Source organism: Haemaphysalis longicornis, unplaced genomic scaffold (assembly GCF_048455015.1).
Source record: "Haemaphysalis longicornis isolate Haplotype H1 unplaced genomic scaffold, Haemaphysalis longicornis Haplotype H1 scaffold_9, whole genome shotgun sequence".
In the NCBI taxonomy this organism is placed as follows: domain Eukaryota; kingdom Metazoa; phylum Arthropoda; class Arachnida; order Ixodida; family Ixodidae; genus Haemaphysalis; species Haemaphysalis longicornis.
The window spans coordinates 141,524,496-141,585,443 of NW_027526460.1; the positions used below are offsets into that span (position 1 = coordinate 141,524,496).

Below are 60,948 nucleotides of genomic sequence, written 5' to 3' on the forward strand. Positions count from 1 at the left end.
AGTGCATACGGCGCTAAAGACACAAACAAACGTGAGGCATGAGCGTTACCGATATACCAGCGTGTTCAGGTTACTCCAAAATATTCGGAAAGCCTGTTTTACAGGGAAGCTCATAGCCTATAGTTGTTCAGAATATTTCGCGTCGTAAAAAAAATACCCCGGCAGGACACATCAGTTCTCGCCTAAGACGCTGAGCCCATGTGTGAGGCTAATCCGGCATACAACATAGAGCTCAGTATTCGCTTAAAGGGGCCCTGAAAGGCGTTTTGAGCACACTAAATGAACTAGCGCAATCGTTAGATTTGGTCGTCAACGTCACCTGTGCCAAGTATTACTCTTTTACGTGCAGTGGAAAGCTCACACTTTTGTTGCAAAATTTGTCGCTTTTTTCTCACCCTTCCCTTCGTGTTTTTGGACGCCGCCATCTTCACATGTCTACGTCATCGATTCCCAGATGTTCGTCATGAGCTAGACATCCTGCTATTGGGCGGCCTTTTCACGCACTTCCGCCAAAAAGATGAGTCGTCTGCTCAGCGTCGGCTCGCCGGCTGATCTGCCAGCGTAGTGCCGGAGTGCTTGGACATTTTACGACAAACGAAACAAGTGTAAACAAACGCTTAACCGTTTGTATTGAATGCAACACGGCCATAACAAGACATGGATATTCTCTTACCTGAGTACGTTCCATATAAAAAACGTTGAAGCCTCGAGGCACTTCTTTCGTGCAATCGCAGAGAACGCCCTGAGCCGAATGCCCCGGTTTGACGCACACATTTATTCAACTTCAAAACAATCCAGAGATGCGTTTCGAACGAACACAACGTCACAACATGCGTTGCAAATCTGAACCGCGATTGACAGACGATGATTTGCCTCCTTCTAGCTGCCCGTCGTACATTCGGCACTCACCTCGCGCGCGGTTTGCGGGGACGAACAGCAAGTCACTTAACTCTAGCGCGCAAGCCGAGATGGCTTTTAGCCGCGCACACTGCACATACCCCATGCGAGGTTGAGTCGTACGTCGCTCGAGAAAGATAATCCAGAACATGGGAAGCACTGTCCACCCGCAGAAGCACAACGTCGCATTTCATCGCGCAACAAAGGCGTCCACAACACACACAGCATCGCTTCCTGTAATGACAAACGCATCTCGCACTTCCGTATGGGAGTGAGTGTACGCCTGCAGTGCCCACCTGTCGCGAGGTGGGGCCCCGAGCTGAACCGGGATCACGGAACCGTAACGGACTTCTAGAGTGGTTTGTACCTTGTTGTCAAGGCAACCGATGTTTGAGATTGTCAAAGAAATGGCGCTCGCTCCTGCGCTAGAAAGTTCAGAGCCGCGGCGGAGCATGTTTTGCCAACGTTGCCGCTCTCCACCACGCGTCGCCCCAAGATGAACTGGCGTTTTGTGCACGGGTTCTGTATCGGTTTAAAATGTCTTTTTTACACGCCGCCGGCAGGAATTACCACCGCCGCAAAATAAGACCCGGCACCGGCGGAGCCACATCTGATACGGCGCTTTTTGGATAAGCAGTGCGTGGTGCATCAAAGAAAACGAGCGCACGATCCTCCCCGTGCGGCTGCGAGTTCACCGCCGATAAAAATTCACGTGCCGCCGATAGCAACTGCGCAACGTACACCACGAAAGGGCAAGGCCAGGCCGCCGCACACATCCGGCCAGATTTTTCGTTTGCTTTTCCAGCCTTGAGCGGAGTGCGGGATTCATGATGTGAACAAAGCTTGCCCGTAGCAGACGGCAGTAGAGAGTTTTAGCATAGCGTGCTCCGTCCGCTAACGCTACGGCGGCGGGTAGCGGGGCGCGACTGAGGAGAGCAAATTCGTCACGGTGGGGTGGATTAGTTCCGCGCGGCCTGCCTTCGCCATGCCCGCTCTTTCCCTCCGCTGAGGGGCAACCTCCTCGCACTCCCCGCGCGCGCATGCGCAGTCCGGTCCCGCTACCCGCTAACATTAGCGTAGCGTACGGGAGCCGCTATGCTAAAACTCTCTAATGTGAGCAGCGCAATAGCGGAAGTACGACACCGCTGAGGAGCGCAGCATCATGGGAGGCAAGGCTCGCACGCCGTCAACAGCGGAGAGTAAGTCGAAAGGAGGAGGAAACGCGGAGCGACGATAATGCGCGGTTCTTGATTTACGATTTCTCAGCTAATATTCATCGCTTTAATAAAATTCTTGCGGGAGGAGATTGCTAATACATTGCTTTATTTGGTTACATGTGCATCCATGCATCGGCGGAAGGTATTTCAGGACCCCTTTAAGGAAAGCACAATAGAAGCATCGAAAACGCATTATGCATGATAAGGAACCTGTGAACAATGCCCTCCCATCCCCACCCCCCTCGCCAGGTGTTCCCGGTAAAATTACGTTTGCAGATTATCTTTCAAAGCTAGGCAGGACTAGTATCAGTAAATAGAGCAGATCTTGCCCAAAACGCCGAGCGGATGCGTCAGGCTAGCCAGGACACAGCATTTGCCGCCAGAGAAGCCGAGCACAGGCGACAACTGCTCGCCCAGACAAGAAACATTTCACGCCCTCCCCCGCTAGCGTTTGCAGGGGTTCATAGCAGCTCCGCTGGATATCCATTCTCCCAGGGCGGGATGGGAAAGCGATTATTGAAGTGGATGTCTTCCTGAACCTTCAACATGAGCTCTAGAGCGATGGTCCCGGTCAGCTCACCCTCATTGGTTTAAAGGAAAGACAACCGGTTTTTGTTGAGTATATGTCTTTATCACAAATGAAAGGGAATCACTTAAAACACCTTAACCCGAAGCTGATTTGCTGATAGTACCCGGGAACTTTTGAAATCGGACTTTTTATATCTACCAGCAATACGTGCCCCGTCAAAAGGCAGGCTGGCAACCATTACAGTGAGCCGTGCAGCAAAACACTTAACTGCACGCCAGAATAAAGCAGTATTTAAAAACTCGTTCTCGGCTAAATCGACAATAATGTGCAACCTTTTCTATTCCTTTGTGCGAGTTTTTAATCACGCGTTGAAACCGGCGGAGTTGTTGCACAACTATAGTGTTACGTTCAGACACAACATGCCGCTAACTTTCAGACTTCGGAAATTTTAGTGCAAAATTCACATTATTTCATCCTGGGATAACCGGAAATTACTTGCCGTTAGCCCAGCATATAAAACACTGAATTTCATGTGAGCTAGAGGACATGCGCCCCACAAAAATCGGTTTCCTGTCCCTTTAAGTGTGCGACGTTTGGGAGAGGATTGAAATACGAAGATTAAACTTCCACACGAATCTAATTGCTGCAAATCTGTCCCTTCATGGGAATACTACTAACCTTATGAACGCCCCTGAATTTCCAGTTCTCTGTAGTAACACACAAAATAAAAACAATCAAAGGGGGTCAAGTTACTAGCTGTTAAACCATTAAATGGTACTGCAGCCATTTGTATGGAACAATTATCGTATTTTCAAAAGAGCGAGTTACATCTTAACAGAGGACAGGATTTTCATTGAAGCAGCAAACTGGGTAGATCTTAGAATGGCTGACAAGAAACAAACTTGCTAAATTAATTGTGTTAACGTCAGAAAGGGTGGCTTATGGGATTTTGTACCACCCTCATGGATGCCCAAAGCTTCACACTCAGCTGTACAATTTAGGTGTGCAATGTCATCCGTCTGCCTTATTTCATCCGTAGTTTAAAGTGCCTTAAAAATAACACGAACCCTGTTTACGTTTCATACTTCGAAATTATTCCCGTCTATATTCCTTCTTTTCAACAGCCGCTGTGTCTCAAAGGAGTAGTGACACGTAATTTGTGTGGTACGTTTTTTTTCACTGCTATGGGTGCCTGCCAGCCCCCTAATCATAGAATGGCACACTAGGCGGTTGGTCACAGCGTAAATAATTATTTATAGCCTCGTTTATTTGAGTCAGTTTCGGTTTCGACAAAATGAACACCGAGCCGGCCACCATGACAGGAGGCGCTCGTGACGTGACCGTTCTTGTCGCACCATTGCCGATCTGAACGCGCGCGTTCTCGTGTCCAGACCGGCCGTGGTCTCCACCATCTCCACGCGCCCGGGCAGCATGACGTCAGTCCCGAAACCATGACGCAATGCACACACCGGGGCAGGAGGCTCCAACCGCAGCCACTAACGCAACGCAGCCAGCCCGTTAACCCCGTCACGGGCACCCTCACGTCGGTAGTTTGTAGCCAGGAGGACCAGATGATGTCATGCTGATGCCGATTGCGAAAGGGTATCTGTTCTCGTTAGTGCAAGGATTAAAATTGATTTAAACTACGTTATACGGAATGGTTGCTGTTGAAACGTGCTGGGAGATATCTCCATATACAAATGAAGCCTTGTACATAGTTATATCAGCTTTGAAATTTCGTGTCAGTACTCCTTTAACCAGCCAAATTTTACTTTTGTGCGGACAGCCTCTTTGTCTGATGGTCATGCGCTTTGAGATGGATTTTCTGTGATTCTTCTGTGTCAGCTCATCAGAGCATACGAAAAGGCCATGAGCAAAAAAAGAACAATGAAGGAGAATGGGTTCCTTTGTTAGGGGCAATAAAAGTCCTGCTTATGGCGCGTATGCTGCATCTGAGGACTAACAATGAAATAAGACTACCTGGTGCTCTTAAACGTCCAGTGAAGTTCTGTACACGGAGAGAAAGGGAGGAAAGTTTGATTGTCGCTTCTGTAGAGAGGCCAACCACCTCGGTCGTGACTACTCTATTGTCCCCGGCTCCCCCGAGCCACGACGACAAGGGGCTGCGCTTTCTTCATTTAACGTCTGCTCTTCCAGCATCTGTATCTCTCAGACACTGAGCCACCGTGGTAGCTCCAGCGGTGAATGCGGTGAGGCTGGTACCGTTGGGTGTTGTATCGCATGCGCTATAGTTTATTCCGGCAAGCTTCATAAGCAGCGAGAAAAATTTCTGCAACCTTCACATTACAGAAAGCAAGATGGCTAAGTGGGGTTTCATGATGCAGGAAGAAAAAAAGTTTTATTTACCACCACCAAATTGGAAGAAAATAAAAAGCGGAAGAAAAAAACCCGGAGAGAAAGATTCTGAAGCCAGGAAATGCCTGAAACGAGAACAAAAAAAGTAACGCCTCTAATTAGAATTAGCACATCGTTCCCAATAACAACAGAAACATTTAAAACTAGCCACGCCGGGCGTCATAACAATTAAAATGAAATACGTGTGGGACCTAACGTGGTGAGCATAGCGCTTTTTAATGAATTAACGCACAGCACGATTTATAATTATCTCCGATTAAATAACCTTTTCTTCCCGATCCGGATGAGATAAATTTTGGGACTTCATTTAAATACATGTAGGTCCACAGCAAATAATACTACTTTTGATAAGAATGGGTGCTCGTGTAGCATTTCGGTGAACGAAAGATAACGGGAGTTCATTTTAGGCTATCACCACACAGGGCTCACATTCTCTTTTTCTAGAGCACGCGGCATAGATGAAAGGACCGGCATCGACGATTAGATACTCTATGGCTCTATTTCTTTAGTGTTTTAGCCGCCTCAACAACTGTAATCCAGGTTGTCATTTTCCAATGATGAGTGTTTACTTTCGTTGGAAGTGGTCACCACGGTGGCACGCACTTATGAGAAAATTGCTCTGGTTGCTGACGCCAGACGTGTGGCAGTGAGGCCTCAAAATGAACGCAATGTGTGCCACATTTCTTAATGTCGAGTTAAATCTAAGCCTCATTGAAGCTCGCTGTAAATGCAGCCTTTTACGCAAAGTGGCACATGCCTTCTTTCGGCGTGCATCGAATCCGTAAATTAGCTATCACGTAACGGTTAAACAATTTCTCATTCAGCGTGCAGCGGTTTTGTAACAGTAGCGTTTGGAGCCATATGACAAAGGAAGCTGCACACGACATTCGTTGAGCCGATGGGCTTCCCTTTTGTGAAGCCCTTGGAACAAGATAGGCCCGCGGTCACGCGCTTACGCGGGGGTTACACGTATGGGGGCGGCCTTAATGGACATCTCACTTAGCGAAACGCAGTAAGCATAGAATGATGTTCATTTGAATTCTCTGGCCTGGAGCGCCTCGGCACAGCAACAGCAGCAGCAACAACAACACAACAACAACAACAACAACAACAACGATTTCCTTCTGCCGCCTAGGGTCTAGACTGATAAGAGAATTGCCGCATGATGTTGTGGGCTAGACAGAGAACTTTGGCACAGTATCACGTAGATACCGTCGTGCAAACTTCCGCCCGAGGGCATGATAGAGGAAGAGGTTCATCTGGTTTTTCGTAAAGTAAATGAATTGTTGCAGGACAGGCCAATATTCCTATACTCTACGCAAATGGTTATTAACGGTTTGAATCTATACGGAACATTACGTCAGCTGAATTTCCTGTCTTTATGAACACATTAAAACGGCGTTTTTTAAATTTGTCATAGTTACTGAGCAAGTTGTGACATCGCCACTCATAGTAGGGAAGCGGTGCGTTGGTTGCATTTTAGAAATGGCACAGGATGCTTTTCACCCACCTTCCCAATCAACGCCCATGCAGGGAATAAAGAAAGAGCCAAGGCGCCAACTCGCGACGCTCCTGACACCTGATCTATGAGCGCCGACAGAAACTTCTTAATTTTTACTGCACTCAACTAAGACCAGCACAACATTGACACCGCTGCATGATGCCATCAACACCTTTGTGCATCACCACCGACCAGCGGCCGTGACATATCACGCTGTAACGGCCCTTACCCTATAGACCTGAACCAAGAAGCCTTTTTCAACGCCCGCAAAAAATATATCTGCGCTCTTTCTCGACATTAAAGAGCACCGTAAAAAATTGTACCATGCCAAATCAGAATTTCTGAACTTGCATGGTACAAAAAAAAAAAAAAAACATGCGCGACGTGCTTAGACTCACACTTGCTGTCTTTGCTCTCGAAACGACGGCAAAAGCAACATTTCTGCGGACACTTCAGTCTTTTTACGAGCAATGTCGGTGAAAACATGGTCTACTATTATCACGGGTACCTTTCAGCCATACGTCCACCCGTCTCCAGAAGTCACAGTATTTCAATCTCCTCAATTCATTGAAATTCATTTTGGCCTACTTCATTTTACCCCACTGTATATTGATCCCCTTTACTCCGCGCTGATTCCACCTTCATTCCTCCTTCATGATTCCACCCATCTTTATCCTGTTTGATTTAACTCACTCTACCTTAATTTATCCTAATCTAACTTATTGATATCTTGCCTTAATTCTCACCGCATTCGACCCTTATTTCTCGTAATACACCTAAATCGTCTTAACTTGGCTTAATTGATCTTAATCAACCCTGTACCACTTTATTCCACCTTTATCTCACCTTACCAACCATTACTGCCACGCACTAAGCAATCACTAATGGACCCCCATTCGTGTTAATCCATCGTATTACATTTTAATTATTCGTAATCCAGCTCAATCTATCTCATCGCTTGTTATTCCGATGAGATTAATCATCACATTATTAATCATCACATTATTTGTCATTGCCTGTAATTGCACCTGATTATTTACATCAGTTGAAACGAACCAGGATGAATCTTGTTCCCCTGCCGAAGCAGAGGCACGCGAAGATGTACAAATACCGCAGTGTCATCTGATTTTACTGACTATTATTCAACAGTGAATAATTAGTTACCATCTACCCTTCCTGCTTATTTCTGCCGGCGCGGTTAACAGGAAGCCGCTACGGGCTTTTCTAAAGTAAATTGTCGACCCTTTTAACTTCTGAACTGCGCGGGTTTCTTGCAATATCCGTTTAGCCTTTCAAGTAAGGCTACGGCGAACAATTTATTGATGATTTGTTCCCGGCGCCATTTCATCGCCGGCCTATTTGAGTGACACCAAGAGGAGTGCTTTATACCGTGTCAGGCGTGCGAGAGTACTGCAATAAAAAATTGGGCCCATCTCCCCGCGAGGGGGACTCGAGTAAATGCGTCGCATAGGGGGTGGGTGTATTGCGTTAACGTTTAGTGTTTGGAGAGTTGGTGGTAGTGAATGCGTTGTATCAGCAGCTTCTTGACGTAGTTTGAATGAGTCAAGGATATAAGGCGCGTTCGTAGCCTCCCATTATGTGTCGGCTTTGTGGCGCAGTGGGTAGAGCACCATGTACATTGCGCTCCGCCGGCAGGGTCGAGGAATCGAAACCAGGTGCGGGTAAGTATTATTTTTCTATATAGTGTAGGGGGAGGGGTGCGGACAACGACGGTGCGGACTACGACGGACGTCAACGCGGGTGACATCGTGAGTTACTGAAATGCTCTGCATTTAAAAAGCTAAAATAGAATCTTTTTCTGTAAGCTTTATTCGCAAACGCCTCCAGTTAAAACATTGCTTCGCGAAAAAGGGATGCCAATCCCTTGGTCGCACAGTTGCCGCTTGTGCAATCAACCAGAGGCTATTGATGATTCTTCTGAGTTGTGCAGTGAGTGACCCGGTGTTTTCTGGGACGTTTTGCAATCATGACCGTTTGAAATGGCATTGCAATCACTCGCTACACAATTCGCGTTGTGCCTTTTCAAGATTTTAAAACGGTGTCCTACGACGTTTTTATTTTGCAAGGATTGTTTAGTTTGTGCGAGTGCAGTATGACGGACCGGCACGCTCAACCTCCTAAGCCAACCAAGTGCCTATTTAAAGCGAAAGCTTTCTTAGTAGGACTGATGCGGTTCTGCCAAAAAACTAACGAATTTCCCCAAAGACTGGTTGGTCGACCGAAAAGCTCTGGTAAGATCTCTCGACACACTGTGTGTCCGGACAACTGGGCTTCCATTGTGTCAAAAAAATTACTTGAAAATCGTGAGAAAGGAACCGTTCTAAATACTACGATACACGCATCGATCATGAAACAGTAATACATTAATATACCTTTATCTCATAAACCACGATCGTTCGTGGGTGTGGTTACACAGTGCGCAAAAAATTTCGGTCGTTGAAGGTTTGATGATCGATAGGACGCACTTTCTGCGAAGGATGGGGACATTTGTAGCTTTCGCGCTTCTCTCAACGTTCTTTAGTAAGAGATGCTAGATTTTTTTTTGCGAACAGGCAGCGTTGGTGCGGAACGTTCAAGCAGCGCGAAGTGAGATGCGTGCATTTTTTGGATGCGTGCGTCTCCTGGTCGGAGTTTTGAAATGGCGTCGATTTTCGTTAAACCGATGCGCTTATTCTTCGCGGTCTGTTGGCTTTTATATTCTGTGTTAACCACATCATGTCTGACTTTGGCTAAACCTTCCATGAGTTACAGAAAAAAAATTGCCCAATAAGCGCTATGGTAACGCACAGGGTTCATGATCTAGGGACCCAGGTAAAAATCTTACGGGAAACACATTGCGTTTTTATTTTCTTCCGGGCGGTAGTCAATTTGGTAGCAGTCGCGTGGACGCAGACGCCATATATGGCTTTTGCCGTACCGCCTGGATGACATTTTTTTAACAAGCCGCTAAGGGCACGAAATACGATAAACAACCTTCTGTCAGATGCTAGTTTGTAGATGGAAGCAGCAATCTTAAAAATATAGGAGAGCGTATTATGCTGGCCCTTTAAGCTACTGCGTCACGTCAGCGCTGGCTCTAAAGCGAGACCCCCCCATCTTTTAGGTATCAAAATTCCTGCTGTATGCGCTCAGTTCTGCAAAAGTCGGGGTATAGGATGATGTACACCTGATGAATTGCACAAGCGTACGGGAACAAGCGCAGAAAAAGACCACGAGCAGTTTATCACGCGTAAAGTTTGTCCTCTCCGTTGACATGTACGCTGCACTAGCAACAGCTTCATTTGTTACTATTCTGTCACAAGTTGGTTGCGTGGCGGTGTACAGGCAAAGTAAAAGGAAAAAAGTGGGCAAGCGGTCGAGCGATGGAGAAGCAAGCCCGTTATTGGATTAAGGCTAACGGGACAGTGATGTGGTACATCAGACGGTCCGAGAGATCAATGATTAGCGTTACTATCGTAATGGTTAATATTACTGATCCAGATTTTATTGCCTGCTTATCCCGTCTTTACACCATGAAAGCAGCATTCTCCACTACCCACCGCTTGTACGAAGCCCGTTTTTCGCGCAGTGACTATGTTGGCCTGTTTCTGTTCTCGGCCTTTAGCTCATTGTTCAGACTCATTAGCGTTGCGCCTGGGTTTAGTTGCCGTAAACTGCGAGGCACAGGTTGAAAAAGGAGTCTACGGGTACTGCAAGAGTAAGAAATGTTCTAAAATTATTTTCCTGTGAGAATTTCTTTAGTCCAGCTTTCTAGAGGACGTGTCGCAAGGAATAAGTATCGCGAGTCGTGTTCGCGGCAAGGCCCGAGCTACACTGCGACAAGAAATTAACAATACCAGCTGTTGCACAGCCGAAGCGCACGGAGTCTTTATTGCCGCGACACATTTCCGGAAACAAAACGCAATAGTCTGCCATTTTAAAACAGAGTGTAGAATGACGGCAAAAAAAAAGGGATAAAAGAAACAAGCCGACGGGGTGAGCTTTCGTCCCCCGTGAACCAACTCGTTCAGGAAATTATTCTGTTAAGTACACTGTGTCGTAAGAGACTCTTTATGCGTTTTTGGCGAGTGTACTCGGGTAAGCAAAACAAAACGACCTGGAGATACGCGGCCAATTTTTGAGAGGCACCTTCTGCTGCCGCGGATCACCTCTGCAGTCTTATTCAGTTTTTACCACGATGTTCACAAATCACCATCCACTAATTCTGATGGAGGCGAAAAGCAAACACACCCGTGTGTACGAGATTTCGGCGCACGATAAAGATCCCCAGGTGGTCAAAATTAATCCGGGGACCTCCACTGCGGCGCGCCTCATCGCCTGCGTGCGGCCAAACCCTGTAATTTATAGTATCTAACATCCGCGCACTCTTTTTTTGAACGCTCTTCATTCATTCGTTCGTTCAGTATTGCTCATTCTGACATTTTCTTTTATTTATTGTATTATGATTTCATTCTTTGCTTCGTTCTTTACCTATTTCCTTCCTTCCTTCCTTCCTTCCTTCCTTCCTTCCTTCCTTCCTTCCTTCCTTCCTTCCTTCCTTCCTTCATTCATTCTCTCTCTCTCTCTCTCTCTGTCTGTCTTTCTTTCTTTCCTTCTTTCGTCCTTTCTTTCTGCCACCATTTCTTCCCCGCGTTGTTTGTTTGCGGGTTTGGACAGGAAATAACACTAGCATGCAGCACTGTGTTCTACAACGTGCGGCGTAGCGAAAGTGCGCACCATGCAACAAAGGGAGCCGCTCTAACTAAAAATCAGCTCCGCACTTCCGTGCGCTTTTACCTTGCTCTCTAATTCTTAGCGTTCGGTAATTCCTTCTGACATCAAAATCCTGGGCGCCGATCGACCCCGCGCCAAACGCAAAACATAGCCGGCTGCACACGAACGGCCGAGGTCACGCACTTAAACATTGGCTTCGTCGCGTTGTCAGCTGCGCCAGTGCCTCTCGCGCGAGTCAATGTCAAGGCTGTATAGCCGCACGCACGTGTCTCAAGGTTCGTGCGTGGCGGCTACGCGGCCAACCGGTTCTCGCGTCCTGTCGCTGCTATTTTTCCTGTGAAACGGCACGGCAAGGGGGCAATTGCTGCGGATCTCGACACAGCAGGTAATATCGATAGCGAAGAAAATCCATCGAAACACGCCCTTTCCTTGCCCCAGCTTCAGTCCACAAACGCTTCGTGGGAACATGCGCATAGCATAATAGGAAATGTTGTTCTCAAATGCGCTGTTACCCTGCCTCTGCGAATGGTCAGCCGGTAGCTAGCGATTGTATGCGATAGGCAAATAAGCCGCGCCACATATGCACCCATTTTCGTGCCATATGAGCAACAAGTTGAAGTCAGTTTCTTTTCGACCCGAACGTAACAGAATGCATAGAGCATTTTCAAAATTTGCCTGGTTAATCTTCTAATAGTTCTTGACGCTGTAGGGGCTTGAGCCCAGCCGACAAACATTCTCGACGTCTTTACGCCGGTGACGCTATTCGACTGTCCTCTTTTTCACAAGTTTTTCACTAACCAAACGACGCAGCGAGACAAGTGTGGTGCGTATTTATATAAAATTCTGGGGCTCTTTGCGACCACAATAAGCATTGCTTTCTTTTTACCTTTATCTGCATATCTGTCCCGGCTAGTACTATTGGGCCTAGAAATGCGGATAGTCAGCTAAATTTTCATTAAGGCGTTCATGATAACGTTTGCCGGAGACCGAGGTAGAGATAAAAGTGTGTTATTGTGGGAAAACGGCTATTTCCGAATATACTTTTAGCGACGATATTGCGGCAGATTGTATCCCGGCTGTTTCCCAAGTTAGTCAAAGGGGCGTGTGGTTGGATAAGCAATACAAAGATATTGTGGTTTGGAGGCATGCCACTTTACCATTTTATTATTATTCAATCTTTAATTACCTTCTTTAACAGTTCTTTAGAAAATAGTTCTCATTAGCAATTTACGACCAACTTATTATAAAACTGCTCCATCCAGCTGCACTTGATATCAACTCAACTAGGCACAGTTGGTACAAGAACTCAGGCGTTCACATCAAGTCGAGGTTTTTGTCCAACGGCGGAGGAGTTTTTTGTTTGGCTTTTGTCGATAGCAGCCGAAGACCAAACCGTACGTGTGTTCTGGTTTGGGTGCGTATCAACAAACTCGGGGTGGTCAGAACTGATCTCCAAAACACTGGGAGTCACAGGAAACATCATACGAAATCGGCAAGAAGGTTGCAGAAAGGGAACGGCTATTTCAAATTCATTTTTCTACTAAATAAATTCCCGTGCACGCACCCAGAGTTGTCGAAACATGCACTAGGGGCTCCCGATTTTATTACGCACCAGTAATCTAACAATTTTTGCAAATCATTTCACCGACCCTTTATTGAACGGACGCTCGCCGTCAATTTCACCTCTAGCCGGTGGCTAAGGTAGGCTTCGGTTGCATACCCTCCCACTGAACGCCCTGAATGTTTTAGTTTCTCTTTTTTTCTAGACACATGTTAGATTTCTTCAGGGTTACTGTTGGGGAATTTTAAAGGTGTGCTGTATCCAATGGGTGACCTTCGCGACGTGGACAAAGGTCACGTCGCAAAGTGAATGCTTTTCTGCCGAAACGCAGAAAAGCATTTAGGCACACAGCGGCCTGAATGCTTTTAAAAGCCTGGTCGAGGAGGCCTGCCCCACCGTACGTAAAACGAACACGACCCCTTTGGGGTCGCAGTAGGTCGGGGAGTCCGCAAGAATATATTTATTCCCTCAATCAGTGCAGCCGAAGAGTCCGTAGCAATGACGCGCACAGCTTCGCGAGGACGTCAACCGTTTTTTTATCAGGCCATCAACCTGTGCCGGTAAAGCGACAGTGTGGCGACAGCACGCCTCGATCGGCCTTTGGTGGACCAATGATTCATTCGCAACCGGTCGCGACGGAATTCCCGTCTCCTTGGTGCAAAAAAAATATTCACTTGGACGCGCGGACGCGCTTACATTAAAATGGAGAGTCTTGTTATTTTCGCGATGGACGTTAACATCTATATCTCCATCTCTCGCAACACGAACGATACGCTCAGTCATCTGCGTATTATGACCAGGACGATCAGCTCCCGTTTTCTATGCAAGAAACGTTTTTTGTGCCTGTTCCCAGGCAGGTGCGACTGGATTTTGAGTAGGTCTCAGATGGCGGCCTGTGTCGCATCTGCTTCGCATCTGATTCGGTAAATCCCGGCCGCAATAACATCACATGCAGATCTCTCCCAGTGAAAGTCTGATGGTTTACGCATTGGCTGACCATTCGAACCAGTCACCTCCGAAGGCTGCGAGTGGGCGTAGAAGGTAACGCCTGACCATTACTGACCTAAGATCAGAGCTTACCCGCAAGCCTAAACATTTGTTAAAACGAAGCTTTAGTCTCCTGACTGATGTCCGTGTACGCCAATACGCCCTGCAGTAAATCCAGCTATCTCTGAAGATGATGATGAATGATCGTGGGGGAGTGAAAGAAAAAGAATTAAAGCCGTTCCACTCAATGTGAAAGCTGTCGGAAGTGCAGAGCAGTGATTCGCCATAATGAGCTGTAGAGCCGTTATCCGTTCACTGCTACTACCCAATGCAAATCAAATTTCCCGCCTTCGCAGTGCTAGCGCGCCCCCTGCCCGAAACTGCGCCAGCGGGAGCTCTGTTCTTTTTGTGCTTGCTTTTCTTCCCGCACGTGCCGGCCTTGCCCTGCCACTTTTTTTTTCCCTTACGCGAAAACCAACCGAACGAGCGTTCCTAAGTGAACGCGGGCGCTGCCGGTTAATTACGTATATTTTGCCTCAAAAGTATCGACAGTTTTGTTTGCGCTAAACAACGAGAAGATGTATGACAAGCGCCAGCGGTTCACGAGTTCCGACCGCTTATGACTATATAAACCGCTTGGCTTTCGCAGCCTCTGGGTTACGGCGTGACTACAGTGGCTACGACGGAACGCCGTGTGGCTCTACTTGGGTCTATAGCGAGTGAGCTACGACGACAAGGAGCGGCCCTGAAGTGCTCTGCACTTAAAGGGGCACTGACACAAAATTTTGAAGGCGAGATAACTTCGGAGGTAGATTGGTGGGAACACATTTACATCATCTGCAAAATATCAGCGGAGAATATAGCCTGGAACATATTTAAAATCAATTTTAAAGTGTGCGAAACGCAACCGAGCAGCCAGCAGAGGACCACGCGCAATCGACATATTGTGTAAATAAACCACATCCAAACACGTCACGAGTTTTTTGTTTGCCGCTTCCGCACTGCCGGCGTTTTTCGCCGGCTCGCCCGGCTGGCCGCTCCAATCGGAGGGCCGGAGGGCGGAGTTTGTGCTCTCGAGAACGAACGACCCCGTCGTTGGCGGCGGAGGCGCCGTGATTTCGTCAGCTCATCGGGCAGCTGGCCGCGAACGAAGTTCTACAGCGATTCCAGGCACTGTTTCTATTACTGTTTATTACCATTGGATGCGACAACGCGCCGGAGGCACGGAAAGCCCACTGAGCTAGCCGCACGGTCACTGTGCAGGCGGCGGCCACGGCCGCGAAGTGGCCCAGGCCGGCGCAGGTAGCCCGAGTGATAGCTTGTTACCGCTGCACGAAATTGTCCCCAAGTCCCGACCATGGCGGATTACATGAGAAAGGAGTTAATGATGCGATGGCGGGTTGCATTAAAAATTGTCATCTGCACCGCTTACGAGATCGGCACTCGAATATCCGCCGCAGTGCTAAGCCGAACACATCTGTAGGCGGACCTGTAGGCAGACCGGCCGGCTGTTCCCAGCGCGCGTCTTGCCACCCACCGTCTCGAGCGTCGCGCGTCGTTCTTTAGCCGCGGTAGCATTTGCACTCGCAGCGCCTGCGTCACATCCACGGTCGCTTTTTAATTAAGCGCCCCACGAGATCAGTACGTGGGGGCATTCGCAGAAACTGCCGTCGATGCGGATTCGACAGTGCTACGGCGGCTCTGCTCTGTGATATCCCTCCGACGGTCACGTGGTCAGCGTTGTTCACACAAAATCCACAAAATCCATCGTTTCGCGGCACTCACTGAAACCGAAACTGCAACTGGCTGCATTGAAAATGCCTCTAATTAAAAAACCGTCGCACGCTGAAGCAAATGAGGTTTCTGCAGGTTATAAGTAGGTCACTAGCTACTTATCGCAAAAAAAAAAAAAAAAAAAACAAGATGCAAAATTTTTATGTCAGTGCCCCTTTAAAACGCTTCCCGTGACCTTAACAGAACCTGGGTCCCTCGCGTCAGGAAGCCGGCGTCTATCCGATTGCTCCATTACGACATGGTCGATGCGAACGCCAATTAAGCTGCAGGTACCGATTCGCGCCGTACACGCCAAACTCCAACGTTAGGTGTACGGGTAATGCTTCACAGCCACATGCGTAGATGGGTCAGTGCTGAAAGAACAGACGGATGAATTCGAAATGTGCTGAGCATGCGGCGCTGCGAGGTCGGGGTGGTAGTGGTTGCAGCGAACGGCCTTGAACAGAGAACGGAGCCCCAACGTTCTCTGAATGATCGGGCCGCCGTGGGACGCTGGCAGAATACTTAGGACCACCCCACCAGTCGGTTCCAGTGCCACCCACCCACCAGACACCCTCCAGAACAAAGTGTATATTTCTGTGCTGGTGGAATGTTGGTGCCCCAAGCGAGGCTAGCCGAGTGTCGGCGGGCTAATATGCAAGCGTCTGATCCTACCCCTCTCATGTCGCCCCCTATACTACGAAAAACCCTGCCCAAGTGGACAGCAGAGGCGCCGCCTAGGAGAAGCACAGGATACGATCTGCACCGTAATACCAAACGAATCCTGGAGGACAACTGCGCAAACACTTCCCAGCTGAGCCAAGGCCGTGTTTCACAAGATCAAGACCGGCGCCAACCTCACGGAAGATGTGATTGCGTAGTAGAGGGCATAGATTTCCCGCTGCTCGAGACACCTGAGAGAAAACTCGGTGTACTATAACGAGCCCGCCGTCATGACTTACTTGTCCTTCATCCGCTCACTAAAGAAACCCGTGGTACAACACACGTGATGGAGCAGCCGAAGCCCTCGCGGCGGGAAGCACATCTTTCGCAGAAGGTGAAAGCCCCCGAGAAGCAGGCATCGCCTCTCTTAGGCCGGACTCATAGAAAGGGAACTGCCATGTCTATGCGGACGTCGGCTACTGTACAAGGCGATAAACAAGAGGATGCAGACGCCACCATATATTACTTCCAGATTTTTCAATAAGACATCCAGTAATCATTTTATGCAATCAAGAGTATTACTGATACCCCCCCCACACTGCGCTCCCTTGCCCATAAATGTCATCTCTCTACAACAAACAGTACCCCTCAAAATTCAAGGGAGCTTGCACTCACGCGGAAGACTTATGGCGACGCGGTTGTAGTTGATCATTGTCAAACACAAAGTTTAGGTTCAGTATAGTTGTGGTGTCGTGGTTAACGTCGGTGGCATAGAATTTCAATGGCCATATATTGAGCAAGGCCAGAGTGAGCTCGTCGTTTTGGTCGACGTGTTTGTACGCCACTCTGCAAGCGCGGCTTATCGTCTCTGCTTTGCACGCCGAGCCTCTCGAAGCGCGGCCTCTTCCTCAGCCGTGCGAACTATCCGCGGCCGGGCCATGTGGAGCCGATGATCACCGACAGCAGCTTCGACATTCAAGTTGCGGCGTTTCTACGGTTCAGGGCGCATGCGCACGACGACACGAGGACGAACGAGTGAGGGGCGTACAATATGGCGTACGCCGACGAACGAGTGAGGGGCGTTCGCTATGACGTGTCTTTCGTGTTTCTAGTAAGTGTTCCCACGATACGATGAACGTTTTGTGGACAATGTTGACCAATCTCCCTATGCTTGTATGCTTGGCTTGAGAAACGTGCGCTTGAGGCACGTGTGCACGAGCGCTCGGCAATTTCTTGCTATTTTTAACTGCGGACACCATACACAAACGATTTGCTCAACAGCTTCGCTGTTAAAAACCCAACTACGCGACTACTCAACGTTCGTCCATGACTCCTCAAACAGCACGGCAGTTCCGGTGGCTCGCACATTAAGCATCGAAGGGCACACCATCGCCTATCCGATAGACCATACCCTCGTTTAAAATATGCTTACACGAACTGTCCAGCGCAGAGTATCCCTCCTGAACTCCTACACAATCCCCAAACCCCCCTTCGGGAAATACACCCCTCACCACTCCACGAATCACCTATCGTTGCTCGGCGTCTTAGACGGGGATACCCTCAAGCAAGCAATAAAGGCATGGCCCTGTTTCACGCGTTCTAACATCACAATATCAAGCTGCGCAGCGCCCTTACAACTCGAGTGGGAACAACTAGTGCTCCTCCTGGCACAAGTCTAGAGCCAACATTTGCCCGCAATGCGGCCCATCTCAAATGGACGCGCTTACCAGACACATTTAGAAGCAATCTCGGCGTCCTCGCTCTTGCCCCCGCTCAACTGTCATTCGACGAAGCATTGCGCGTAACACCAGCGGGATTGACCACAAAAGAGAGTTTGGGTATAGCCGCTGGCGCATGCTAGTAGCGCTACGCTAGCGGCGGGTACCTGCATCAGGCTTCACATGCGTGCACTCGTTTAGGGGACGTCCCGAAATGAGGGCCGCATTTCTTCCGTCAGCGGCCGTTCCGCCGCGCTGTGCCCGCGCTCACATGCGAGGTCGGGTGCCGGTGCCCCCCGTTGCTAGCGTAGCGTGCTCTAGCAGCTGTAGCATGCTGTTGCGGGAAGCGGCAGCAAGCGCCCCGCACTTTCCCGAAAACAAGCAAACTGTGCGGGGTTGAAGGACCAAACTTGCGGAGAACGACACGTTTTCGGAAGTGACTTTCCCTCCACAAAACCTGTCCTGCAGCTTTTATGCGTGTTTCTGAGCCCTGCCGGGCCGGTTTCCGGAGGCAGAAAACGCGTGGGGAAACCCTGTGAGAAGATAATTTATTATAAAACCACATATCAGCACGCAGCGACTAGTGGTAACAGCGCTGCCCGAAAGAAAAACAAAATCCAATCAGTTTCCAAATACTCCGGGCAGTCAACACTTTGCACGACAAATGTCTATGGTGGTAAAACAAGCTACTCAGAAATCAATCCATAAAAAGTTCGCATGCGTTCACAGAAAGAGTTCATAAACTCGTTGAAAGTCAATACGGCACAACAGGGATGCTCAGGATGTTGTTCCTGGCCACTATGAACCGTCGTCCTCCGCACATGTGTTTCGCATTTAATTTCTCCTGTCTGTTCTCGGCCGCCAGACCGCATGCGTGCCACACAGAGTGAAAGCGCCAGCCAGCGAATCTTTCTTGGCCATTTTTTTTTTGGGGGGGGGGGGGGGGGAGGGGATGGCGGCGGTGGAGGGGACACTGCTCAAGCCGGCGTCTCTCTTCTCTTTTATCACGCCTCTCTTGGGCGACATCTCTAAACCTTCTTGATTTATGTTCTTAGAACTAATCCCAACGCCTAGTATTAACGTAACGACACTGGTACTGTCGGCTATGTACTTCGATAGTGCGTCATTAATACTTGATATTTTCTATCTGATGAACAATCTTGGCATGTATAAGGCATGGAACCAGTTATGGCAGTTTTGCCTGTAAATATTCCACTTTGCGTATATTTAGTTCACGTCAAAGCATTTATTTCCCGTTTTTCTTTGGTTGTCGGGGGGAATGTGGTAACAGACAGCGGCGGCCGGTTTTTAATTAAGGCAAAAAGCGAAAACACCTGGGTGTCGAGACTTCGGCGCACGCTGGACCTCCCTGGGTGGCAAAAACTATTCGGGAGCCTTCTACTGCGGCGCGCCTCATAGCTCAAATGTAGCTTAGGCGTGGTAAACAGAAAAATTTGAATCTTGGCGGACAGAAAGACAGCATTAGGATTCAGTGCGCCGGTCGCGCGTTCTAGAAGTTGAGGTGGCACGGTAAAGCTGTCCTGTGCTTTGCGGAAAAGCCCGCCTTCCTCGAATACCCCGTGGGGAAGTATTAACAAAATGATGGGGTATGCGTGGTCTGCGGAAAAGAAACAGAAACTATGCGGCACATAGTGTTAGAATGTGAGAGTATCCATCCAAATCTACATGAAGGGAATATTGGGCTGTCAGAAGCCCTAGGATTTAAGGGTTTCACAGAGGAAGTTAACTTCAAGGCTGTCGAGGGGACGAAAAGAAGATTAGAATGCTGGTGGACGAAAAGCAGAGAAGGGAATATTGCCTAGGACAGTTACCACCTGTAACAGGGAAAATATAGTATTTCGGGCCTAACAAACTTTTTGTGCCTGCCCTAAGCAGCGCTAGTATTGAACCAAAAGTGTAAAACATAGGTATATTAGTCCTTTTTGGTAAGATGACATGTCATCACCCCGATACAAAGGGGAAACCAATAGAATCATCATCATCAGCTTTGGCGCGCATGGAAAAACAACTAACGAAGCAGTACACGGAGATATGGGCTGGGCGCCGTTTGAAGTTAGAGAAGCACAGAGTAAAATATGTGTTGAGATGAGGGTGAGAGGAATGGATAAACGAAGGTGGGCAGCTAAGGTTTTTAGGTACCTATAGTTGAAAAGCGTGGACACGCAGTGGTTAAGGAAGACTGGAAGGCTAACGATGGAATACGGAAAGAAGAGTGGAGAATCCAAAACAGCCAAAGTAACCAAAAAAGAGGCAAGGCAGATTTAAACGAATAAATGGAGAGAAAAAATTGAAGTTAAAACGTCGTTAGAGATGTACAGGGCTGAGAAATTGAACATTAGAAAGGAAAATTTCTACCATAATTCCCAGGGCAGTGCTTTGCTTTTTGGGGCTAGAGCAGGTTGCTTGGGAACTAAGCGCTTTGTGGGGAAGTATTCACAAAATGATGGGGTATGCGTGGTCTGCGAAAAAGAAACAGAAACTATGCGGCACATAGTGTTAGGATGTGAGGGTATCCATCCAAATCTACATGAAGGGAATATTGGGCTTCCAGAAGCCCTAGGATTTAAAGGTAGCACAGAGGAAGTTAACTTCAAGGCTGTCGAGTGGACGAAAAGAAGATTAGAATGCTGGTGGACGAAAAGCAGAGAGGGGAATATTGCCTAGTACAGTTATACCTGTAACAGAAAATAAAAAGTGTTTTGCGTCTAATAAGCTTCTTGTGCCGGCCCTAAGCAGCGCTAGTATTGAACTAAAAGTGTAAAACATAGGTATATTAGACCTTTTAGGTGAGACGACATGTCATCACCCCGCTACAAAGGGGAAACCAATAGCAATCATCATCATCAGCTTCGACATGCCGGAGAGAGATATTACGCAATAATGCGAGAGTGGTTCCTCAGTCCAGGAGCCCATGTGCTGTCCAGACTGCCGTAGCCCTGGTCACAAGCAGGAGCTGGTCCTCAGGTCGACAGCTGGACAGCAGTATCTCCCACTGCTCAGTAGAAGGGGACGGGTTCAGGGGCGGAAGGTCCGAGTTTTTTGTGCAGTCAAATATTATGTGTGCCAGAGTTCCTGGTTCGTGGCAGAATTTACACTTATCAGAGTACTGTGTAGGAAAGAGTAAATGCATGCGGATGGGGTGGGGAAAAGAACCTCCTTGAATTTGTCTGAGTGTGGTGATTGTGTCCGCCGCACGGGTGCCTCGCTGGCGGTGACTCAAGCCGCGTGAGTTGCAAAAAAACTCCCACCTCCCCTCGCGGAAACCCCTGTGTAGATGCGACGCACATAGTTCTCGTTGAGGTTGCGCCGACCATCGCGATAGCAGGCTTGTTAGTCTCCATTGAAGGCAGCGTTGGACAGCGGAGGAACGGCGCTGGAACGATGGAGTGGAGCGGCGCAGGCACCGCGTTTTATAGCGCGCATAATGGTGAGGGGACGCGCCGGCGCCACTGCGTCTGCCGCGGCTATGACGCAACACAATCCAACCCTTTATTCCAATCTAATGCAAATCCAATCCAATCCAAGCCAAGCCAGTCCATTCCAATCCATTCCAATGCCCCTCGCGAGAGAGTGTTCGCTATCGGAGAGGAGAGGGGGTGAGCGGCGGAGAGCGCAGCTCAGGCAGCGAGGAGAATGGGTGAGGGGCGGACGCCGACAACAACGCCGACACCGGATGCAGGGACAAGGCAAGTGCATGAGATGCAGTCGCATCTAAAAAGACTGTTCTAGCGGAGACATGCAGACTTGAAACTGCCAGCGGACACCGCTAGGCAAGCCCTCCTCTTCCCCTCTCTAAGACTCAACATGCGCCGCTACCGTCGGCTCTCACGAACCCCGTAAAGAGTGTTCGTGGGTGTTTGTACTGTGGTCGGCCCGGTTGCAAAGCACTAGGAAAGCTGTTTCACCGTTAGCGCTTCGGGTTATAAATACGCGGCTCCTCCGATCGCATTTTTCATTCGATTTGACAGCATCTAATCCCGTTGTTGCTCTGTTCGAGTCATGCTGTAAGCTCCCCAGGAAGGGTGCTGTTCCTGTATCGTCGCTGTTCATCTATTTCCATGCAGTAAACCAGTTACATTTTACCTACGGCGTTTTGTGGTCAACACCTAGGCAGCTACTTCCTCTCGACCACCACGCTACCACTACATGATGGAGGCGACGGAGCCCGGTTCGGGGACGTCTTCGCTAATGTAACAATGGACAGACAGACAGACAGACAGACAGACAGACAGACAGACAGACAGACAGACCAAAACGTTTGAGTTAGGTAGCCCAAGACGGGGTGCCATTTAACTGCTGTGTGCCAGCACTTGACCACGCATATTCGTCGTGTGTGGGCCAGAACCAGAACAAATAAACATGCCATGAATACCACCTTCTTTACCTTCTCTGACTGCTATGTTTCTCAGCCAGAAGCTAGGTTTTATTCTCCATGTGCTTATCAGAGATACGGCAACGCCTGGTTCTCCGGGTTTGCAGGTGCAGACGTCACTTTTTTTTATTGACCAGTACAAAGAAAACTATCAATGAAATCTACTGCTTGCACACTAACATAAAATAAGAGACACTCACCTAACTCAGGCCTGCAGCTTGTCCGTCCAGAGCTTAGCCCTTTCCCTGAAAAAATAAAAGTAGAAAGTTGCATATCCTCATTTGTAATATAACTGTGATATATTTGGTTCGTTTTAAAAGCAACAGCCGGGGGCCCTTGAGTTAAGTATACCCTACTCCTGACTCATCCAGAGCACCAGGATAAATATTGAAAAAACTACAAAAATCCGCACTTATGAACAAATTAGAACACAACACATGTGTTCTTTGGTTAAATTACCAACTAGAGAGCACAAAAGAGCTGTGTAAAAAAAAAATACCCGCGTGTCTACTTGCTTCACCGCCTATTGCGATAGCTTTCGTTGGGTATCTGCCTCGCAATGTCTTCTTTCCTCTCCTCCCACCCTCACGCTCTTGCCCTCTTTCCCTTTCTCCTTCCATTGACTTTCCCTTATCCCTGATCGTCCTTCCTCTCCAACCCATTTTATCCACCTCTCTCTTTCTCCTACGAGCATCCGCCTTTGCCAAATAAATACGGCGACATATATACTACGAGGAGAAGGAAGACCGTTCCGAACAGCATGAGCGCCCTGTCCCTCCCATGCCCGAGGGGTTGCCGTGGGGCACACAGACATTGGTTCAACACCCTGTCACCAACATTGCCTTCTCCACCGTGCTTCGCCACAAACTCTACGGTGATGACCCCGCCGAAAGACTCTCTCTGCAGTGTCGCGTGCCTGCAACTAGCGCACATTTGGTCTGACACTGGGAGTGTTACGCTCTCTTCCGTGATCGCAGGCTCCCCGAAGACATTCGTCCGACGGCGTACTTCGACTGGGTGCTACCTTTCACGCGGGACATCACCCCGCTCACTTTGTCATAGACCTCTCTTGTCGCGTTTGTCTATTTCGACGAGGGTCCGAGGGGCGTATTGCCTAACTACCGGAGACACTTCCACTATCCCACCCGCCCTCCCTGACGACCTTACCACCCTCACAGGCCAGAACTAATGTAGACAGCAAGAGTTCTTTCATTTAGGTGTCAAATAAAGCACGTATTTCTCTCTCTCTCTCTCTCAGTTTCTCTCTCCTTCTGCACTCCTACCGGTCTTCACCTCCTCGCGATCTACTCCTGTTCCCTCTCCCTTCTCTCATTCTCCTCCCTTCTGACCCGTTCACCTTCTCTAATCGCTGAGGGAAGATGAAAACTCAGTAGCGCATGAAGGGAGCAGCTATGAACAAGAACGATTGGGCGCACAGCGAAGCGAAAATTTTCCACACATGCCCCATTCATGGCGCACACAGTAGAAAACAACGAAACAGTGCGGTCATTTGCTGATCTTCTATTGGCCCCACAAGTCCCGCATGCAGCGATTAGATCAACTTCTTCAGTAGATCACGCCGCCGGTGCCGAAATCGTGCCGTCATCCCTGAAACGACGCGTCAGCGCCCCCGATATCCCTGATTTGCGTGCGAAATTGCTCGATGCGGTTTTTTAGCCTTCAGAGTGCCTTTTCACTGTACGTTCTTGCAGCCATAGTGGAAATTCTCCTCCATCGCAGGGATAGTGTTGTATAGCCTGGCGGTAAGGTTTGCGGTGTGGCGATACTTACGACTTGGATGCTGTGGATATCGATGTCGCCGTCGATGATCATGACCGGTGTGACGAGCCGCCTCATGGACTGGTCCACCATCTTGCGGTTGAGGCTGACGAAGGCGCAGCTCGAGTGGGAAGACACCTGGATTTCCTCGTGCTGCGACCTGTTCATCACCTCGGCGTGGTCGGCGAACTTCAGCGTAAATTCGATTTCGCCGAAGTTGAGCTTGACCCTGAAAATAATAGCGACATTTGTTTCGTGGTTTATTCACAGGCTTGACTTCAATTCTGTTTGCAACAAAACCTACCATTGCTTTGTTGCAGTAATAACCATTCGGTGTGTACATGCATTGGTGTGCATGCTAGTGGCAGGCTTACGACGTACCGATGACCGAAAACCGGTGTTCATACGGGGTGAGCGAGGAAAATGAAACACTGCAGCATGGTATTCGCATTCGTTTCCTAATACAGTGTGCAAACTGTTTTGCGTGCGTCATCCCACATACACAAACCTGCTTACTACCACCCAGTTCTAGAGTTTGTGTAGTAGTAAGTTGTTGCAGGCTTGAAGACGCCTTCTGCTGGCGGAGGGCTGCTCCGTAAGATCGTTCAGCGCGTCATGGAGTAAGAAGTGAACATAATAATAGTAATTCCATTATTTGTCATCCTTCCAGATAAGGGAGGAAAGGAGAAAAGCTGTCCGACCATCTTGATTAGCTCATGCCTCACCCGAGTGGCTCGCTACAATATGACACGTTCAAGTTGTAAGCAATGTGAGAACTTCCTCAAAGACCTTAGTTGGAAGATGTTGACGAGTCCCCAAACCAGTTCAATACTTTTCGCTTAGTCGTTATTTAAATGGTGCACAGACGCATTATCCTAAGTTTGCCTTTCGGGCCGTAAATACCATACTTGATGCGTGGAAGTACTTGTATCTAGGCTTGTATATTCGCTGCGTTACCGAAACATAATAAAATGCTGGGGAATTCTTGAGAGTCGATAATTTAGCGATTAGCGCCACTAAAAGCCCAGATTTTTAAAAGCGCATTCTACTCGTTTGCACAGAACCTACCCTTGATACGTTCCAGAACGAATTGTCAGGGGCCTACAAATGTTGTCGGCTCATTGCGTGACCAACATCACCCCCTGCGGTCGTCGCCAACTGAACCGTTTAGTTGCCGCTAAACGGAGCAGCCACAAGGTCTCCGAAATACTGTCGCCGGGTGGGGATGGAAGGCCAAGGTACGGGCCACTTACTGGTAGCACTCTATTAGGCGCAAGAATTAGGCTCAAATCGAAAAAGAAAATAGAAACTTGCGAATTAGAAACCAGGGCTTCATAGAACCCATGCTTTTCTTCCCAGTCTGCCTTGGAGGCTTTGGGCCCAGAGTCTGGGGTCTTTCATTACAGATACTTTCGTGGATAATGGGTACTTTATTAAATATTGTGTCAGAAATCGTCTCCCACATTACAAACTGGTGGACGGATATGTCAGGGGAAATCCGCGTCAAGTGTATTTAAAGCCTTGGTGGATAGAGCTTTCAACGAAGAAGGACGACAGTAGAGCGCGAGCGCCGAGCGTGGCGGATGAACGATTGTTCTGCGGGAGAGTAGGCGTGACGTCAGCTCTAACCAAGCTTACTGCGGAGGCCGTGGTATATGTGCCTCTATGACGACGTGTGGCTTAGTCTAACCGCAAATAAAGTCTTTCTCTCTCTCTCTCCATCTCTCTGTCGCGTGACGGCTGGGGTTGGTATCGTTAGTCCTCGTATCGACGCGTTGGGCAAAGGGGAATATACGTGCTTTCGCACCTCTTACGGGCCTGCAGCAGATCGTCCTTCATTTCAGTTTGGTACCAGACTGGTATCGCGAGAAGTGAGCCCACCTACACTATCGACTCGCAGTGACGGGTGCTCCTCAGTGCACTCCGCATATGACTGTGTCCTCGTCGGATCCGCACGTGCCTGTATTTGTGTGCGGTTGGGGTTCCCGGGAAGTTGGAAGGTTCGGGGACTAAAAACTCCCATGTCCTGAAGGGAACGTATGAAGAAGACGGGTATTCGCCGCCTTTAATTCATCCCGAAGGTGGCCTTCTACTCGCGGAATCTTTAAAAAATGAAGGATGCTCACACTAACGCGCGAGACTTGAAGGTAGCGAAGCTGTACGCACCCTTCACGACCATCACCACGGTTTAACTCCACGATTGCAGTCGATTTGCTTCTTCTTCGCTGCCGCAACGACCTTTACACCATCTTTGTTGCTATAACGGCGAAGAAGAAGCAAATCGATGAAAAGCAGAACTAACGAACGGAACGCACACACCTAAACTACGCGCTCGCAGGTCCAACGTGTACCCTATCACGGGTTATCTATCGAGCAGGTGGGGTGATTCCTTTCGCCACAGTCACAGCCGATTGAGTAAGCCGTTTGACTTTCGTGCACTAACTCACGGTCATAGACGAGTGGGTAAGGTGACTAGCTCTAACCCTGTTGATCTATCAGACACAGGTCCGAATCCTCCCGGCGCCGGTAATTTTTTAGGGGCGAAGCTCCTAAAGCCATGGGTCTGTCCATCCCTTGTGTCTCGTGGTACGTGACCACCGCATGCTTTCGGAGATGTCGCAAAGTGGGCCCGCGTTGCACGCGCAAGAACCGGCTGCAACCGGCAGCGCAAACTCGGCACCGGGAGCGCGAGCTTGTCCGTGTTCGCCAACGGAGGCGCGAGCGCCCGTGCACTGCGAGGCGGAGATCACGTAAGATATCACGCCACGAACGCAGGCAGTCGTTCTCGGAGATCGAACGAGACGCAAGGACCTTTGCTCGTTTCCTCTCGTCTTGTTCGGGCACAAGTTCGCCCTAAATAAAAGTTCTTTCTTTACCGTTGTGTCCCATCCTACGTGACAAATTGCGGTAGAGGTGCGGGGTAGTCCTCGATGGCGCGGGGTCTTTCACCAGGTCTGGGCCTGGGAGCATTGACTCCGAAAAGAAAAGTTGATTTGTACAATGTACGCACACAGTCTTACGTCTTTCTTAATGATGTAATGGGCGAACTTTCACGGGAGAGTTACGGTTACCGATGATCTCCCCCTCTCGAGCTTCGCCCCACTTATCATCATTCATTCCGTGGATATGGCGTGATTTTTTTTTTCTTTATACTGAGCTTTGTGACACGCCGAAATCAACGAATTGCTAAACCGCTAGGCTGTGCAAAATGTTACCAGGTGAGCGTCCTTTAGACGAGATTTTCTTAAACTTACTTCTCTCCGTCGGGCTTGACCTTGAACTTTATAGTGTAGGTATCGTTGTAGGCAACGGCGCCATTCAGGTTGAGAGTAAACGGCATCTCCTGCAAGCAATTCAAGTAAATAATGGGTGTGAAAGCAGCACGCTAACATTTGGTACATTTTGCGCAACGTAGCATTTCATGTGCTCCGTAATGCAGCACAAAAAGAACAAATATAACTGAAGGCAGTCACGAAAAAAACAAAGGCAAAAGATATCGACTCGAGCTGCTCCAAGCATTACAAAAAAAACTGTGGTTGAATCCTCTGTCACAGGAGTCGGTAAAGCACGAAAGTGAAATGTGTAGCGGAATCTGCAGCGAAAGCAGCATGATTTGCAGGATGGCGGCTGTCTTGTAGGTGTGCTTGGCGAGCGAAGTCCTGCTAGCGGGTCTCTTTAGGAAAGGTGCGACCACTTCGGTCCTGCTCCGTGGCGTATACGGCAGACGGTTGCGTTGCGACGAGCTCAGTTTGTGGAACGCGAGAGGTAGAATTTGTAGCTTGAACCATGCACGCGCGAACGCGTTCCGCTACCCGCTGGCGTTTCTCTTCGCAGCAAATCAGTCGGCGTTCGCGCCATTCGCCCGTCGGCGTCGCTACGACGCAGCTTACGCCAACTGTCGGTGCTTGTTAGCATCATAATAGATTACTTCGCTTCACCTCTCCTAGACGGCAGCACCATCTGCGTCAATGAACCTTTTCTGGCGTTTCTCCCGTGTTCATTGTGCTGTCGTCATTTCCGTGACGGATATGACGTCATCGAAATTCTTGGTGTACCCGGGAATACAACACTTTCGTGTTAAAATTGTCAGGACTCTTAAGACTTAAGATACTTCTAAACTAGGACTTAAGATACCTCTCAACTTCCTTGCTGCTACATCGCATTTGGGTCGCTTTATTCGCCTTCGTTTCGTCCTCCTTTGGCGCGAACACAGTCAAATCTCGATATAACGAATCACGCGGGACCACCGAAAATTGTTAATATTTTGAAATTTTGTTGTAAGGAAAAACTGGCGGTTATAAGCCAGTGCTCAAACCTAGAGATGAAAATAACGTACGTTAGCAGTAGACGCGTGTGCGGACAGGCAAACTCTCAAATAGAAATGTTGCGCTCACGTCAAAGCAATTTTATTCGAAGAAATAAGTTATTTTCTTCTCGAGCGTGCAGCACGCATGACCGATTAGGAAAGCCTCTACATACTCCACCTTGCACAACACCTCATCGGGTACGTCACTGCACCGAGCAATGAAAGTGCGGAATTCGTTCATGTGCACTGAAACATCAATGCTCGACACGATCTCATCTTCTTCTGTGTTCGGTGAACCACAGTGGTCTTCATTCGCGTCGTCATTGTAATGATGACAGCGCCGATGAGCCCCGTCTTGACGATGACCCCCCTCCCTTCTCGTGGCCTTGTCGGGTCTCCCCATCCGGTGTCGGTATGTTGGGGCGGCCTCCGCCGACGCCAGCCAGTCGAAACCCTTTGTATGGGCCTCGCCGGCGGCTTTTTCGCGGCGTCGGGGGAGGCTTTCCTTTCATCCTGACCTTCAGGGACGGCTAGGGGGGGGAGCGGATCAAAATCCTTATTGGCATGTGCGCTGCTGGGGGGGAGGCGGCATTGCTCGCGCCCTGCTCGCGTATGCTTCAACGAGTTTGTTCCGAGCTGCGGCCCAGAGTGGTCGCACCAAGACTTGCTCCCGTGGCGGTTTCTGGGCGCTAGAGCCCCACGAATTTCTCGCCAACCATGCGGCGGTTCGGCACCCTTTTTTGGCCTCCGTGCCCGCATCAGGGATCGCGCCGCGATACCCCCTTTTGTGCGCTGCGGCGCCTTTTAATTTTAATCCAGTTTTCCTTGTCTTATGTTATGCTTTATCGTCTGCTCTGTAAATAAGTGTAAATAGACTTTTTCTTTCATCACCTACCTCCTGCGTCAGCGTCACCGGCTACTTTCACCTATCCACGGCGACACCAACCACCTTCACCAACGAACCTAACTTTACTGGCGCAGCCGACAGGATCGTGGATATCTTCGTCGCTTCAAGTGACGAACTCGTGACCGAAGTGCGACCCAAAGGTGACCGCGAGAGCAGAAGAAAAAAGTCGACAACACGCAAGGACAACGACGAAGCTGGGCGGCTGCGAGCCGCCTGCAAGACAGCGATGCGTTAGTTCAACTGCCGGGAAGAAAACATCCTTGGACCCTCCGATCTCCGCGGGAGAGAAGTGGGAGTGCTGTGCGCGGTGCAGCTTGGCGGCCAGATCATCGCCGGTGAGTGGTCTGTCTCTGCACCTTCCTTTTTGGGGGACATCCTCATTGCCAGAGCCCAGCATGGCCAGGGACAAAGAGCTGGAGGTTGAACGCGCAAAAACGCGAGAGCTCGAGCGGCTCTTAAGGTTGGCCGAGGCCGAATTTCGGGCGCGGCCGGGTAACGAGAACGTGGTGCGGCCATGCTGCAGTTGCGGGCAGACCACACACTCGTCCGCCGACTGCCGCGTTTACCTTCATCTGGACCGTGACGCCAGCCCACCCCCACCAAGGGGACGCGGTGTTGAGGTAGGGGGTCCGGAGTCAGGCGAAAAGCCGCGTCTCGTCACCGCTGCAGTGTCGGGCGTCTCCAAAAGACGGCCTAACAAAGTAGGCGGCAGGCTAGTGAGACCGAGCGTCACCGCTAAACCATTCAAGCTAAGGCTCGACACTGTCAGCGAAACCGTGCGACTGAGAAGGATTTTCAATCCGTATCAGTTGACCAGGTCGGCTAAGTCAGTCGCATTGGCAGAAACTTCTCGTAAAGGGGCGGCTGTGGGCTCCGCTATTTTCCCCTTGTCGAGGGTTATTGTCGGCGGCACTTGGGCTACACAGCCAAAGGCAGCGGAGTCGACCGGCCAGCCAACGGGTGAGGCAGGTGCGCTCGCCTTGACGGCACCCTCCGGGAAAGAAGGGGCGGGCTTCGGCAGCGTTGGTCCAGGGGAGGCAGATGAGCCTGCCCGTAGCGACTTGTCTTCACTGAGCGACACTGAGGCGGGAGCAGATCAGCGGATCAGGCCTGATAACCCGGCTTCATCGCTGGACGATTCCAGTCGAAGGGCCCCCGCGGGCCTTGCTGCTCGGCGTGCGTCGGTGGCAATTGACTACCCGGCTACACAGCTAGGGGCACAAAAGTCAACCGTTCAGATCAGGGTTCCAGGGGGCACGCTCGCCTCGACGGCACCCATCATGAAAGTGGTGACGGGCTTGTTCAGCGACTGCCCTGGAAAAGCAAATGATACGGGCAGTACAGAGGTGTCTCCACTGAGATCCATGGTGGTAGAAGTAGAGGCGGTCGGTCAGACAGCCCACACCAACTTGGGTGCTCCAAAATCTCTGCCGTATCATGACTGGCCCTGCCCAAACGGTTTTCTGGGGGCAGACGCTACCTCGGACATTTGCGGTAGCGGAAATCCGGCAGGCATAGCGGCGGCGGTGGCCAGCGGACGAACGCAGACGGGTGATGGCCCGACGAGCGACATGGACTCGGACGGCACTGAGACACCGTCCGCACAGGCAGGTACGCGTCCTCAAGGTCCGCCAGTGCCCATTAGCGTCGACAAGCCGTCGACAAGCTGTGACCATGCCTCCAGTGTTGCGCTGGACAGGCTTTTGGGGTCTCCCAAGTCTAGGCGCAGCTTCACAGCATTGAACGCTGATAAACTGCTGCTGGCGGGAGCAGTAAATCGAGCGTCCCAAATGACAGCGAGGGTCGACAAAGGGGCAGTGGAGAGCCGCCGTTTTGCATGCTCTGGAGGGGACAGTGTCGAACGCGTGCATGAGAAGAGAAGCCTCTTAAAGCTTCGGCTCCTGGTCATGCGTGTGGCTCTGGCATTGTGGACTACCCGCACGGGCTGCAGAGGCGGATCACCTGACGCCGCGGCGAAAGCCGAACATCGCGATTTGTGCAACAACCAGGTGAACTCTCACCTCGAGGCTGCACCCGATTAATTCGAGTGCTACTGGCGGAAGGAAAAACTGTGGTGCACTGACTGAACTCTCATGAACGGTTTTTTTTCTTTCGCTGCTGTGGTTTTCTTTTTTTTCCCCATAAGCTTGCGGGGGCGATAGCGTTCACCTTGCGTTTTGTTTCATAATTGCATTGTTCTTGTCCCTGCCGTTTTCCTTCTTCGCTCCCCTTGGTGCTCGCGAGCGAGTACACTTTTGTTGTGCCTTTGCCGTTGGGGTTATATCCAGCACGCGGTATTCTGCTGGTTTGCATGATGTTCCCCAGGAGTGTTATGCATTATTTGTTCCTTCCCTTTGTGTAGCAGTTCACTTTGTGCTTTGCTCGTATGCGCAAATTTTCCTTGACCGCAAATGCATACGGTCCTCAAGGGATATTCCTCGCGGAGTTTTTTTTTGTTTGTTTGTTGTTTGTTGGGTTATCCGCGCTGTAATCACTTTGTTTTGGAGCCTGTAGAAGTCCAAGCAGTCCTGACACAGGCTTCTGATGGGGGAGCTGTAATGATGACAGCGCCGATGAGCCCCGTCTTGACGATGACCCCCCTCCCTTCTCGTGGCCTTGTCGGGTCTCCCCATCCGGTGTCGGTATGTTGGGGCGGCCTCCGCCGACGCCAGCCAGTCGAAACCCTTTGTATGGGCCTCGCCGGCGGCTTTTTCGCGGCGTCGGGGGAGGCTTTCCTTTCATCCTGACCTTCAGGGACGGCTAGGGGGGGAGCGGAGGTCAAAATCCTTATTGGCATGTGCGCTGCTGGGGGGGAGGCGGCATTGCTCGCGCCCTGCTCGCGTATGCTTCAACGAGTTTGTTCCGAGCTGCGGCCCAGAGTGGTCGCACCAAGACTTGCTCCCGTGGCGGTTTCTGGGCGCTAGAGCCCCACGAATTTCTCGCCAACCGTGCGGCGGTTCGGCACCCTTTTTTGGCCTCCGTGCCCGCATCAGGGATCGCGCCGCGATACCCCCTTTTGTGCGCTGCGGCGCCTTTTAATTTTAATCCAGTTTTCCTTGTCTTATGTTATGCTTTATCGTCTGCTCTGTAAATAAGTGTAAATAGACTTTTTCTTTCATCATCTACCTCCTGCGTCAGCGTCACCGGCTACTTTCACCTATCCACGGCGACACCAACCACCTTCACCAACGAACCTAACTTTACTGTCATCGTCCCTATAAAGATGATGACTGCTCTCGCTTCTTCTTTGCTTTGTCGCTAGCTGCATTCATATTTAGATCTCGCACAAACTTCGCAGCAAAATCACCCGCAACAAAGAAGTACCTACCCGCACACGTGATTACGTGAAGAACGACCGACCGGCCACCGTCCCCGAACACAACGAAAGAGAAAAGAGGCAAACGCGGCTAGGTCTGCTAGGCTACTGCACATTACGCCACAGCTTTGTGGTGGCGCTAGCTGTTGGCACTCGACATGGTGATGATGATAGCTACTGCACCCAACTTTGTTTCACGCGAGAGTTGCGACGCTGTTGCTTTTAGCCGTATTCGTAATACTGATGTTCATCGATTATAATGGGGAAAATAAATTACCTGCGTTATTCGACAATGTGCCCTACATTGAAATTCGCCCTGCTGTAAAACTTTCACATTGAAAATACGGGCAATCCGGCGGGGATTCTTAAAATATTCGTAAGTTTGGGAAATTTGTTAATGTGGGGTTCGTAGTAACGAGATTTGACTGTACTTCGTCAGGCCTAATTACAGCTACACCGTGTCCGCGTTTCTTTCTTCGCTGTCATTTCTTCAGTTTGTGGCGCCCATTGTTCGAGCATGCCGGCAGGATCCCACCACAGTTTCCCTGGGAGTTCTAAACAGCGTGCTCTGCACCTGCTCCACTCACGTGCCATCGCGTTAAGGTGTCACGCGGCACGCACTTCTCCACAACTTCCACGTTGCCAATTTACAGTTGTGTGAATTTTGAGAAGCGGGAACATTGACCTCTGAAGGCTTCCTGTTCCTGGCCAATCTACCAAGTGGGCGATTATAAAATACATACATTTGGTTTAAAAACAAACAATAACTGAAGGTGAAAAGTGCACCCTAGCTGCCGTGACTCGCCATCGGGAGATGGGCATCAAAAAACGATAAAAGAGAGGTTTACCCCAAACTGATAAGGGATGACCAGTTCCGGGATGAACACGGTGCCGTACAGGGTGAACTCGTTGGCGATGCCACCTTCGTCCATGTCGTGCCTGTTGTACTCGCGACCGTTGACCATCGTCTGCGCAGGAGGAGAAAATCAATTCACAGCCATCGGCTTTGTCCGCTCTTTGGGGAACGCGGTTTATCACTCGCGCAAACATCAAAGTTTCGACTGAACTTCTACATGTGCTTAGGTAAAATCTGGGTCTCTCCGCATGGGAAAATTGCTTCTATGGGGGAGGCGTCCTAACGTATCTACGCATTGATAACAAAACAGAATAATCCGCTCACTCACTCACTCACTCACTCACTCACTCACTCACTCACTCACTCACTCACTCACTCACTCACTCACTCACTCACTCACTCACTCACTCACTCACTCACTCACTCACTCACTCAATAATACTCGTGCCATACGAACCTAAATACTGTCATTATTGTTTGATGGCATTAAAAACCGAATGACAATTGCCACGGGCCGCGCTACACGCCAGTCAGCAAAGACATTGACGGAGTTACGCATGATGGTGATAATAACAAAAAAAATGCACTCGTATTATAGAAGCTTCGGACGCAGACAAAAACATCTTGGAAAGCTTTAAAAGGATTTCTGTGATAGTAAACATTTTGAGAAACAGTATTTTTTTTAAGAAAGTTGTGAGCCGTTCCTAGTAAACTCTAATAACGGTTCGAGAAGCTGCCGTCGCCTGCCAGCCGTAGCCAAATTCGAAGTATTCAAAGTGGCGGTGCGTTGTGATCTTTACCGGTATCGACGATATCGACGACGAGTAGCATGACGCTCTGCTAGTCACCCCCGTTTCAGTGAACTTGGTTTTCTTCTGGATGTCGTCGCCTTATCAACTTCGCATTATACGGCAACACGAGAAATAAAAAACTCCCAAGCATTTCCCCGAGGGTGAACATGGTTAAGTGCGAATGCACGGGGTGATGCTATGAGGTGGAGTAAAGTTAAAATCCGTTGGCATTCGCCCGTGAGCGCGCGCGAGCCGACCCATGGAGGTCTGGCAGTTTATCGCTGCATATATAGGGGGGTACGCCGCGCCGAGCGCGCCGAGCCAGGTGGCTGAGAGAGGAGGCGAGCGCAAGGGGAGAGGGACAGCGGCGCACGGCAGCTGCAGCCGAGCGAGAGGGAGAGAAGAGAGTGTGACGTCACGGTGGAGAGAGAGGCGCGCGGCAGCTGCTGGGGAGAGGAGGTGCGCTGTGACGTCATACCATGACGTCACGGCGCGAGGAGCGGTGCGGGGAGCGGCGTGCACCCGCGCAGCCACGGCGAGGAGGCGGAGCGAGCGCGGTCACGTGGTGAACTGACGTCACCGCGCCGTTGCTACCGACGCTCCTCTCCGCTCCACGCCGTTGCTAGGGAGAGGAGGACTGCGGACGCCGCCGCCGCCGCCGCCGCCGGCGGTGGAAGGTTTGGGGTCGCTTATAAAGTGCATTCGCACTTAAAAAAGAAAAATAGAGGTGGCGCCCGTGTGTACCCGTCCTCTGCGAACAAGAAGGGAGCTGGAGCAAGACAGACATTTCGATGCTTTTCCAATGCGCCCTTCGCGCTGCTTCAAAGTAGAGAGCTCTTTACGGGCTCGCCTTGTCGTCGTAGCTGTCTAACGGTCGATGTAAAGCGACTGCCGGAATGGGGCGGCGCAGCGACATAACGGACCCAAGTAGAGCCTGGTGTACTGTCGTCAGGGGGTGCCGCTGAGGCTTCGAAAACCACGCGGCTTAGATAGTCATAACCGTTCGAACCTCGTGAACCACTGGCGCTTGTCATACATCTCCCGTTGTTTAGCGCAAAGAAAACTGCCGGCACATTTCAGGCAAAGTCTGTGTATATAACTGGCAGCCCCCACGTTCATTAGTTAGGAACACTCCTTGGATTGGTTTTTACGATGGTAAGCGAAAAAAGCAGCCGCAGAAGAAAAACAATGCCGCTGAAAGGCTCTAGCTGCGTAAGAAAAAAATTACGCGTTCGAAATGACTCAAAACGGCTCCAGCATACGAAATTAAAGCAAGCACAAAAAGAACAGAACTCCCGCTGTCGCAGTTTCAGGAAGAGGGCGCGTGAGCACAGCGAAGGCGGCAAATTTGAATGGCTTATTCATCAAGAGGGGTGTGAGACAGGGCGGCGAAGAGCGTGATGGGTGGTAACAGTGAGCGGATAATGGCGCCACAGTCCATTATGGCGAATCACTCCTATGCACTTCCTACAGCTTACACATTAAAACGGCTTTAAATTTTTTTTTTTTTTTTTTTTTTGTAGAGGCTGTGGTCTTTTTTTTCTGGGCAGAACACAGGACTCGGACTTCTCGGACGACAAGGATGAAACGTAAATTGCCAACAGGGCACAAAAAATCCGCTTGCTTTGGCTGTGTTTCCACGTCAATAGTCTGGTGCCGAGAGTTTCGTTGTATTCTTTTGGTGCCCGTTGCGTTCGAGAGTAGGCAGATTTAAGGCAAACGTGAAGGCGAATGAGCTGTAAGGGACTCCTTAATTAAACCAACAATGGCATTAGAGCATATGACAAGATTTTTGTGATTACGAATTAATGGCATTATGACTTGAGGCCTTAAGCACTTAATGTCATTTCTCGTGAACGTCTGGCACGCGTACCACTCACGCACGCACTCAATAACTCACTCACCGACTCACTCACTCAGACTCACTCACTCACATACTCACACTGATACACTTACACTCACTCACTCACTCACCCACTCATACTCACTCACACTCATCATCATCATCATCATCATCATCATCATCATCATCAGCCTATCTACGTCCACTGCAGGGCAAAGGCCTCTCCAGTAGATTATCCCGGTCCTGTGCTAACTCACTCACACTCACTCACTCATATACTGACACTCAGTCGCACTCACTCACTCACTCACTCACTCACTCACTCACTCACTCACTCACTCACTCACTCACTCACTCACTCATTGAGTGAGCTATTAACGCTTCTCGGGCTATTGATGGACCACTCATGCGTCAAACTCGTGAGCAGCACTAACCACGAGCTGCTTCTCGTCCTTGTCGTAGTGGAACTGCATGAAGTGCTCGGCGTGCCTCTTGAACACGGGCGCCACGGAGCCGACGTCCGAGTTGTGCCACTCGTACTTGTCCTCATTGCCGTCGTTGAGGTCTTGGAACACGATGCGGATGTGCCGGGAAAGCTCGGTTATCTCGGTCGAGTTCCACACGTGGTGCCTGTCCGACGACTGCGTGAACTCCCAGTTCACCCTGCGGATAGCGGAACAAGGCGCGATCGTTACAGATGAACTCGTTTCTGAAATGTGTTCTGGACATTTCAGCTGAACGTGTATTTCACGTGGTTTGATCAGAGCAGGAACGGCGCCGCGACTCGTTAAGCTGTTTCGAAAGCGGCGGGCACACGACGGAAGAACACATTCAGCCGAGCGACGCCATAACCTGTCGCAGGGGACTGGTCGTGTTTACCCTTGTACGGTTGTCCCTCGCCTGCTTTGTGCCCTTCCTACCTTGTAACGCATCCAAACCATCTCTTCCAAGAAGGGTGTATTGCCTGCAAATTGTCGCATGGAAAGGAGTTCGTGGGTGTACATGTTGCAAAGGGCGCCGGCGAGGCGTTCCGACGGAAGCGGGGTTGTCCTCATAGTCGGCGTTTGGCGGGTAATTTGAAGTACCATGAAGGCCATCGATAGCTGCCATAAAATTGCGGCGCCCTTTCTACTATCATCAAACATCGTTTTAGGGCGAGAGGGCAGTTAGTATGCACCAACTAGCCCCAACTACCGTTCCAACCCAGTTGCTGCAGTTGCGAAATACCCGTACTGCACGCGGTGAAAACTGGAGCGGAAAAAAGACGAGTCAGCAATAAAGATAAGCCAGCTTCCGTTTGTAGGAAACGGCTGCGCATGCGTGGGCCGGCTTGCCGGCTGAAGAAAAGATTGCGGAGGCAACAATAAAACCTAAGGCGCATTTTCCTAGCTGGCAGAAACGTTCCGCGCATTGCGCTGCGCCGCCTCGTTCAGATGTTGCACTACTCAAAAACAACTGTGGTTAGACCAGTTTGGTATGGTTGCGATGGAGTCGGAAATGGGACGGTCTTTAGGGCAGGTCACTTTAGAGGTGCTCGCACTAAGTCGCGGGGATCCCCCGCGACACCGCAGTCGCGCCCCTGGCAAGCCGCCAGGAAAGGAAGGAAGGAAGTAAGGGTGTAGAAGGGAGGCAAGAACGTTAACCTGGCTAGAGCCTGGTTTTTCTATGCTGCGCGTGGGAAATGGAAAATAGGCAAAAAATAGAAAAGAAAGAATGAAGAAAAGTTAGAGCAGACACGTATGCCCAGCGCTGAAGCACTGACACTGATTGACACTGGAGGCGATCGGTCTATAATCTGGTGTTTAAGTTTGTCGCCCGTAGAAAGCGTAAGAATTCCTTAGTCGCCTTCTGAGCGGATGACAGAGAAGGCCAGTGGCACAGAATCTTTTCCTCCGAAAATGGCCGCAGAGAGTCCATGTTCCTCAGTGCTGACGAGAGCTTCTTTCAGGCGAGTATATAGCGTGGGCACTCGCATAAAACGTGGCAAGTGCGGGCACTGTGCCTGTGTGATTAAATAAAACAAATAAAAAAACAAGCGGTTCTCCCTATACTCTAGCGCCACCATTAGTATTGAGCACGAGAAGATATGCTGTTTTATTACTTAATTAAAACTGCATACATGAAAGTGTGACCTCGAGAACCAGGTGGTTTCACCTTGAAATAGCACAGCGCGCTTACCTCTTGAAGTCGACGGGGATAACCATCTGCATGTAGATGTCACCGAGCTCCCTGATTGGTTTGGGAAGCCTGATGTACACCGGAGTAATCTGGGGAGAAAGAAGGAATGCATTGCTATCACGAACTTCATCGCTTTGCTGTTCATTTCCTCCTCTGAAATATCCGCTGTTGTGGCTCGTATTCGGTAGGAGTTGTACTGCTGTATAGGTGGTATTGCTCCAAAAGTTTAGCTGTCAATTGCTTCGTTTGGCAACACTGGAAACGGCTGCAGACAAGGCCGATGCCCCACGGACATGTCGCGGCTTGGGTCACTGCGCCCGCACGCAGAAAAAAAAAAAGAGCCGCAGTGCGTCGTCTGCTCCGTTTCAACCCGATTCTCAACGGTGGTGTCAACAGAGATGTTAATAATAGCACTGACATTGGACTCGAGCAAATACTTTGCGTTCGGTGAGGTAGAGCTTGTTAAGGCGCAACACAGTCATGTGCTTAGCACGGACAAGTACCGCCATCCCGCGGAGCCCGACGTAACGAGTGACAGCGCACTCACACGGTTGCCTGCATGCGCGCCTCGCAAGTGAATACAAGCAGTAGGAGGCCGCGGGTTGCAACCTTGTCGAAGCGGCCGATTATATTACTGCCCTTAAAAATGAACTGGACCGTGGGTCGAGATTTTGGTGCACGTTCAGAAAACCCAAAGTCGTCTAAATAAATTCATAAATCTGCACTCTGGCGCGCTTTAGAGCCCATGGTGCAGCTTCGTGAGTAAAACCACGAAGGTTTGTTTTTAACAGCAGAGCTGCTTATGCTTGAGTTTTATCCGTGCCTGGCGTTGCTCAGAACTCGGCGCAGCAAAGTGGAGAGGAAGAAAATGCTCGGCCAAGAAGTGTGAAGGAGAGCGGCGAGGACGCAAGGAGCCAAATAGCAGGTGTGGGGAGCACACCTCGGCAAAGTTGGCGCGGCTCACTCAAACTCACTCACAATTTTTTTCACTCACCACTCACTCAAACTCAGACTTAATGCTGAGCAGCACATCTGCGCTCACTCAAACTCAAACTAACATTGAGCTCAAAACTCAGAACTCACTCGGACTCAAAACTCAAAATGTACTCAGAACTCAAAATGTACTCAAACTCAAAATGTAATCAAAACTCAAAATGTAATCAAAACTCAAAATGCACTCAAACTCAATTTGGACTCAAAACTCAAAATGTACTCAAAACTCAAAATGTACTCAAACTCAAAGTGTACTCAAACTCAAAATGGACTCAAAACTCAAAATGTACTCAAACTCAAAGTGAACTTAAACTCAAAATGGACTCAAACCTCAAAATGTACTCAAACTCAAAATGTACTAAAAACTCAAAATGTACTCAAACTCAAAATGGACTCAAAACTCAAAATGTACTCAAAACTCCAAATGAACTCAGAACTCAAAATGGGCTGAGAACTAGGAGGAGGAGGAGGAGGTGAGGTATCTTTTATTTCAATTTAACTCAAAATGAATTCAGAACTCACATGGCCTCGCAGAGATTGAGACAGGCAGAGTGTGAGAATGAGAGTGTGAGATTGAGAGTGTGAGTGTGAGATTGAGATTGAGAGTGTGAGATTGAGATTGAGAGTGTGAGATTGAGAGTGTGAGATTGAGAGTGTGAGATTGAGAGTGTGAGTGTGAGATTGAGAGTGAGATTGAGATTGAGAGTGTGAGTGTGGGATTGAGAGTGAGAGATTGAGAGTGTGAGTGTGAGATTGAGAGTGTGACTGAGTGTGAATGAGTGAGAGTGAGAGTGTGACTGAGTGAGAGTGAGAGAGTGAGAGTGTGAGTGAGAGTGAGAGTGTGAGTGTGAGTGAGAGTGTAAGTGTGAGTGTGAGTGTGAGTGTGAGTGAGAGTGTGAGTGAGAGTGAGAGTGAGAGTGTGAGTGAGAGTGAGAGTGTGAGTGTGTGTGTGAGTGTGTGAGTGTGTGAGTGAGTGAGTGAGTGAACGTGTGAGTGTGTACCTTTTGCTGTATACCTTTTGCGATATCCTCATATTTATAACCAGAAAGCATTTTTATATTTGTCCCACGTGACCCCCTCGACGAGACCTTTAATTTGATACCCCACACACCCTATCAGGGTCATATGGAATTCATACCAGTCAAACTAACCATGACTCTCATGACTGTAACCAGGACGCATTATTTAGGTGTCCGACATGATTCCCCTAACTGGAACCTTCAATTTGACGCCCCACATGCTTCAGCGGCCTCACCTTGAATTTAACCCCATCTATGACTCATAATGACCATCTCATGATTCGAACTACGAAGCCTTTTTTTATTTGTACCACGTGAGTCCCCTTTTCAAGACCGTAAATTTGATACCCTACACTCCCTAGCGGGGTCACTTCGAATTTTACCCCAATATAAGACTCGCCATGACAATCTAATGGTTATAACCAGGAAGCATTTTTGTATTTCTCCCACGTGATTCGGCTCATCAAGACCATTGATTTGATACCCATCACATCCTAGCGGAATCAATTTGAACGTTAAACCAATCAATGACTAACCATGACTATCTCATCATATAGCCCTACCACATTTTTGTCCCACGTGATTTTCCTTATCGGAACCTTCAGTTTGATGCCCCGGACACCCAGTGGCATCATTGTCAATTTTAACCTAATTTATGACCCATTTTGACTATGTCATGATAATAATCAGGAAGCACGTGATTACCCTCATCGAGACCTTTAATTTGATACGCCTAGCGTCATGAACCTGAATTTTAACCGAATCTTTGACTTACCATGACTACGTCATGATATATCCATATCTCATGTTCGTCCCGAATGATTCCCCACATCGAGACCTTGAATTTGATTCCCCACATGCCCTCGCAGCGTCATTTTGAATTTTAACCCAGTCTATGACTCATTCTGACTGCCTGATGACTACAATCAGGAAGCATTTTTTTATTTACCCCGCGTGATTCCGTTAATCCGGACCTTTCATTTGATACCTTACACGCCTTAGCCTCATCAGTTTCACTTTTCACCCAATCTAATGTGGCCATTATTCTGTCTTAAGGGGCGCTGCCCAGTCAATTCAGCTAATTCATTTGAAACAGTAGAAAGGACAGCCCCCGCCCCCATTTCCCCCCGGCTCTCACCTCTTCCTTTGTGACCCCTAGTATATCAATCCGTTAACAGTAGCAGGCGAACAACCAGCACGCCAGCGCCGCCGTGTGCTTTCCCACCACCCTTTCCCACGCTCTTAGTGGATCCGTCAGGAGGAAAAGTTAAGACAACCCCTTTTTATGACCTCACCAGTCAATTATCACTCACGCGCCCAGCCGCGAAAATTAGGTATACAGCAAGTGCTTATGGCCATGAAAATTCAACAAGAAACTAAAAAAAATCAGACACCACCTCCCTCCCAACCGATCATGCAGATGGCGATTGGTGCCATACCCGCAGGTAACTTGAATTCCGAGCCCACAGTGACGCATGAAACTTAACAGCCAACCATAGCTGCCTGCTAGGGTACTCATATGTACTCAAACTCCTATTTACTCAGAACTCAAAATGTACTCAACACTCAATATGTAATCAAACTCAAAATGTACTCAAACTCAAAATGTACTCAGAACTCAAAATGGACTCAATCTCAAAATGGACTCAAACTCAAAATGTACTCAGAACTCAAAATGGGCTCAAACTCAAATTGTACTCAGAACTCAAAATAGACTCAAACTCAAAATTGACTCAAACTCAAAATATACTCAGAAATCAAAATGGACTCAAACTCAAAGTGTACTCAGAACTCAAAATGGACTCAAACTCAAAATGTACTCAGAACTCAAAATGGACTCAAACCCAAATTGTACTCAGAACTCAAAATGGACTCAAACTCAAAATGTACTCAGAACTCAAAATGGACTCAAACTCAAAATGTACTCAGAACTCAAAATGGACTCAAACTCAAAATGTACTCAGAACTCAAAATGGACTCAAACTCAATCGGACTCAAACTCAGTCGTGATCACTCGGCTCAAACTCACTCAAGCTCAAACTCACCATGCCACACTAGCCTCGCGCTCACTCAAACTCAAACTCACGCGTGAGTGTGAGTCCAAATGAGTCTGAGTGAGTGGACTCATGAGTGAGTTCGCCGACCTCTGGTGGGGAGTGCGTGCCTCGAGAAAAAAAAACTGCGGTTGATTCCTCTGTGATAGGAATTGGTAAAACACGAAAGTGAAATGTTGAGCGAAATCTGCAGCTGAGCATGATTTGTGGGTCGGGGGCTGTCTTTTGGGTGTACTTGGAGACCAACGCCCTGCCGGCGGGTCGTTTCGGCAAAGGTGTACTGGCGTCATTTCCGTGGCGGAAATCATCAGTGAAATCTTGGTGTATCCCAGTATAAAACATTTTCCTACTAAAATGTAAAACCCGAAAACGAACAATTAACCTGAAGTGTAACGTACTCTTTAGTACTAAAGGTTGCTTGCCCGCAAGAAGACCCTGTGTGCAGAGGTGCACCCTTTACAGGCCGCTTGCTTCGGTGTACTGGCGTCACTTCCGTGACGGATATGACGTAAGAGAAATCTTCGTGAATCCCGGAATGAAACACTTTGGTGTTAAAAACGCTTCACGCGGTCGGAATCAAACCTGGGTCCCCCGCGTAATAAAACGGGTCTATCCGATTGCACTCAGCATTTCCTCTAGGTTCCTAGCGGTGATGTTGGCTTTGTAATTTCGCTCAGTTGAGGTGGACTTTGGCTTTGGACTGGCAGTTTGGATTTCGGACTCCGCGAGCGTGAATTGTGGACATTGCTTTGACTCAGTTTGCATTGAGAGCAGTAACATGCTTATAAGGAGGGGCGTCAGACAAGGAGACACAGTCTCTCCAATCTTATTCACACAACGTTTACAAGAGGTATTCAGAACATTGGATTAGGAACAGGTGGGCGTGAGGGTTAATGGAGAATACCCCAGTAACCTTAGATTTGCTGATGTCGTGGCCTTGCTTAACCTCTCGAGGGACGAATTGCAAAGCATGCTTACCGCGCAAGCATGGGAGAACCATGGGCCTTAATATTAGTATGCAGAAAACTAAAGTAACGCTCAATAGCCTCAGGCGAGCACAGCGGCTTGAGATTGGTTCGAGGCAGTGGAAATGGTAAGCGATTATATCTTCTTAGGCCAAGTAGTGACCCCGGATCCCAACAATGAGGCAGAGATAATTAGAAGGACAAGAATGGGGTGGAGTGCATTCGGAACGCATTCTCAAATAATGTTGGCAGCCTACCATTGTCGCTGGAGAAGACATCGTATGACAGCTGCATCTTACCGGTACTCATCTATTGGGCAGAAACTTGGAGGATCACAAAAAAGGGTTCAACTTCAATTGAGTACGACTCAGTGAGTAATGGAACGGAAAATGATAACTGTAACATTGAGGGACAAGAACAGAGCGAAGTGGGTCAGAGAACAAACGCGTGTTAGGCACATATTAGTAGAAATTAGGAAGAATAAATGGGCGTAGGCAGGCATGTAAATCGACGAAAAGATAACCGTTAGTGATTAAGGGTAACAGAGGGGATCCCTAAAGAGGGCAAGCGTTGCAGTTGGAGGCAGAAAGTTGGGTGGGCAGATGAGATCATAAGTTTGCGGGGATAAATTGGTCGCAGTTAGCACAGGACCGGGGGTAATTGTGTATCTGTGGGCCTTTGCTCTGCAGTGGGCGTAGACAGGCTGGTGATGATGGTGACAGCATTGAGAAAGCTTCGATTTTAATAGCGAAGCTGTTTAAGCTTCAGCCCCAACCTTGCCTTGGCGTCGCTCAAAAAACGCCGCATCAAACTGGAGAAGAGAGAAACTGCTAAGACAACAGGTGTGAGGGGAAGTGGCTAGGAGGCAAGGAGTAGATGAGTAGGTGTGGGGAGGGCGCTTCGCGGCGCAGATGTTCGCGTTGGGAGCCGGACCTTGGCGTCTCTCAAAACTCGGCGCAGCAAATGGTAGAGGGGGAAAGTGCTAGGCCAAGAGGTGTGACAGAAAGTGGCGAGGAGGCAAGGAGCCGACGAGCAGGTGTGGGGGGGAGGGGCGAGGCGTGCGACGGAGATTGGCTGCGTCTAGCGTACACGTAAGATCTGACGTGCAAGTGTTCTCCTAGTTCAAGAGACGGCGAAAAAGGCTCTACTGTTTCCGTAGTGTTTGCATTTCATTTGCGAAGGCATCAGAATATTTTCCCATGGAAATAACGGATATGATCCGCCCATTGCACTAAACTTGCCGCCAGACTTGACTTTCTGAATATGTTGTTCACCGGCACTTTTTATTGATAATGGCATTGAGGGGCAAAGTATTGTGGACCAAGGGCCAGATTCAAAAGTATTTATCTCGCCACCGATCTAGAGTATATTTTGTGCGTATCGGGGTCACCGAAAATTTTTGACATCGACTAGTGTTTAGCAACGTTATAAAACTCGTGTCGCTGAAGCAGCAGTAACGCAGCGTACAAGCCGCGTGATGATACAAAGTTCTCACAATTAAAGGACTCCTGCACATAGCTTTGCCGTGCTGCACCGGTTGTTTTTGTATGTGAGAGCACGTGTGGGTTCTGAACAAGAAATATTCCATCGTGATGGTGATGCCCCCTTCCGGCCCGCTAATTCTAAAGCAACTACTCGATCGAGCCTATCCGACAACAAAACGAGACGATGGCCCATCCTGAATTGCGCCGGGTGTGACTAGGACGGGACGACAGTGGACACGTGGACGGGGTGAGACCTGTGCGGCAGCAGTGGGTATGGTGCACGAAAATTTTGTCTCCTTTATGGACAGTGGTTTTTACTAAGAGTCGCATATTAGATATTTATACAGCACACGAAATCAAAATTTTATCCTCGTACCCATGCATCATTGAGTATCTCGGATTTGGGACTTGAGGAGGGGGTATTGTGGACTTTTACTGGACTGAGTTTGCATGGAAGAGCAGTAAATAAAATACCTATAAAAAAGGGCATCAGACAAGGAGGCACAATCTCCCTAATGTTATTCACAGCATGTTTACAACAGGTACTCAAAACATTGGATTGGCAACAGGTGGGTGTAAGGGCTAATGGAGAATACCTTAGCAACCTCAGCTTTGCTGATGATGTTGCCTTGCTAAGACTCTCGAGGGACGACTTGCAAAATACGATTACTGCACTGGACAAGTAGACCAGAATTGTGAGCCCTTTCGGCCCCTCTTGACGCCCAAAATATCATCGTTTACTTTAAGGATGTGAAGCTTTACATAGTTTCTGTAGTAAATATTCAGCCTTTATTTAAAAATGAATTAGGAATTGTTAGGTTTAAGTGAAGCTGACATGGCTAGGGTTCTCAGTATTTTTATGTTGGCAAACATAATGTCCGTGTCGTTGAAGCGCGACGAGTTGGAAAACGAGCGTACCGGTGGCTATGGGTTTTTCCTAGTGATGACATCCCTGTGGCCCATTGCAGCTTCCAGGGTAACGTTTTAGCATATATGTATGTGCTTCATGTGCTTCTAATCTTCGTTTACGCAGCCAGAGCGACTAGTCTTGTGGAGTAGAGGTTTCAGCTGTGGATAGCAAGCTAGAGAACCTGGTTTCAAATAATGTACGGGCTATTTCCTTCCTTCAAATTTTTGTTACTCGTGGAAGATAGTACGTTTTATCCACGTGTAACCTATTTAGAACCCGTCGGGTATTATAAATAGTATTTGGGGGGTGTTTTGTTCCCTTTAGGTAAGTTGCACGTACTGTCTTTGTACATCTTAGTGGTTTTGTTCCTTGCAAAACAGTTTGGGCGACTTTTGAATGTATTTTTTTTACCTTACTGTGATTTTATTTGTGTTCCGTTGGTTTTTCTTGATATTTTATAAGCTGAATGGCTTTGATCCTCTGTAGGTCGGCTGCAGTTGACCATGTAACACATCAGCGCAGGGCTGCCTGAGCTGCATACGGCAAACATATATGCACGCATTTTTTCACACTGGGATGCGGGTCAATGGGCGTGTCGAAGGCGGGAGTGCGGCGAGGGAGGAGCCGTCAGAACCATTGCTTCTCGAATAACAGGCCGGCAACTCCTCTAGACTCTTCTATCTACCCTTTCCTTACTTTACTTTTCTCGTCCCTATCCTATTCACCCACACTATACCCCCCCCCCCCCTACTCGTACTGGGCTGAATGAAAGTGAACTCCCTTTAGGAGTTCAATAATATCCACAGTCCATTTCATTGCCAGTTTCCTTTCAAATCGAACCACATCTTCTGGGCGAACCTAGCACCATAGCTTCCAGCTCGGTTTGACCTCGCATATCTCGTTCCGCGCTCTTTCATTGTTTAATCTCCTGACGCACGGGCCCGCGGATCAACGGCGCAAGATATTGCCGACTGGCACCACTTATTGCTGGCGCAATAAAGAAATCATGAGCTATTACACTCTGTGGAGATGGATGCCCAGCGGTGCTTCCTAGCCTACAGCATGAAGTCGACAAACCTTCGGTGATAGTTCAGGCAAATTTTATTTCTCTTGAGTGTTCAAGATATAATAAAACACCTATAATAAAACCCTACAATGAAACACATGCATACGCGCACACATTTAAGTGCGCAGCACTTAGGTGTCTTGTACAGTGGTTTGGCTGCGGCGGCTGCCACCGCCATGTCCGCGTAATCGAGCGAGAGAACGAGACACCCAAGGCAGAAAAAAAAATTTCCGCGCCTTCCCGCGAGGGGAACACGAGTAAATGCAGAGCATTGGGGCCTCAGTACTGATTGAAGGCAGTGTTGCTTCCATCGCTTCTTCCGTGATGCTGGAGTAGCAGACACGAGTAAACGTGGGCACGAGCGTCAACCAAGGAAGGAAGGAGCAGCGCAGTGACTGAAACACGAGCGACCGCTAGCCGCTATATTTGCAGCGCGCGCAGTAGAGGGAGAGCAGTACGGGGGGGAGAGCGCGCATGCGCAAGCAGCGCGCACCCTTCCACGCCCCACCGCGCTGCTATCACGCACCTGTTACGCCGAGACCGCGACGGAGCGAACGGGCTGACTACGACGCATGCGCGCGCCAGCTGCTGTTGAGAGAGAGGAGGGAAGGAGAGGCGCACCTGCTGCGGACGCGGAGCTGTTGACACCGTCCGACGCAGGAAGAGGCGAGGCTAAGAAATGCTCTGCATTTAAAAAACTGGGGAGGGTGTCTGGCGACAGTGTGAAGAGAAGTGCGGCACGCGATGCTATGGCGTGATCTCTTTCACATCCTTCCCTTCCCACTTTTGTCATGTGTCGTGCCGAGAAACGCCGCCCCTCACACTTCTGCGAGACGCTCCCTCTCTGTTCGTGGCTCAACGGAACCAGGTGATCTTTGCGCGGGTGGTTAATACATGATCTGCAGCAACATGCTCAGCGGCTTCGACGCGCTGCGAGATAACGGCAGAGTTGCGCGCTCCGCCGTGAGTTCGGTGATCACGCGAAAACTAGAGACGCAGCAGCTATGCGTAGTGACCGAGAAGACTGCATTTCGCGCTGCACAGAAATTTTGCATTAGGGAGTATAGTAACCCTAAGCTGCTTTTTTTATTTTGACTCTACTGGTTTTGAAAACGGTTCTTATTGATAGCGAATCCAGTCAAGATAAAAGGGGCCTTATGTGTGTGGCCTACTTTTAAGCCATGCTCTGATATGGCAGATGGCGCCTATAAATAACTAATCTTCTCATGATGCACATCCAAGGAATGAGTCGCATTAGCGTGAGGCCCAAATCGTGCTTTCAATGGCGCGCGACTGTGGTGGTGACCGCGTGCTAATGGCACACATACTAGAGCAAACGCCTGGCGCTTTGAAAAATCGTCCAGTCTCGGCATGTTTGTTCTCGGACACAAAAATAGATTGAACCCTAGCCATATAAGCTTCGCCTAAACCCGGTGGGCCACAGCTGTACAACCTGCTCGCGGTCAAAGATGATGTTGAACAGGGAGTTTAAGAGTGGAGGAATGTGGCCGACCGGGTGTGCAGTAGGCCATCACCGTACACAAGTGCCACGTACAGAAGAGGTCCTGCTGGAGAGAAAACACCATCATGTAACAACCTCGTCTTATTTTCACAGCGGCATATGTCATCAAAATAGAAAGAGAAGGCTGTTGATACAAGAGCAGAGGTGTTTGTCGATGTTTCCCATCACCTACATGCTTCTCAGGTGACTACTGTTTTGGAGGAAGAAAACACCTAGAAGGAGCTGGTCTGGAAAGAAAAAAAACTGGCCTGGACTTCGCGCGTGATTTTCAACAAAAAGCTATTTCATTTGTTATGTTTGTGCCCCAGAATTTAAACTTTGAAGTTAGGCCAACTTCAACTAAATAGAAATAACTTTGTAGTGCTTCGCGCCGCTATTGAGGACAAATTTATGATCCTTATAAACTACGAATGACGTCTTGTATCATAGACATTGCCCTTAAAGTTATGCCCATTTTTTGGTTTAACTTTATTTCAATGTTTTCTTGTTTACACCTGTGGTGGCTTCTAAGTCAGGTTTTCTCAAGCTGCAGTCTGTTGCACGATCAGGCTTCAGATTGATAGTTTGTAGGGTTTAACGCGCCGACGCAACGCAGTCGATGAGGCGCGCCGTAGGGGAGGGCTCCGGATTAATTTTGACCACCTGGGGATCTTTAACGTGCGCCGAAATCTCGTACACACGGGCATTTTTACTTTTAGCCTCCATCGGAAGAGCGGCCGCTGCGGCCGGGAATCGAACCCGGGACCTCATGCTCAGTAGCGCAACGCCTTAGCCACTGAGCCACCGCGGCGGGTACGATCAAGCTTCAGATTTCCTGGAATGTATCTGTGCAACAAAACTCGATTGTGCTGAAATGAAAACATAACTTACCAAACATTACATTCCGCCCCAAAGAATAAGGCAGCATACGAAACGCTCCTTGCACATACAAACAATAAAGCCACCGCTCAATAAAAATAATCAAGGCTATTCCACCCTGCGCACGCAGAGAACTAGTGGAGCTGTATACCACCCGTAGGGGATGGGCAGAGATATTCGTTTGTCGTACAGAGCCGCGGCACAGCACCGTGCATTAGCAATTCTTGGGCACACTTCGAGCATTACCACTTCATCGTTCATGAACAGGGTGAGAGTAGGTCATCTGGGGCCAAATTCTCTAAAAAACGGGCGTCGCTTTGAAACGACGGGGTAGCGCCATGCAAATGCACGTGTTTTGGGGTTGGGGCAGTCGCTTTAACAAAGCTGCGCAAGGAGTGTGAGCCGCATAAAAGCACAGTGGCAAGGGCGCGAAGCGACAAGTGAAACGAGGGGGGCAGTGGGTGTCGCTTCGCGCCCTTGCCACTGCGCTTTTATGCGGCTCACACTCCTTGCACAGCTTTGTAAAGCGACGGCCCCAACCCCAAAACACGTGCACTTGCATGGCCCTACCCCGTCGTTTCAAAGCGACGCCCCGTCGTTTTAGAGGATTGGGCCCCTGATGTTTATGTTCAGGTTCAATTATAGAATGGAAGATGGGTCGGTTAGGTTTGAGGCTACGGACATGGATAGTTTCAGGATAAAAGTAAGTAAAGCTTTAGAGTTATATTGAGGGATACGCCATGGGACGATAGGTTACGTTTGATTCCTTGTAGCTCAATTCATTCTACCCCAATCTGCCTTCTATCTATCTTAATGTACCCTATTACGGTGAAGCCGTATTTTTGTACCGTCGTGCAGATTTTTTGGGTCCATACCTGAAAATTCTAAGATACATCTATCTAGAGGCAAAACAAACCAGTGAGGCGGGAGGATTCATGTGGGCTGGTCGGCGGTTAAAGATACGTCTTAGTGTAGGGTGCCATAGGATATATGCACTGCATTCAGGTGCATTTAGGTCAGTTATCTGGCTTGAGGGTGGTTAAGGTATGCTAAACGAAATTAATGTGATTAGGGTTGAATAAAGCTGAGTAACACAGATTACGGTGGATTGAAATGCAGTACGATTGATTGAGGCAGATTAAGATGAATTAGTGTTTAGTGTAATTTAGTTTAGTTTAGTTTAATTTAGTGTAATTTAGTGTAGTAGTGTAATTAAGCTGCATTAAGGTCGATTGGAAAGGGTTAGCATATGTTACAGTGGCCTGTAATAAATTAGGAAGGATTAAGAAGAATAGCAGCAAATAAAAGGAACCTAATGTGCATTAAGAAATAAAGTCGATCACCGTGAATTGAGAGGGGCTATAGGGTATTTTGGGTGGAATAAGAGTAAAGGGACAGGCAACCGATTTTCGTCTCGTATATGTTATCTAGCTCATATGAAAGCCGGCGTTTTATATAGCCGGGTAACCCCAAGTAATTTCTAAACAAATGGCCGGAAATAATTTTAATTTGGCAGCAAAGTTCCTGAAATCGGAAGGGTGTCGGTTCGTAGTGTCGAAACTTGGCACTACAATATGTGTCCCTGTCACGTGACCTGCAAACCTAGCAGCTACTGTAACTGCTGAAACGTGTATTTACGTATTGAAAACCTTTTAACACAAGTATTTGTACAAGGTTAAATTGTATATGTATTTCTAAACATTATTTTCAAAATTCTAAAGACACGCTGCCCGCCGCCGCTGGGTTGCTCTCAGTGTGGCTAACTGAGCCACCATGCCCAGAATCAGCGGCAGCGTTCAGTAAACAGACCCAGTGAAGGAGCTTTGACGATCCTACCAGAAGCAGAGGCGTTTGTTCTGCCAAAATATTTGATTTCAGTTTCCAAATACGCCAAGGGCAGCTTAAAAAAAAAAAAAAACGTCGCGCCCGGGGAGAACCTAACTTCCCACCTCCACAACGTGAAGCCAGATTCTACCTATCGTCTATCCCAACAGATGGCGCATTCGTGCACAATAGACCGCTGCATCAAAAACACATAACGGAACAGGAAAGCCTGCGATTCAAACTTTTTTAGCTGGGGAGAAGTTTTTAATTATCATTTTTCATTTCGCATACAGACAAAAGTATGTTGCCGAGCTACTCCATGTCATGGTTGCCAGCATCATTTTTGTGAGGGACACATACGGCTCGCAGATCTAAAAATTTCGATTTAAAAGTTCTAGGGCGTTATCAGCAAAACTGTTTCTCGTCAAGGTGCTTTAAGTGATGCCCTTTCATTTGGGATAGAGAATATATACTCGACAAAAATCGGTTGTCTGTCCCTTTAAAACTGATCAAAACCGATTAAGTTGTCATGAGCTAGATTAGGACCGCTTCAGGTGGTTTATGTCAAATAATTAAAATCGAGTATATAAACTGTATTATGAAGATTCGGGGAGAATAAGGCACTATTATGAGGATTAAGGTACATGAAGGTAAATTAACGTGGTTTATGGTAAACTAAGGTGGATTGAGATAAATTAACTAGAACTTAGAAAGAATACGGTAGTATAATGAGGACTGAAATGAAGAAAGTTAAACATGGACTGAGCCTCATATAGATAGGTTTAGGGTGTCTGTTGTGGAATAAAACAGACTGGATCAATTAGGATCAATTAACATGAACTAAGGTAAATTAAGTGGACTTAAGGTGGGTTAAGGTAAATTAAAATGAATTAGGTAGACTACGATGGACCGGGATGTTTTATATGAATTGAGGTGGATAAGGGTAGATGTTGCTGAATTGAGATGAATTAAGGTAGAATGAGGTAGGTTAACGTAGATTAAGGTGGAACTAGCTGGGTTACAATGGTGTGAGTTGAATTGAGGCTGGTTTGGTTGGGTTAAAACAGGTTGCTTGGAATTAACTGAAATATAAGATATTGAGGTAAATTATGGACGATGTAGATGGGTGAAGGCACAGACAACCGATTTTTTGGGAGTCCATGTCTTCTAGATCAAATGAAGACTATGTTTTACATGATAGAGAAACCACAAGGGATTTCTAACTATACCGGCAGAAATAATTTTGATTTGGCAATAAACTTTCTGAAATTTTAGATGTGGCTCCACGCAGTGTGTAAATGTGCCACCATCGCAGGTATACAAAAATACTTTGTTGATTTCAATGCGTAATAAAAAAACTGCATAAAGGAACAGGAAAGACTGCATTCTGTTATTGTTTTCGCTGGGGACAACTTTTAAATACCTCTTTTTATACCACGTGCAGTTAAAAGTATGTTTTCGCATCGCTCAATGTCATGGTTGCCACTATTCGTTTTAGAAGCAAGCATACAACTGGTAGATCTAAAATTTTCTCTTAATAGTTTCCGGCCCCTATCATGGAAACTGTTTCGGTTCAAGGTGTTACAAGTGATGCCTTTTTATGTGTGACAGAGAGCATATAATACTCCAAATCGGTTGTCCGTTCTTTTAAGGAGGCTTGGGTTGAATTTAGGTAGATTAACAACATATCTAAAGTAACGTAAGCTACGTTTAAACCTAAACCAAAACGTTGATGTAGCTTAACCGCAAGCGCACACCAAAAACGTAACCTCAAACCCAACCTAGCTTTCCTTTTCCTTCTCAACAATGCTAAAGGGCCTTTTCACGTGCACTCGATCCCTGGTCACACAGGCTTTCAAATCGCTGACCAAACCGCCATCCACGGGAACGAACGCGGTCATCAGCTTTACCGCAAAGCTCTCCTGTCGACGCCCGCGACAGGAATTCTTGCCCTCCCCCTTCACTCCCCACAGTAGCAGGCTTTCTGAGCACGAGTCACATGTTTCCACCACTCCACTACGGGTGTACCCGTTGCGAGAAAGTACTCATTCGGCAGGCGCGAACATATACATGGCACACACATACTGCGCTCCACCTGTTCCAGTGCACACCAGACACCCTTGTTGCACTCTGCCCCCAAAGCCTCATTTCACCTATCCAGGACATTATTCTGTGGGAGTGCCCTCAACCATACCCAACCACACAATTACACCGCATAGTGGCTGGTTGTTCCGGCGAATCTCCACGAGCAACGGAAAGTGGTGGCGCACATCATCACAGCTCTCAACTGTTCCCTGGGCCGAGGTGGCTGGTTCTTCCCCACTATCCCGTGACCAATAAAGTTTCTGTCAATCTACCTAACCTACCTCCACCCTATCCCTAAACCTGCTTTTAAACTGGAGCAAATCTACTCCTAATATATCCCTGAATGCAGACATGGGAACATTCAAAGTGTGATCCAGCATTCCTTACTACGCGGTGCCGTGTCGCCTCCCTGAACGACAAACGGATACCAGTACCCCTTCTATCCCGTGTGCTAAACTGCACCACTGGTCATCCAGAATCGCAGGGTGGAATGCCCTTGACATTTATAGCTCTATTTATCCTACTCCAATTTACATAATTCAAGTCCAGCTCAATACGTTTCAACCGAACTTAATCTACTTTACGCTACCTTAACCTACCTCATGGCATCCCAATTTATCCTTATGTACCTTAATAGTCTAATGCACCTCAAAAATCCACGGTCTAGCTTAATTAGCCTAACTTATCATTCGCTCCCAAACTAGCTTAACCTTTTACACTTCAATCCATGTTAATGTACCACCATCTATTTTATTTAGCTTATATCATCTTAGGTCAGTAATCTAGCTTCATGCGTCTTAAGCCTCCTCAAAAAGACAAGGCAAATTTCAACAACTAATCCAAGAGCAAATCTGATGCTTTGCTCCCATGCTGTGTTTTTGTTTCCCTTCTTTCAAGACGTGCTAATTTCTTTTTTCGCCCTGTATTTTTCATTTTCCTTCTTTTCCTTGTGCTGATTGGTTGTACATTATGTTTGCCTTAGAATTTGAACCATTTGTATTGTATTCGTGTCTTTTTTTATTGTTATTATGTATGAAATTTTGCCTAATCTTTATTTCCAAGGTCACAATCTGTGTATTTATTTGCGTTTTCAGTTTGAATATTTCCCTTTTTGTTTTTTTTATTTCTTTGTTACTTTTATGCAATATATGTGCAACTGTAAACCTCCTATGTGATGCCCCCTCACTGGGGCCTTGAAAGGTATTCTGAATAAATAAAAAATAAATTCATGTAACCCAATTTAATCATTCTTATTTCACGTAAAACTCTCCAAAACTCCCAGTTACCTAGAAGTAATTTTGTCTTGCCTAATTTACTCTATTACACTTTTGTTTACCAATACCCTTTTTATATCATTTTATCTTTGTTTACCCTAACATATTCCAAGCCCCCACCATCACTCTTGAACAACCTTAATTCCCCTTAATCCATTTAACCCACATCAATCGAGTCTAATAATTTTATCCCGCCCGAATCTACCCAATTCACCACATTCTAGCTTAAGAAACCTTAAACTACCTTAATCTACCTCAGTTAGCTATGAAGTATCTTAAGAACCATTATTATACCTCAATTCATCTTAATATTTCTTATTCGACTCTAAATGCTTTACTACGCAGCTGCAATCTCGGCGCGGCCCATCGGGAAGCTTCCCGCCTTACTCGTTTGCTTTGCCTCCTCACAGAGGGAACTGGGAGTTTTGAAGCAGGGACATCAAAAGTCTTTGGGGGGGGGGGCACAGAAATACAGTTCCGCTTTAAAAAAACAAAATTTTAGAAAAGCAAAGCAAACCTACAACTCCGCTAAATGGTTGCTCGTCTTCAAGCGGGTGGTGAATACGGACGCCCATAATCCATCGCAGAAGAAAATAATCACCAACAAACCATTCTCTAACTGATTGCAATGAATGTGGAGGAACATAAGCGCACGATAGGCGGATATAAAAACGATGATAAAATCAACCCTTGACAATAACAACCACCTGCCCAAACGAAAGTGCTGCGTTGATTTAAGATCTCGGTTTTGATCTCCGTTTGTTTAAACCACAGCCCTTTATATGAAACCCCAAGCAACAATTTTTAGTATAACAATTAATCATATTTGATTGTGTTGGGACCATTCAATGATTGAAAGCATGAAATTATCCATTCTTCAGTTGAAAATGGCATTTGGGCAGTGGCACAACACAATATCTCCGTTTATTTATCTGTGATTCATTTAAGCTTTTCACGCATCCTTTGGAATTCCATTGTCTTCCGGGTGACTGTTATGTGGCAAACTTTGTTCCTCTTCAAAAATCAAGTGATGCTTATATTTCCGAAATTACGCGTCAGTGTTAATCAGCCTACAGTGTAGGGTGACGGCGCACATTATATACTTCCACATTGTCACTTTTTAAGAAAATAATTTCTGTTTAAGTGACGATCAGCATAGATGCAGGAAAGATTATTCGTACAAAACAGGGCTTGTCTGCTTTGCAAACGTCCCATTTCTTATTATCGACTCTTCTTTTGAGTACTGCATTTTTCGTGCCTTTACTAAAGCATCGAAAATTGTGCATCACAAAATTACCGCAGTTAAATTATACAAACTGAATTTATACAAACTGAGTTATACAAACTGAAACCATTGTAAACAGATTCAATGCTTTCTTACAGACTGCTCCGAATTTGTAACTGCTAGTAAATACAGCTACTTCTCTGACACGTACCTTGAGGCGCCCAACAACACTATATTTATGGGCTGTAATTATGCCTAATGTACGTTAATAACTTTCCAAATGACATCTCTAATAGAAAGGTGTTTGCAGATGATTGCGTCAATTACCGTAAAAACTCCTCCTGACCAATTTCTGCTCCTTAACGCGATACTTAGCCAATGACACTAACATAAATAAATGCAAAAAAACGTTTAACGTCAAAAGTGTGAAATTTCTCTAACGACATGCTTATATGCTTTTCTTGCAAAGTGACCTTGTCTTACAAATATCTTGGCGTTAGTATTTGTGGCAACGTTTCTAAGCAGGCTCCCATTGGTCTTGTTTAAAACAGTGATAACCCCATACATGATATTTGCGCCGTAACTTCTCTCTGAAACCATATAATTGTTTTTTTTTTCTTTCGAAAACATCAGGATGACATAAACTCAAACAAGCTTCATTGTAGGGGACACGAACGTTCAATGTCATATTATAAGCCTGGAAAAAATTCAAAATCGTTCCGCAACCTTCATTGCGTGAAATTATTCCAATATTGCAAGCGTAAATCATATGAAGCCTATACATAAAAAAGATTCAAAATGTTATGCCCTTACAGGGTAACTAGCTTTTTTGTTGCCACGCTTGATTCCATTCGGAAGCGATTATCCCTTCAAAGTTAGGCATCCAAGCTGCCGTACAAATCATCTAGTGAACTTATTCGGGCGCATAAGCTCATATTAGGCTCCCTTCCTGCTTCCATCGCATCAATTACTGCCCGGAACTTCAAGGCGACCATACACGACTACGCTTTTAATATGGCCCCATTTCATTGTACAGTTTGTTACAATTTCATTACCAGTGCTCCTTGTAACGCACTTCATTGACATAACGTAATAAATGAACTGAACAAATAACAGAAATATATCTTCCTGGCAAGGTAGGCGAAGCAGCGAACAAGCATGTCAATTATGCTACCTTCTTATTGTGAAAAAATTTACTCTCGTGCATAGCATGCCTAGAACCCAGGAATAAGTGCGGCCGTTTTTTTTTTTTTTTTTTGGTTTTCTCAAACGAATGAGATCATTATACCCTGTACCGTATTTACCCGATTCTAACGCGCCCCCGATTCTAACGCGCCCCCGATTTTCCTGGCAAAAAAAAAAACAACCGAAAAATCTTGAACCTCCGATTGTAACGCGCACGGGACTTTGGGACCCAGACAAACGAATGCGAGAGAAATGGGCGATTTATTTCCCGAAGTAATCTCACGCATCTCCCTCTTCGTCGCCCTCCGCTGACCACAACATCTCGGCCTCGGTGCCTTCAAGCGCGTTCGCGATGCCACACTCTGAACGAACGTTCAACCATGGTCTATGGGATCGTGGCCCACGCTTCGCACGCCCATCCCGAGAGCTTCTCCAGAGGTGCACGCTTCAGCCGACCGCTCGTTTTCAACGCGTGGAAGCCGCTGCTGCCATTGCTGTTATCAAGCGAGCAAGTGAAACAATTTGACGATTTGCGTGAACTCCGATAGAAAAGCCTAGGCGCCTAGGCTTGCTGCGTCCAAAAAATCGTTGCTCAAAGCTTTGGCGCCATCTTGAGATGGCGATGGCGATGGGTGGGACGAAATTTCCGCTGTTTCGGCAGTTTCGGTTTTGTATCCGATTCTAACGCGCATGCGATTTTTCGGCCTATTTTTTCGTTAAAAAAGTGCGCGTTAGAATCGGGTAGATACGGTAACCGTATTTCGGGTGATCGTACATTCTCTTATTTCCGCCGCCATTGATCAACTAATTATTCTCTCATACATTATTAATTTCTCAGTCTATTGCTTGGCTGGTTAGATTTCTTAGTCTAACCTAATTCCAGGCAGCACATTTACGTACGTACATAAACGCTTCCTGTAAGCCGCCGCTTAAAAGCAACGTATGACTACGGTTGGTAATTTTTTATTTTATCCGCACTGCTCACAGCCTGCAACGAAACCAAACCATTATCCTAGCCTAACGCTGCCTGCCTAATTTCAACACCTTCTCTCTTCGACGTTCGTTCCGGATATGGAGCGTCAATTTCCAGCTCAGTGCTAACACGACTTGGCAGCTATTCCAAACACACGCACCGGTCTCGTAAAGGGCCAGAAGCTGCTGCTGATGATCCCAGTCCACAAGCCTGCAGGCGAGCGAGGAGCTCTTACCGGGTACTTGTAGCAGATGTGTGGCCTATTTTGAGAGCCGATGACCGCCATGATGCCGTCGGAGAAGGGCGACAACTTGGCGTACTCGTCCTCGCTGTCCTCGTCTGCTCTCCTGTGCTGCACAGCGCGGGGGCTCGGAGAGCGGGTGCGGGAGCCGGTCGACTCGACCTCTTCACTCATGGTGGCCCCTGTGCCTTAGAATGCCGCAAAGACCAAGGGCGGGGAACCGCTTCCAAGGGCGCGGTGTGGTGGCCTCAGCGCGGTGTTCCTTCGTCGTCCCCTTCCTAGTTTGAGTCCTCCCGTTGAACCGCGCAGCCGGATAGAGGCAGGCTGTGAAGCTGGCCTTCTTCTTCAACGCGACTGCCTCGCACGGCCGCCTCGGGAAGACTGGCGTATTCTCCGCCTTGCACGATGTGTGAGCAGATTAAACATACGGCAGCGCCCAAGGCATAAAGCAAGGAGCTATGCTGATACCTCAGCAAACAATGAGGTAATGTACTCAGTAGTGTTACGACCGTCTCGACGTGCTAATCGGCTCCACCGGCGCCTGGCCGCCGCTTAGTGGGGCTGCTAATAAAGAGAGAGGATAACTGCGGCAGTTACAGATATTTAGACCCACTTTGTCTCGTGAAGTGCGCGCGGCGGAAAGGTGTGCAGCTCAGGTGCGTTTTCAGCACAGCAGAAGATCGGTGCGCTTCGGAGGCGCCAACCTCTATCTTTCTAGCCTCGCTTTCGGGCGCCCCTTGTTCATTCTTAGTCGTTATCGTGGCGCCGCTGATCCTCTCCGATCAGCTTGCGCAGCTCACACGTCGACATCCAGGCGGCAACGCAGAGAGGAAAGTAGTGTTTCTGGGGCCGTAACTAACAGGGATGCTTTATGACAAAGGCCAACTCGGCACTCGGGCGCTGGCATTGTCTCAGTGGCTGGTGAGAGCCGGCAGATTTACAACGCTTCAGCAACTCTTACAGAAGCTTCTAGAAACGTTTCGCGTGAATATGTATGCGTGGGCTTGGCTTAATTAGTAGATTAATCTTTACGTTCGTTAAGGATTAAACTCTTCGCGGTACCACTGCGCGAAGACCACTTTATTTATTTTTTGTTGATATACTGTCTTTACTGTACCAATGCTAAGGCACTGAAACATTGTTGCGATGAACTTTGAAAAAGTAGGAATAAAGAACAACATAACGGTATTTTTTGTGTCCTTTACACCTAATGTTCTCAACTTAAATGAGAAACAAAATGGCAAAATATCACTATGCACCACTTTAAGTGGAATCGTTCCTGAAGGGAAAATACAAGTTTTCTTCTACCTTGTATCGATAACAATGACAACAATTAGACCGCAACCCCGAAACAAATAATCTTGATACTAAATGAAAACAAATGACGCAGTGGTGACTCGTAGCCCACGATTTGCCTATGACGACACAAAACCTTGTTAGTGTAATTTGGCGGAATCCGACCTGATTAGTGACTGTGGGGTTTACGGCACCGACGTTACACAAGCGATCAGACGCCCCGCAGTGGAGGGCTCCGGATTAATTTCGATCACCTGGGGATCTTTAACGTGCGCCGAAATCTCGAACACAGGGCCATTTTCGCATTTCGCCTCCATCTGAAAAGCGGCGACGGCGGCCGGGAATCGAACCCGCGTCCTTGGACTCCGGAAGCACCTAAGCCACCGCCATGAATAATGATTGAACGATTGTAGCGGGCCTCTAATTCTGTTTGATCGTATTACTTCAAAGCCAAATTGCAGTTGACAAGTGCAGTTGACAAAGTGCAGTTGACAAATTGCAGTTGACAAAGTGCAGTCGAAAGCCAACTGCAGTCGCAGTCAGCGCTTGTGCTTCGTCTTTCGTCGTTGTCTGTGTCCTGAGTTAAATTTAGGCTGACCAGTCTTTAATAAATTATCATCCAACTAGCTCAGATTCTGCCTATTCTGACAACTATGTTTTTACTGTTGGCCCCTATTACACCCCCCCTGGCCATAACACGTCACTGTAGCGCGAAATTCCAAAATCTTGTAATAATTATTGCATTTTTGGGGGTTACAAAAAGGTATTTCGTGGCTGGAATGGAACTGATTGAGTTAACAAAGGCTAGGTATTGTACACTGAGAAAAGTTTTATTTTATCTTCATGGCCACTTTAGGGTACTTATAATGATCAAACCAGAACTGCAGTATTAATTTAACGATATTAAATATTTGCACCACATACGCAATAACAATAAATGCTGGGAAATGTGGGCTCTCCTTAGTAAGGTATTTAATTGTTTGACGTAATTAGAGAGGCCGATCAATAAAGGAATCTTGGAAGAAGATGTTAGGGATGATCCGAAACACGAAAGTGAAATATGGCGTAGATTTATTGCGTGCTGGGGCGCACTGCGGAAAGCGCGCTCGAATAATGAACCGTAAGCTCCCTCTATCGGCGAAGAGAAAGGTATACAACTAGTTCGTATCGCCGGTGATAACTTGAGGGGAAGAAATGTGGCTCCTTACTGAGCGCCACTGAAAAAAAGCTAAGCCCAGACAAACGAGCAATGGAAATAAGGATGATAGCAGTAACGTTTACAGATACGAAAAGCACACCCGATATGAAAGAGCAAACTCGAATCAATACTTTTTTTCAGAAATTAAGAGGAAGACGAGAACTTGTGAGGGCCGCGTAATGCGGATAACTGACCAACATGGATAATCAGGGTTGCAAAGCGAATACGAGAGACGAAACTAGGAGTAAAGGAAGATCGTTCGCTTAAAGGAGCCATGAAGAGAAAACAAAAGTTTGTTTTATTCGAAAGATTAGGTGTTTCATAGTACCCCAAGCGCTTTCCCGGAAGCAAATGATGCTTTATTCACTGATAAATAAGGCAATTTAAGCCAAAATTTTAAATCTCCCGCTAAAATTGAACATTGCGTGACGTGTACAATGGCGTCATAGAG

At 48.0% G+C, this 60,948-nt stretch overlaps 1 protein-coding gene across 1 annotated transcript; it reads right to left on the bottom strand.

The window, feature by feature from the left end:
* Window positions 1–4,971: 4,971 nt before the first annotated feature.
* On the bottom strand, window positions 4,972–58,388 carry LOC144151963 (uncharacterized). Its single transcript, XM_077683148.1, has 8 exons — window positions 57,998–58,388; window positions 38,326–38,414; window positions 36,582–36,810; window positions 33,506–33,625; window positions 27,383–27,471; window positions 24,141–24,357; window positions 22,550–22,594; window positions 4,972–5,084 (listed from the first exon to the last, which is right to left on the bottom strand). The coding sequence occupies exons 1-7, from the start codon at window positions 58,175–58,177 to the stop codon at window positions 22,583–22,585; spliced, it is 936 nt and encodes a 311-aa protein (XP_077539274.1). The 5' UTR covers window positions 58,178–58,388; the 3' UTR covers window positions 4,972–5,084; window positions 22,550–22,582.
* Window positions 58,389–60,948: the final 2,560 nt, after the last annotated feature.

What these genes read in the sequence shown, in the direction of transcription:
- LOC144151963 (XM_077683148.1), bottom strand. Translation starts at nt 58,177, where the DNA reads ATGAGTGAAGAGGTCGAGTCGACCGGCTCCCGCACCCGCTCTCCGAGC. An exon ending in ATCCCCGTCGACTTCAAGAG is followed by an intron (nt 36,811 to 38,325) that starts GTAAGCGCGCTG and finishes CGCTATCCGCAG; the next exon opens with GGTGAACTGGGAGTTCACGC. An exon ending in GTCAAGCCCGACGGAGAGAA is followed by an intron (nt 24,358 to 27,382) that starts GTAAGTTTAAGA and finishes TATTATTTTCAG; the next exon opens with GGTCAAGCTCAACTTCGGCG.